We start from the raw sequence: 54,860 nt of genomic DNA, 5'->3' as shown, positions 1-54,860 counted from the left end.
ACCAGTTACTAAAATCGGGCCAAACAGAGCCTTGGTGGTTCCAAACATCATCCATTCCAGTGGAGTTCACTGTGCTCCGAGGAACTTTTAATACTTTAGCAATTTTTTTCCCCAAGATTTTATGGCCAGGTGTGTAATTTCCTAAACAATGTCCAAATAATTTACATTGCCTCCGGTGGCATATTAAGGATGATCGAAGGACACAGGATATATCGGAGCTCAATTTAATGTCATGGCAAAAGTTTTTTTTCGATAATTTGGTATTGCTTGGTCATTATGGGGTACTGAGTAGCTTGATGACACTAAAAATACATTAAATCAAATATAAATTATGTTTTCATATGTGGAGAAAGAGAATAGTTACCAAAAGCACTGTACATGTGTGCATGTGTGTGTTCTGATGAAAGTTATGTGATGGTAGAATGGGAAAAACTGAGACAAATTGCATTGCAATATGGTAAATATGAACTTATTAATAATTGTATTCACCCTAAAGGATTTCCAAGAAATCCTTTTGCAACACTTTCAAAACTTAAATGTGCTGAACAGTATTTAAACAGTACTGGAAGTAGAGAAAAAAATATATACAGACATGCTCATGCCGATTGCAAATGAACAGCTTGACAACCAAAAGCACAACCATAATTCATAATGTCCAGGGACTTAGAATTAATACATTTTAACATTAAAAGTGTTGTGTCAAAAAAATGCTAAAAGCTATGAAAAAAAATCCTAGCATTTTAGATGTGGCACTATCTGAAAAACAAAACAAAAAAAACAATGTGTACTGGGGTGTGCTAGAGACATGGAAAGACGTCTCATCTGTGTATCAGTGCCAATGAGGGAGTCCTGTTATTGTCCCAAGCAGTCAGGTGGGTTAGTGTCGATTGCATTCAATTTTGAAGACAAGCTCAAAACAAATTAAGCACATGATAACTTAAAAATCCTAGGTTTTCACATGTATTGTTATTCCAAAAAAAAATGTAGAAAAATGTTGCAGGAAATTCACCATGACAACGCAACATATTGGCACTGATTACCAGTTAATGTTAGAAGAGCGCGCCTCCCTCCCCATTTAAGCCTGGTGTACTCCAGGCTAGTTTAGTAAAACCCTGTCATTATATCTCTTGTTCCCATATGGGCAGGACTGCTACATGTTAAAGTAATAACATCAGGTCTAATAAATAGGCTGAATGGGACCTCACTGGGATTATCACTCCTGATGACTACATTAAAATGGTGTATGTTTTCAGTGGCAATGCCCATGCTAGAATACACAATTTACCAGCTATGGATTTTAACCATCTCAATATGGTATGCCAAAGGTATTTACAGTAGGGAATTCAATCTTCTGCCAGGTCCAAAGCATGCAAAGCTGGGAAAAGCAGGGCAGTGATAGAGCAAATTACCATCATGATCAAAGAATTCTAAAACAACAAACATCAAGCAAAAAATTAAAAATTAGATAAAAGGCATCAGACTGAAATCTCAGCCACTTGAATCTATAAAAATATATATATCAATAACATTCTAAGAAGTGTTCCTCGGTTTTCGTTGTACGGTTTTTAAAATTATATGTTTGATTGAGTGCAGGAGAGCAGATTAAGTCCAAAAAAAGAACTGCAGATGCTAATGTCGTGAACGTCCACCTTCAAAGGCATGATGTTCCCTGTGGGCTGAAAAACAAAACACTCAAGTTCAACGTACACTCTTGACAGGCAGAGATGATCTTTCATTTTTCATAAATAAATTGGCAAAACTCAGCAGGGTTGAGTGATGTAGGCAGAGAGAAGCAGCTAAAAGCTTGTCAAAGTTTCACCAGATTCTAATGTTTTTGTATTACTCTTTTGTTAAATCCTTGTTTCTGGTTACAACTGCATTCTTGAATGGGCATGAAAAGCTTCAGGATGGATGTACTGGACACCTAATCATGACATAATGTAAGATACTTGCTACAATGACCCAAAAAGCTTAGCTAACAATTACTTATTTGGATAGGGTACAGGTCCAATGCCGCTTCTTTGGACAAACAGGTTCTCTGACAGTAATTCCTTGTATCAAATACTGCCAGATTTTGTTTAGTCAAGTTTTCTAGTTGTTGTTTGACCAAACACTACAATGTGGAAGAGGCTTCAGACAATGCCCAAGCACTGCCACTTCTGGTCTGTTTGGACATAAACAGGGCTACAGGTCGGACACCTAAACCATTTCATAGACTTCACCTTTTGTATTGTCTTTTTAAAACAAAATCTTTGAAACAAATGATGGTACTTTTTATGTAATTAATACATTTGGGGCATTTTCTAACACGCTTTCCTAATGTATTGTGGTCAAAAGTAAGTGATCGCTTAATTTTCTCTGTAACAAAAAATACAAAATTAAATAAACTTAAACGCAAAGGAAGGGAGAAATATAATTTACAAACACTATGGCTGCATATTAAAAAAAGGCTTCAAATTATCTTCACGCTTGACCCTGGTGAGTTTAGCCCATAACAGTAAGGTATCCAAAACATATTAAGATGTCAAATGTACTGCTAGATAAAAGTATAAGCAGAAAATTACAAGAGACCATATTACTTACATTTATAAAACACTGCTTTGAATGTAATGTGGGGGAGTAGTTCATAGACTTTCCCTAAGATGTTTGCTTCACTAGCAAGCGATGCGTTTCCATTCCAGACTTGAACAACATCATCTCGGTCTCGAATACTAACGCTGACACCAACAACTTCATCCTCTGTTTAAAAAATACATACATCAAAAGTAAAAAACTGAACATCATTAATGGAAAATGTTTTAGTATTAGTGCAAAAAGATCAGTCTGCAGGCTCTTTTGCTAAAGCATAGTATGTACTGAGGACTCATTTGTTAAAACTTAGAGATGCAAGCAAAATAGGCCCATTAGCTTATTGGCATGAGTTTCTTTACGATGTAACAATACAAGTCACAAGACTCTTCAAAAATTTTACTAAACATTGGTTTATTAGTTAGAACTCACCTGAAGCACAATAATCCGCAAACTGCTCTCCAATTGTAGCAAGTAACAGCTCCTTCCATACCGCCAACTGATGGGAAAAAAATTACGAGTCTTTAAAAGAACCAATTCAGTAAGATGGTCAGTATAACAGAATTAATAAAAGTCTTATTAAGAATAAAGGTTGTAAACACATACCGTGCTTTCTTTAGGTATTTTCATCTTCCAGACCCCTCCTTTTGAGTTACTTTCTTCTTCCCTGTTGGAAAGTTACGTTTAGCGAGCCAAAAAATATAAAAGATATTAGTTTTATTTCAGTGGCAAATAGTCGACTTACCACAGAGGCCGCCTCTCCCCACGCATTAAGTGATAGCTACATCTCAGAGGCAGGGCAATCACAGGAGGGATATTGTTGTATACACTCCAGAAACTCTGCTCAAAAAAGAGCATTAGAAACAAATTAACATGAAACAAACAACCACATACTTTAAAGCAATTTGTCTTGATGCTATAAAGTCGCTCGCAATGCAACAGAGCAAGGGAACAGAGTTTATTTTCCAACACCTTATAGCTGACAGGAAAAATATGGAAGCCTGAAACCTGAACTACAAATACAGAACATGAGCTTGTAGTAGCCGAATGCCCTTACAGTTTAACGTAAGGCATACTGCCCTTAGAGTTTAATACAAAGCAAAGTTGTGAAAAAAAAGCAATAGGTTTCTCTAAGCAACAACATTTGCACAATCAAAAAAACAATTTACATTTGGCATCTTATTTTCTAATTATCTGTTGCTCAAGCATAGCACCAAGCATAACAGACTGGAGTAGGCTATATATGGGATCCTTAGGAACGCTTATCTGTATACTCTATATTTAGGCAGATACTTTGAACAAAAGTGAACAACAGCAAAATAATACAGTCTCACAATATTTAGCTACAATTCGCAAACATGTTCTGGTATGAAGACAGGTCAGATAAACCCTAACATCACTCCTTAACATTGACTTAGAGATGAATGAATGATGGACTGTAACTAACCTGCTGACTAAACCAATACATCTCTGTTTAGGAGAAAGAAGAACACACACACAGTTGTTGGCAACTTAAATTTAGACTATGTTTTAGACCTAAGTTTTTAATCACAGATAATTGCCAAAAAGTAATAGGCTTGTTGTATAATTTAATCCAAACTCCCTTCATCCATAAAACATTGGTCTGCAGGTTATGAGTCAAACCACGCGTCGCTAATCTTTGTGTTTTCATGCTAGTCAGACAGTCATAAAGTGAACCATTGATGTGAATAGCCAACTTGGGGGAGATAAACGAAAATTCACAGTACTCACCTGAACGTTTTGTACTGTGTAGATCTTTTTCAGATTGGATTCACACTCTGCTGCTGTTGTTCCTGGCAATGATCTGACCGAAAAACACACACAAGCTGCTTCTTAACAACATAGATGAGTACTGCAGCATGTATCAAAGTAAAATGTTATTTGGGCACATTGAAGCTGTATATCCTATTTGTAAATCATTATTCCTTGACTGCACTAATAGTTAAGCCTAGAAATGATGAGAAAAGGGGTAAAATATTGAAAATCTGTGGTAATCGTGGGTAAGTACATGACAACGATAGGATTATGTAAATTAAACATGAGGAATTATTCATTAAAATATGTACAGTCGTAGACAAATATACTGACCCACTTGCGCTTTCTGCAAATAACATTGTCTCTTAAAAATAAGTTGCAATTCAAATTTGGTCTCCACAATTCTTTATTTCGGTGTTAATGTTACAGAACCTAGGTTTTCGATTAAGAACCTAATATGACAATAATATGATAAATTAATGACATCGACAGACTTGACAACCTAGAGTGTATTTAGTAGGCCAGCCAAAAAGCGCTTTGTTAAGCCATTGCTTACTTTGGACCATTCTTCCTTTGCAAACAGCTCCAGTTCACCCAGATTTGAAGGGTAACGCGCAACCGTTATTTTCAGATCTCTGTACAGGTTTTCATTTAGATGTTGGCCCCTTCAGAACAGTACAGCATTTAGAAATGAACTATTCCGGGGTGCTTTTTGAATTGTTTTTGGGGTAATTTTCCTGCTGGAAATCCCAAGACGTTTGATGACACTGGGTTCGACATTGCGCTTCAAAATGCCTTGGTATTCTCCTGATCTCATGATGCCATGCACACGTTCAAGGCACCCAGTGCAAGAGGCAGCAAAGCAACCTCTTATGAAACACTGAACCTTCATGTTCGACTTGGGGGAAGATGTTCTGTTCTTTGAAGGCTTCATTTCGTATGCGTTTTGGCAAATTCCAGTGAAGCGTTATGTTTCTCCGCCAATGGGTGTCCCCTTACACTGTGTTGGTGACAGATGGTGAAGAAACTGACATACCTTGTGTCAGAAGGTCAGCTTGTATCTGTGAAGCAGTTGATCAAGGTGCTTTCTCCACCACCTGAACAATCGTTAATGGTGATATTCCATCAGGGTTTTCCTCTTGCAGCCATGCCCAGGGAGGTTGACTACAGTGGCATGGGCCTCAACCCTCTTGATAACATATTGTGCGTTGGAAACAGGAACAAAAGAGAATGAGTCCTTTTTCTTTCCAAACTAGTAAAATAATTGCATAATGCAGGTCCATGCCAAAAATTATGTTCAATGTTAAACAAATACATACTGTACGTGGATACCAAAATATTAGACATTTCAAGAACTACATTTTTTCAATATGTACCTTTCTACTTGCAGTTCACCCCATGTATTTTAGAACAAACTGCTGAAATTCTGAAATCTACGAAAGGTGCCCTTGACTGCTATTTTCAGGTCTCAAATCCCAGATCCCAAATTTGGAATGAACACCCCAAATAGTATATGTTATGGTGCCTTTTTTGTATGTTTGAGGTTGTTTTCCTGATGGTAAACCCATAACCTTTATGAGAAAGTGTTAGGGCAGTTGGTAGAATACTACACTCCAAAATGCCTTAATGATCGGTTAATTTCATGAGGACTTCGACACATTCAAGGATCTTAGTACCATAGGCAGCAAAGCCATAATTGACAGCAAGTGCTGTGTTCAGAAGGGTATTCCAGAAAGTCATTTTTGAAATTTGAGCAAACTGAGTTTTCGACTTCAGAAAGTGAAACCTGATCAACTATAGCAACAACGCAGAAGATCCAACTGACATTGGTGCCTCTATTGTGCACCTTGCATTACAAATTCTTGGACCTTGGTCTTTTAGAATAATTTATTCTGGAACGTCATTTTTCCAAACAGGCAGTCTCTGGCCAACTTAACTCTACACGTACTTGTATATATCAATGTAAAACAAAGCAGTTTTCCTGAAGCTATACAAGCTATATCGCTTTGTGAATTCTCATAAGTAATAATTTAGCAACACCACTGCCACTACATCCTAATGGCCTTTCAGAAAATAACTGACAGAATAAATTTGTAAGTGACATGGCTTGACTTATCAAAGTTGTAGGCACACGCCCCATGAAAACTTTTTAAATATATAGGACTTTTATAGCAACACTAATAATATAAATTTTCAAGCCTATAACCTAAATTGCAGTATCCTACAGTATGTAACAACTGCAATGGTATTGCAAAGCCAATATAGGAGTTTTATTAATTTCATAAAGGTTTTTTCATGACAACACGTATTCAATAACATTCTGGGAGCAGATTAACCTAATTAACTTAACCTAATTATTTAAATGAGAACAAAACATTCTGGAACCGAAAACTCAGCAACTCCTGGAAGTGAAGCCAGATATGTTCAGGAAACCCGGAATCTGTTGAGGCATTTTTATGGAATACCCCTAGGGTGTTTGAATTCATTTTGTTATTGGTAAACATATGAAGATCCCACTGCCTGAAGCAGGCACAGGCCTGACGTAACATCTAAAAACCTAAACAAGTCAAAACACTGGGTGAAATGTTGTGACCAATAATAGAAGTAGTCTCTTCGACACTACACATCAATGCTGTGTTGGCTGATGACTAAATGTAGCATTCAGTGAAAATAAGACTTTCCCAACAATAAAATATTTATGAGATTGGATGATGTAGTGAGCTTGCTTAGCAGCTGCTGGTACATGGTGCTTTGAACGTGTACAACGTCATTATTATTTGAGGTCAATGTTTAACCCAGTGTTGAAATAGCGGGGAAGTTGAAAGGTGCAGTAAGCTCAGTGATGGCTAGAAGTGTTTGCCTGCATTTCTTTATGTAAAAAGGCTAGGCAAACCAAGAACATTATTTTTTTTTGCCTAGACTTAAAAATGGTCAACAACAGAGCAAGATTTTCTGGTGAGGCAGCATAATGACCAAAGGCTGCCTCACCAACCTTTGTACTTACTCTGGGGTGATAAGCAGACCAGACCCCAATGACCTGAGAGATTTAGAGGGTTCTAGGTCTGAGATGTAACTTGGCCCTGAACCATTGTGTGATTTATAAACGATACAGGAAGCCAGTGCAGAGACCTAAGAATTTGTTGTATCGAATTCAGCTTTCTTCGTTTTTGTTAGAACTCGAGAAGCAGCTTTTTAAATGAGCAACAATTTTTTAGAGACCTGAAAAAAGGCCATTACAGTATTCCAACCTACTGGTGATAAAACCGTGGATATGTTTTTCTAGATCAGGTCTGGACATGAATCCTTGAATTGTAGCTATGTTTTGAAGGTAAAAAAAGGCTGATTTTGTCACTGATTTTACATGGCTATTGAAATTCAGATCAGAATCCATAATTACCAAGATTTCTAACTTCGGTTTTAGCCTTAATGGACAGTGTGTCCAGGTAATCACTGATCGTCATGCTCTTGCCATTGGCACCAAAGACAATTTTCAGTTTTATCCTTATTTAGTTGAAGAAAGTTCTGGACCATCCAATCAGATTTGGTGGAGTTACTCACACAGTCAGTATGTGAGAGAGCAATATAAATGTTGGTGTCATCTGCATAAATTATTATAAACAATTTTGTTGCTTTGCATGATTTGGGCTAACAATAGCATATAAATGTTAAATTAAAGATGCCCCAAGACAGATATTGTGGACAACTGTGTCAAACGCCACACAAAGGTCCAATAACCGTAGGATTGACATTTTACCAGAATCAGTGTTTAGACGAATGTCGTTTAAAACTTTGATAAGGACAGTCTCAGGGCTGTGATGGGGACAAAATCCTGATTGGAAAGTGTCAAAGTAAACATTTGAGTTTAAAAAATTGCTAATTTGTTTGAAACCTATGAAGGCAAAATTTGATATAGGTCTGTACTTGATTATTAAACAAGGGCTTTTTTAAAAGCTTAATGAATGCTTTTTTAAAGGCTCTTGGAAAATTGCCTGATAAGAGAGAGCTGTAAAATATTTGCAGTAGATCAATCGCCAAGCAGCCAGAAGCATATTTAAAAAAATATTGTAGGCAAAGTATCAGGGCAGAAGCTGGACAGCTTAAGTTATTTTAGAGTTTCCACAATTGCTGTATCATCAATTGCATTAAACTGTGTCATGCTGGCCAAATTCCTTTTATGTGAATGTAGTGGCGGCCCTGAATCATAGTGAAACTGGGGGGAGGATTCGATTATGCTGTGGGGGAGGTTTGATATTGCAAAAACACTATGAAATGCCTAAAGAGGAAACACTGGACTGTTCTGAAGTGGCCAGCGATGAATGCAGACCTTGACACTACTGAAAACCTAACCAAGATCAACAAAGATATCCCTTAAATATTGCAAAACTGGAACGTCAATAAGTGCAGGATGCTTATAATAAACATTTAAAGTTAACATATTATGTCCACTCACAGCCAGTGCTAAGGTTTGACACTTATTACAGTTAGTAGTTACAGTTCCCATAAAGTTACATTACTATGTTACTTGCTGTAGAAAGTAAGATATTACTTAAGTCTTTTGAATATATTTTTACGTGTTGGTCTCATAAAAATAGAAGGCACACATTTAATGGGTTATCGTGTAATTACATATAACATGATCAATCATTATACAGCAAGTGACCAATCCTATTATCTCAAGTAATCACATATGGCGGCACAGTGGCGTTTCTAGAACATTTTACATAGGGTGGCAGAAGAGTGGAAAGTTGACAGGGTTGGCATTAGGGCTGTCGCAATTATTACATAATTGCCTGATCGCAATTACATGAGCCACAACATAATTATTTTTATGACTATTATCTTTTTGCACAATATTTTGATTCCACAATCTGAATAAGGGATTTTATACCAATGTTAGAAACGTCTCACCAGATACCATGCAGATTATGTCCATCAGTTAGGATTTCTAGCGTGTGGGTGGAGAAGAGCGTTTGACAGCTCTGTGGGAAGTTATAGGTGCAGATACCTAACTGAAATGTATTTTCTTCTGAATTTCAGTATATTTAAACCTAGTTTAGAATTGTTTTGCACCAACGCACAGTCATGTATTTTTTGAGTTGATACAAATATTTTAAGTCACTTATTTTTTTTATCAATGCATCCTGAAAATGAATGCCTTATTTTGCTTGAAATTCACATACACTAATTATACTGAGGATATAAAGTAACAATTCAAAATACTAACAAAAATACAACTGTTTATCACATGACCAAACATCCCATTTTGTTGATGTTATAGAGATGACTAATTTAGAATTTCTGTAGCAGATATACCTTAACTTTATCCACAGATGAAATTAACAATTGAATGATCCAAAGCAAGCTACATCAACATTGTTCAGTGCCCCTTTGCTAGCTATCAGGACAAGCATTATCTATCTAAACAATAATAAATGGCTGCTGCTAATGCAAGATTATAACATTTTGGATCGTATATTTAGTAAACGTGCAGCAGTACCTTCTTTCACTACTGCTAGGCTAGTTTAGTGCAATCTTGACTGCTCTGTTGCTTTTGTTGCTTTTCATGGACCTACACCCAGTGTTTTTAATGGAAGGGAGGGGGAGCAGGCGGACTCCGGGACTCAACCATTTTACGGGGAAGGGGGGACTCAAACATATTGGAATGGATCACCATAGAGACTGACAACTAAAGTAGAAAAAAAAATATTCTAGTAGATAATCCTGACAACTGGGGTGGTAAGACATTTCTTTAGGAGGCCAGCTGCCACCCCGGTGGTTTCGCCAGTGCCACTGCACAAATTGCTTGTCGATGGTATGTATCGATTTAACATTAATGGAGGCAGGGTGCATGCGGGTGCGTGGCTTTGGTAGGTGTATCATAAAACTTTAGCAGGAAGTGCTGGTGCTGCCATCTTTACATCCTTTGTTGCCATAAAAAAATAAACGCTACGTAAAGCTACGTTGGTTGCACTGAGGGAAATTGAGAAGCGTGTTATTTACTTGAAAAAGTAAATAGTAAGGGATTACTTAAATAACTAATTAGTTACGTTACTCGATACCATTAAAAAGTAGTCGGACTACTGTAACGCATTACCCCCAACACTGCTCACAGGTGAAGCGAATAATATTGATAATCTAACAAGGGTACATGTCAAGGTCTGTGTAGATTAGATGGCAAGCGAACAATCAGTTCTTGTAGTCAATGTGTTGGATGTAGGAGGAATTGTTATGGCCAGATGACTAGGTCAGAGCATCTCTGAAACGGCAAGGCTTGTGGATTGGTCCTGATCAGCAGTGGTGAGTACCTACTGCCAGTGCTCCAAGGACAGACATAAACCGGCGACAGGGTGTTGGGCACCAAAGGCTCATCAATGCACGATGGCAACGAAGGCTATCCTGTCTGGTCCGAACCAATAAAAGGTCTCCTGTGGCAGAAGTCACAGAAAATGTTTATGATGGTTACGGGAGCAATATGTCACAACACTGCTGCGTATGGGGCTGCGTAGCCGCACACCGTTCGGAGTGCCCATGATGACCCCTGTCCATCCTTGAAATGACCTACAATGGGCGCGCGAGCATCGAAACTGGACCTTGGGAGTAGTGGAAGGTTGCCTGGTCCAATGAGTCCTGTTTTCTTTTACATCACCTGGACGGCCATATATGTGTGCACCGTTTACCTGGGAAAGTGATGGCACCAGGACGCACTGTGTGAGGACGACAAGGGTGATGCTCTGGGCAATGTTCTGCTGTAAAACCCTGGGTGTGGGCATTCGTGTGGACTTCAATTTGACACGTGCCACCTATCCCGGGTTCAACATTAACGATGGCCCGGAGCCAGTAAGACCTAACGTTGGGACAGTAGACAAAGACAGTCACTGGCCCGTTTGCTCAATTAGGGGCACGCCATTCATTCAACCCGAATAAATGATGCGGCACGCGTAGCCAAATTGTAAAACGAAATACGACTGCCTATCATGTTGTGAAGAGGGAGAAGCCATTCACGGACTACATCCATGACAGTCTGTTGAATACGGATTGAGAAACCATACGGACATGGTTTCTCAACAGTAAGTGTCATGTTAACTACCCCTACCTAAGCGCTTGCTAGCAGTGAAGCAAAATAAGCCTGTCACTCAACTGTGCAAGTACTGTATTGCACCATATTTGTTACTATAAATACATTCATTCAATTATTTTATTTTAATTATTTTATGTCACATCAAAGAAGCAAGCATCTTCATCCAAAGATGACAATACTTATAGTAGCTAATATTTTGATATACATATATTAATAAGTAATGATGTGCATCATAAGTATGTTAACAGCAATTGCTCGTATCAGCTCTCATGTCTCATCACATGCACATTTTTGGCATAAATCAATATTCTGATTATATGATATATCTGTAAAACAATTATATAATTGTATACATATATATCTTTAAATTCAGTTAGGGCCAGTAGATTTCAGACCAAAGAAATGTTAGCATTGGACCCAGCACCTATCTAAACATTGTTGCAGATCAGGTATACCCCTTCATGGCAATGGTATTCCCTGATGGCCTCTTTTAGCAGGATATTGCACCATGCCACACTGCACACGTTCGTATTGGAATGGTTTGAAGAACATTAATTTCAAGGTATTGCCATGGCCTCCAAATTCCCCAGATCTCAATCCAACTGGACCAATTAGTCCAATCCATGGCTGTTCCACCTCGCAACTACAGGACTTGAAGGATCTGCTGCTAATGTCTTGGTGCTGTACCACAGGTCTTGTAGAGGCCCTGCCTCGGTGGTTCGGCGCTGTTTTTGGCGGCACACGGAGGACCGACAGCATATTATGCAGGTGGTCATAAAGATTTGGCTCATTCGCGTACAATCGTAATTACGCAATATTACTTTTTTGCTTATCCAAATTGATAACCGTTTTAGAATCGCAAAAAGGCATCTCAGGAGTTGGTGGAATATTGGTAATATATCATGATTAAGCACTGTTTCCACAAACTCTACAATGCGCCGTGCCTAAGAACAGTTCTTAGCCATAGTACAGCTCCGGAAAAAATTAAGAGACACTACACCTTTTTCTTTCCTTTCCAAAAAAGTCGAAAAGGAAGGTTTTGAGTGAGGAACAGAAGGATTAAAATGAAGACACCATTACAAATCAAATGCGTATGTTCCTCACTCAAAACTTTCCTTATCAACATTTTTGGAAAGTAAAGAAAAAGTGCAGTGGTCCAAATTTTTTCCGGAGCTGTATTATGTCCACAAACCCCACACTCATTAACGATTTATTGTTCAACCAACCAACTTTGTTTACCACCTTTTAAATCAGATTTTATTAGGGTACCAACTAGGGCCAACATGGCTCAAACTTAAAACCTAGTCACCTTGCCTATATCAGGGTTGATCTGATTGGACGGAAAACAACTTAGCCAAAAGTGAATTGGTCTGATGGTATCAAGAAACTTAACCTTGAATATTCAGACAAACTAAGTCAGACAAAACTAGAGCTGGAAGACTACCGTTAATTTGTAATGAAATCAAACAAATATAATCGTATAATCAAAACATGTTCAGTATGAAAACCACAGATACATTGCCAGCCGTTCGAACGATCAATTCATGTCTAAGAGTCAGAAAAAAAAACACTCGTTGCTGTCGAGAAACTCAAAAGAGTCGTTCAAAAACAATGAATCGTTCACGTACTGCACATCACTACTTTCGACAATGTCGCGTTGTCGTCTCCGCGCATTCCGGAATGTTGAGAAGATTCTCGTTAGTAACTAAATTGTGGTTATAACGCAATTTTTCTGATACAAAATAGACTACCTAACTTTACTAGTCACGTTAGCAAAAAAAGGCAGCACATTTGATGGAAATTAGTATACTTAGTTAGCTAACGCGTTAGCTACAATATATGCGGAAGATATATGCTAATTATGCAAGGCCGACAGTGATTTTATTCGCTCGTCTATTCACGTTTCGTTTCTTTCTTTTGAGAATTAACTGTGTTACACAAAACGGTAGATAATTGAGATTTTGGTTGGTCTTTCATAGGTTTATGTTATTACCTGTCAAGCCAAAATGTCCATGGAGAGTGCAAGGGGAACGTTGAACCGTCTTCGTGATGCTTTGTGAGGTTTTCCAATTCTTTCTCGTCAATGTGAATATCGTTTTCCGATGGGTTTGCTGTGTTGGTCTGGGGATTAGTACCCGCAGGAACCGCCATTTTCAGAGAAAAATCTAAAACTAATACCGCTCGGCGTAGCTCTCAACGCAACTACTGTTAGCGGTTTCGCTAAGTATTAATCAACAGTGTCGGCAGCGGTAGTGATGGGTCGCTCGTGAACGAACGGTTCTTTTTGAAAAGCTCTTGGTGAAAGTTGGGAACCGAACAGTAGGAGACGTAATTTGGCACCTTAATTTTTAAGATCAAACTACTATTATTTGCAGATAATGTGAAAAAGTATTCACTAAATATCCGCAATATATAATCCATAAATAGTGAGGAGAGTGCGTATTTGTGTTTCACGTGCATTTTTCCAGTAAAGAATCAGCCGGAGATGTAATTATTAGCCTATGTCAGATAAGATGGAACCTTTAGGGTTGAGATTGAACCTTTTTGAACGTGTGTTTAACGATCAACATAATTATCCTGTAAATCTCGCCTATGCCTTACAGATATTTTTTGGTTTTGTTTTTTGTTTGGGGGATAATTATTAGCTTTTGAACGAAGAACCGAATGAGCCGGCTCTTTCAGGTAAACAAACCAGAAGAGCCGTCTCACTAAAAAGACCCCGAATGCCCATTGCTAGTTAGCAGAACAAGCGGATTGTAATGAGGAAAACTTCAAAATAAAAGTGTATTATATATGTAATGGCAGTATTTGAGAATACAACCGCAAGTATCATGGTTAAATCGTAATTGGCTGACTAATCTAATAACAATGAGTAGTTTAAAATTCAAGGTAATCTGCAGATCAGTCAAGTGGGGAGTTGCCTGAAGTAGTTTTGAATCTTGTGAACATGACCATTCCTGTGTGGATGGGTGTGTTTCAGTCATTTTGTTTTGACTTTTAAAGTGTGTTGCATTATGGATATTAAAATGTGCCATTATTAGTTTCTTTCCATTATACTGTGGCAGTCAGATACCAGCCATCATTCCCAGAAGATAGTAATAAGACCATAAACCAGATGCAAATCAGTAAAAAGTGCTATGAAGTCATAACTATAGCTTAGTATCCGTCCTAATTACTATCAACCAAACAGCATTCAGGATGTAAACCGCACACAGTTTATAATGTGGATTATGAACTAGGAGGTTCAAATCCTGAAGATTGATTGGCTGAAGGCATTGGTACATGTAAGCGATAAGGCACGACGGTGTGGTATTCAGTATGGCCAATATACCTTTGGCAAAGCGCAGTTCTTTGGCATGACGCATCACACAGTTTGTGTCTGCGGAACTGGCTCTAATAGTTTAAGGGAAAGAACCAAGATTGCAGCACCTTTTTAAGGAAGGTTTGAGAAACTGAGTGTGGAATCTTAGTTGTATCACCCTACACGGGTGGAAGGGTTCAGAAGGCCTTTGTTTTCGTGATTTTTCTTGGTCTTCATCTCATTTTGGTGTTGATTGTGCATGGGTAGGATATATTTATCTACTTGTTTTATTCATTTTTTAAAGTATTGCAAACACCTGTCATAAAAAAGTTGCCAGGTTAACAATGAATGGATTTGTTTTGGTTAGGCTCTCATGCATTTGGTGAGAACTGTTATTGCAGAGAGTGTAGACCGAAATAGTCGACTCGTCATGATCCCCATAAAACCAAGCGGGAAAATGCTATATTGGCTAGTTTCCGGTTTGTTTCGCATTTTCCCCATTCACTTTACCCATAAGGGATTTTAGAATCGCTTCAAATAATGTCTGTGTTTCATGTAGACTTATACCACCTCGCTGTTTTGATAACTGTTCAAATCTCATCAGAACAAGGTGACAAATGTCAACATACAGTTCTGGGAACATTGTCAGAGCAGAAGGAAGCAGGTGTTCTTCCAGGATAACCTTGTACTTGGCTTGATTCATGTGTCCTTCACAAAGACAAATCTGCCCGATTCCAGCCTTGCTGAAGCATCCCCAGATCATCACTGATTCTCCACCAAATATCACAGTGGTTGCGAGACACTGTGGCTTGTCGGCCTCTCCAGGTCTTCGTCTAACCATGACACGACCAGGTGTTGGGCAGTGCTGAAAATTTGACTCATCAGAGATGACGACCTTACTCCATTCCTTTACGGTCCAATCCTTATGGTCTTTTGCAAACTTCAGCCTGGCTCTTTTTTGCTTCTCACTGATGATGGACTTTTTTCTAGCTTTGCACAACTTCAGCCCTGCCCCTAGGAGCCTGTTTCGAACTGTCCTCGCCGTGCACTTCACCCCAGCTGCTGTTTGGCATTCTTTTTGTTGGTCACTTGATCCTACAGTTGTTGCGTCACATTCGAATGATCATTAATTTCGGTCAGTGGACAGTCGTTTTCTCCCTCTGCCAGTCTGTAGCTTTGTTGTCCACAATGTCTGTTGCTTGACCTTGTTCTTATGAACCACCATCTTTGAAATGTTCAGGATGGAAGCAACCTGACACTCACTGTATCCCTCTGCCAGTAAAGCCAGAATTAAACGCTTCTTTTCCGCACTCAAAGCTTTTCCTTTCAACTCTTTTGTCATGCTGAATAGTCTCTCTCATCTTCATCCGCTTATCCAGTATCGGGTCGCGGGGGCAGCAGCTCCAGCAGGGGACCCCAAACTTCCCTTTCCCGAGCCACATTTGACAGCTCTGACTGGGGGATCCCGAGGCGTTCCCAGGCCAGTGTCGAAATATAATCTCTCCACCTAGTCCTGGGCCTACCCCGAGGTCTCCTCCCAGCTGGAAGTGCCTGGAACACCTCCCTAGGGAGACATCCTGGGGGCATCCTTACCAGATGCCCGAACCACCTCAACTGTCTCCTTTCGACGCAAAGGAGCAGCAGCTCTACTGCTGAATAGTTATTTTTTTTATTAAAATTATCGTTGAGGTACTTCTTGCACTGTTTTTGCCACCCAGCTGGTCCTATTGCAAGAGGATAGTGATGACCACAGCAGTGGTTTTGAAACTTTTCCTCGTTAAATTAGATTTGGTTCAGGTAATCACCTAATCAGTACCTCATTAAGTAAAATGAGGTGTGCCTGTGTTGGAATTTAACAGACACTGGAATGGAATGGCTGCCATTCATGTAGAGATGCTGATTTAAGAAAAATTAGGAAGTGGTATTTACCAGCGCAGTAATTCTGAAATTCTTGTGCTGTTGTGTTGAAATGAAGTGTTACATATCTTCCATCATCTTTCTATGCTAGTCATTGCCATTAGCAAGCTAGCAGTGCAGTAACAAATACATTGTTTTGTTTTAGAAATATTACTAATAGTTAGCTTAGTTTGTCGACGTTACTGTCAATTTCATGTCATTTTTATGGATGAGCATTAAAAGGGCAGAAGACCACTACAAGTGTGGACATTAGCAGAAGTGCGGCAATAGGTAAGGTTAGAAGTTTAGCCTGTGTTGTATGTGTAGCTAACAAGATACAAGAAAAACAGAATTTATATATTATCAATAAACATATTATCCAGGATACTACTTATAATTTCTAATGCTGACATTATTTACATTCTGAATATATTCTGCCTACACATCCATCTTGTATTGTATGACCAGATCATATTAGAGGTTTGGGATCTTGTGTTAAATTGCTACGCTCATAAATCTGGCCATGCAGCTGCACTGGCTATTTTTGAGCTGCACAACATCAGATGTACATGTGTCAGAAGAACTCCTTTAGATGAACCTTGACTTCACCACACAACATCAGTTGTACAGGTGTTAAAATAAGGCTATGGGACAGCGCACCAACCCCTTATTGCACATCATGCTGACTGGGAGGTTCAGGGCCAGCAATTAAGGATTTTTGTTGGGGCGAAACAAATGACTTCACTACTAAAAATGGCCCTTGGCTCACAGGCGCTAGATTGGGTGTAAGTCTGTGAATTGGGGCACAGACAAGTAGCATGTTCATATTTATATACATGGCCTGGTGGAAAAACCTAATTCCATACTGTGCAACATGAATATCTTGTAAATAATAAAGTTACCTAACGTTTTAAGACAAATGATACAAAATGCTGTTCGCAGCTAACAAGTTTTGTACTGTGGCTTAACACATTGCTCCAGTGACGCCTCTCCCTCGCCGAGGAAGAAAAACTATGAAAGATAAACTTGTGCTCAGCCAATCAATTATTAAAACTACAAAAGCTGATTTGGAGAATCAAACCATATTCTTGCTGTTTAGATTCTTCTCTACGGGAAACATGGATGGTTTTCCAACTACCACAGGCTGCAGTTGGTGATGACGTCGAACGTAAGTTAAGTTCAGTGAGATAGCCACAATAGCGGCTTAGCTTTCCGTTGATTTTGGCTAAATTCTGGCAATTATATTAATGTAAGTCACCTTGTCTTATATATATTTACTCAGTTATCAAAACGGTGAAGTTGTGTATTCCTACGTTAACACAGACCTTATTTGAACTGGATCTAAAAATCCTCTATGAGAAAAATGAATGGGGAAAATGTCAAAAGAACCGGAAACTAGCCAGTTTAGCATTTTGCCTATGTTGTGAGTCATACTATTTCAGTCAACTGGTTTTACTTACTAACATTGCATTTTGTTCGTGCAGTGCTGCCATTTACTTTCCACTCAGTGGTTGCTCCAGCAGAAAGGCAACCACGGCTGTTGGCTTTGGGTAATGACTGAGTGATGTTGTGAGCTAGTTGATGTGCAGTATGAGATAGTCAGTGTTTGGTTGTGGACACAAGCAGGTAATGCTAGTGAATTCACTTCAAAAGGTTCTGAAAATGCCCAGGGATTACCTTAATGCCCCTTTACAATAAATATTGAGGGTCTTTATCAGGTGACATAATGAATGATGCACGAATCAATGAATTGTCATTTTGAATTACACCGGCTTCCTATCTCCCAACGCATCAACTACAATATCCTCTTATTGACATATAAAGCCCTAAACAATACTGCCCCTGCCTACCTCTCCGACCTTCTTCTTCCATATCAACCAACACACACACCCCGTTCCAGTACTGCAGGCCACCTCATAATCCCCAAGTCCAAGCTCAAAGGCTTTGGTGACAGGGCATTCTCAAGGGTTGCTCCTAGGCTCTGGAACTCTCTCCCCAAAACCATCCATGACTCTGAGACTATCCCCATCTTCCAGCAACGCATCAAGACTCATCTGTTCAAAATCGCCTACCCATAGCCACGCCAAATCCCACACTCTCAATCTTTGTTGTTTTCTCATAGTATTTCTTTTGTTTTGGTTTGTTTTCTGTTCCATGTCACTATTGTACAGTGTCTTTGGGTCCCTGAAAAGTGCTATAAAAATATAATGTATTATTATTGTCAGTGTACCTACATAGACAATATTGTTTTTGGTCAAAGCAGGTTAAAGCAACCAACTGGTATTTACGACATCACAACTGTTAATGACTACCTTCCTAGTTGGTCATGAATGTTGCATACCATACAGATTTAAGACGCTGATGAATCCTTCCCTCAAATAGTGTAGGATGCTACTGTAACTACTGCATTTCTGTGACACCTGTACTAACATGCCTTGCCTGCAGAGGGCACTGGTTAATCACAGCTTACAGATTTGTGTTATCAAAAATCATATACAGTGGGGAGAACAAGTATTTGATACACTGCTGATTTTGCAGGTTTTCTAACTTACAAAGCATGTAGAAGTCTGTAATTTTTACCATAGGTACATTTCAACTGTGAGAGACAGTATCTAAAAAAAATCCAGAAAATCACATTGTATGATCTTTAAATAATTAATTTTCATTTCATTGCACGACATAAGTATTTGATCACCTACCAACCAGTATGAATTCCGGCTTTCATAGACCTGTTAGTTTTTCTTTAAGAAGCCCTCCTGTTCTCCACTCATTACCTGTATTAAGTGCGCCTGTTTGAACTCATTACCTGTATAAAGGACACCTGTCCACACATTCAATCAAACAGACTCCAACCTCTCCACAATGGCCAAGACCAGAGAGCTGTGTAAGGACAACAGGGATAAAATTGTAGACCTGCACAAGATGACGGTCAATCTCCCTCGGTCTGGGGCTCCATGCAAGATCTCACCTTGTGGGGCATCAATGATCATGAGGAAGGTGAGGGATTAGTCCAGAACTACACGGCAGGACCTGGTCAATGACCTGAAGAGAGCTGGGACCACAGTCTCAAACAAAACCATTTGTAACACACTACGCCGTCATGGATTAAAATCCTGCAGCGCATGCAAGGTCCCCCTGCTCAAGCCAGCGCATGTCCAGGCCCATCTGAAGTTTGCCAATGACCATCTGGATGATCCAGAGGAGGAATGGGAGAAGGTCATGTGGTCTGATGAGACAAAAATAGAGCTTTTTGGTCTAAACTCCACTCGCCGTGTTTGGAGGAAGAACAAGGATGAGTACAACCCCAAGAACACCATCCCAACCGTGAAGCATGGAGGTGGAAACATCATTCTGTGGGGATGCTTTTCTGCAAAGGGGACAGGACAACTGTACCATACTGAGGGGAGGATGGATGGGGCTATGTATCGCAAGATCTTGGCCAACAACCTCCTTCCCTCAGTAAGGGCATTGAAGATGGGTCGTGGCTGGGTCTTCCAGCATGACGACGACCCGAAACACACAGCCAGGGCAACTAAGGAGTGGCTCTGTAAGAAGCATCTCAAGGCCCTGGAGTGGCCTAGCCAGTCTCCAGACCTGAACCCAATAGAAAATCTTTGGAGGGAGCTGAAAGTCTGTATTGCCCAGCGACAGCCCCGAAACCTGTGCCAAAATCCCTGTTGCAGTGTGTGCAAACCTGGTCAAGAACTACAGGAAACTTATGATCTCTGTAATTGCAAAGGATTTCTGTACCAAATATTAAGTTCTGCTTTTCTGATGTATCAAATACTTATGTCATGCAATAAAATGCTAATGAATTACTTAAAAATCATACAATGTGATTTTCTGGATTTTTGTTTTAGATTCCGTCACTCACAGTTGAAGAGTACCTATGATAAAAATAGCTAAATCGGCAGTGTATCAAATACTTGTTCTCCCCACTGTAGTTGTTGCAAAAATAATGTAGTGTCATATTAGTGCATAAACAATATCCATTTATTTAACAGAGTGTATCATATAATTGGTGTTCGTACAATATAAAAGTCTGTGTTAACCTTCTAAATGTCATTACAAAGAAAAAATGAATAATTTTGATAGCATTGCTAGTGGAACCAAGCTGCACCAGGCCAGAACGAGCACAAACTACCTTTGTTGGTGGTTGTTTGATTTCCATTTTGGCGGAACTGGAAATTGGACTGGGTTTAATTTGCCATAAAACTGCATTCATGATTTAAGACCGCGACTAAAGACAGTAATACTTTTAGGTGAATTGGAAACCTAAATGAAACTACATTTCCAAACTATTTGTGACACTTCTTAAAATGCAAATAAAACAGAATGCAATGATGTGCAAATCATTTCCCCCAATATTTAATTGAAAACAGTAGAAAGACAACATATCAAATGTTGAAACTGAGAAATGTTTTTTTTTTTTTTTAAATACATGCCCATTTTGAATTTTATGATAGCAACATGTTTCAAAAAAGCTGGGACAGAGGCAACAAAAGACTGGAAAGCATTTAGATACTGGAAAGCATCTCTGGTGTGGAGGTAGTGCAGTGTTGCCATGTCTGATATTTTCCCATTTGTGTGACACAGGTCCACATCACATGTATTATGTTCTAAAATGCACCAGTGTTTATGACAGTATAATCATTGTAAACATTTGAGCAGTGGTAGTCCTCCTTTTGGGCCATACTGCCGGCTCTTGCTACAGCATGGATTTTTGTCTGTGAAACACCATTTGTTTAATGAAGGACTGAAGCAGGCCTACCTCTTGTCTTCCCTGATGTTGTCCTAGATTAATTTAACACAGGCTACTTTAACATTTCATTAACTAGATAGAACTAGGAGTGATTGCATGATCCACAAAGTCAAATGTCTTATGTCCCAAGTCTTATGTCCCAAACACAACAATAACAGATTCTCAGCTACATACACCCCTTATATAAAGGTATCTAAACCAGATGCTAGACCTTGTAATCTCCTTTCCTTGAACCATGAGGACTTCCTGAACAAAATTAACAAATCCAAAAGTGTTTTACATGTATATAATAATGTCTGCTATACTCACGTTATGTTGACAATATGTTTGGCCAGGCCAGTAATTGAGCACATCCACCTACTCTGGTGGAGGCTGTTATACAATTACACTTTAACAAGGCAAAAATCCAGAAGTGTAATACACTCGCTTTCGCTTCTCAACCCCTCTCTTACTCAAATGGTCTGTCCCATTTTGTTTCTCACGGCAGCAAACTGAAAGATGTTATGTAGTTTACTCGGTCAGCCGGGTCCTGCTACTCGTGAGATGGACGGCAAAGTTCTTAAAATATGAAACGCTTGTATGTGAGTGTAGCAGAAAAAAAGGAAAGAAGAAAATAGCGTGTGTCCCTAACAGAAAATAGCTTAGCGGCTGCGGCTATTATTTGTGTCATAAACGTGAATAGCTTAGAATGTGCGGCAATTACTGAATATGATTATTTGACAGTAACATAAGAAAGCGCTTGCATCACAAATGGCCAATAGATAGAGGTTAAGAAGACGTTCAATTCCATCATGTCGTTCTTCTAACATCACGCATGTTGATTATAATGACGCAAATGTTGATTATGACAGTGCTACTGATCACAAATGAGCTATGTTGATGTTTACCCTCCCCTGGCTCCACAAGAAACCTTTGACTGTGTAGAAGATAATGTCTGATCCAGGTATAAGTGGACCTCCCACCTGACAGACAAGGAAAGGTGTGTCATAGTGAGAAAAGGAAGGTGAATTAACACACTTGATTGATCATAATAAGGAACTGTACACTTGAACATAGTGGCTAAGTGCTTTGTGCTTCACTGTAGTTGTGGCTTACAGTTGTGCTCATAAGTTTGCATACTCAGGCAGAAATTGGGAAATGTTGGCATTGATTTTGGAAATATGAAAAACGGTCTTATATTTAAGGATAGTGATCATATGAAGCTATTTATTATCACATAGTTGTTTGGCTCCTTTTTAAATCATAATGAAAACAGAAATCACCCAAATGGCCCTGATCAAAAGTTTACATACCCTTGAATGTTTGGCCTTGTTACAGACACACAAGGTGACACACACAGGTGAAAATGGCAATTAAAGGTGAATTTCCCTCACCTGTGGCTTTTTAAATTGCAATAGCTCTCACGTGTTTGCACTGAGCAGGCTAGATACTGAGCCATGGGAAGCATAAAAGACTGTCAAAAGACCTGCGTAGCAAGGTAATGGAAGTTTATAAAGATGGAAAAGGATATAAAAAGATATCCAAAGCCTTGCAAATGCCAGTCAGTACTGTTCAATCACTTATTAAGTATAAGTGGAACATTCGGGGATCTCTTTATATCAAGCCAAGGTCAGGTAGACCAAGAAAGAGTTCTGCCAAAACTGCCAGAACAATTGTTCGGGATATAAAGAAAAACCCACAGGTAACATCAGGAGAAATACAGGCTGCTCTGGAAAAAGACGGTGTGCATGTTTCAAGGAGCACAATACAAGTTACTTGATAAAAAATTAGCTGCATTGTCGAGTTGCCAGAAAGGAGCCCGGTTACAATATGCCTGACAACACCTTGACACGCCTCACAGCTTCTGGCACACTGTAATTTGGAATGATGAGACCAAAATAGAGCTTTATGGTCACAACCATAAGCGCTATATTTGGAGAGGGATCAACAAGGCCTATAGTGAACAGATTACCATCCCCACTGTGAGGCATGGTGGTGGCTCACTGATGTTTTGGGGGTGTGAGCTCTAAAAGCACGGGGAATCTTGTTAAAATTGATGGCAAGATAAATGCAGCATGTTATCAGAAAATACTGGCAGACAATTTGCATGGGACTCTTTGGACTTTCCAGCACGATAATGTCCCTAAGCACAAGGCCAAGTTGACCCTCCAGTGGTTACAGCAGGAAAAGGTGAAGGTTCTGGAGTGGCCATGACAGTCTCCTGACCTTAACCTTTTCACGCGTGAGTTTCAAATATTCCTTACCGACCCCCCAGCGTGAGTTTTTTTGCACGTGACTTCAGTACTCTGCAGCATTTGAACTCATGCCAGCATTTGAACAGTCACCTTGCTAGGTAAGGAACACTACATGCATTGCATTGCAAGCTTCTCTCGTTGACTCGAATTCTAAGAGCTGCAAAAGTTGGTTGATTTATTACTGTAGCTAGCTAGAAAACGTCAGCTAACCGCTAGCAAACGTCAGCTGCCCGCTTGCTAACAAATCGTGACCAGTTATTCAGTGCAGTGAAAATGAATAAACTATATAAAATGCATACAACGGGGAATGTAACTTCTAGAAAGTTTTTGCAATGGTTTTGATCGGTAGTAGTCGCTAATATAATTCGTTTTTGTGCATTAGTGTTGGCTGTCTGTTGGTACGTAACTAACACTTCTTGTCCCGATTTGAATGCTTTCTACCTGGTTAATATCATAGTATGGTCTTGAAACAATTACAATCAGGAAATAAAGTTATAAACACTGTTTGAGCTAAATGTGAGTAAATAATAGCGCGGTTTTACCAGCCATTGTTACGTTACTTGTAGCTAGGTATGCTAATGGTGCGTTCTAAACATGACGTTCTAATCACACCGGTGTGATCGTACGCTCCAGGGACCACTCTAGATTGATCACACCAGTGTGATCGTACGCGCCAAAGGGTTAATATAATCGAGGCACTCTGGGGAGATCTCAAACTTGCAATTCATGCAAGACGACCAAAGACTTTGCATGACCTGGGGGCATTTTGCCAAGATGAATGGGCAGATATACCACCTGCAAGATTTCAGGGCCAAGATTTCAGCGTGCAGTCTATTACAAAAGGCTGCACGCTGTCATTGATGCTAAAGGGGGCAATACACAGTAATAAGAACTAAGGGCAGCCAGACTTTTGAACAGGGGTCAGTTCATTTTTTGTCTTTGTTGCCATGTTTTGTTTTATGATTGTGCCATTCTGTTATGACCTGCAGTTAAATGTGAATCCCATAAGTAATAAAAGACCTGTGTTTTGCCTGCTCACTCATGTTTTCTTTACAAATGGTACATATATTACCAATTCTCCAAGGGTATGCAAACTTTTGAGCACAACTGTATAAGGCAGTATGTACCCTTGAGATGCAAGTGTCTTTGGAAGTGGCAGTTCCATTCAGCAATACAGAAAGAAGGTGTGTTCAAAATGTTGCCGGTATGGCTTTGATATGGAAAAAATGATTACAAAATTGATGATATTGGGGCCTCAATCAGTCTCTGCCTAGGGCCCCCAAATCTCTAAAGCCACCACTGGCAATACCTAGAATCAAAACATTGACAGACAGACATTAACAGTGCTCTTGTGCATGCTGATTGGATGCAAAGAAACTCATCTTCCTAATTAGAGACAACTGTGAAGCCAACTGTCCAAATACATTTGGCACCCTTACATGGGTGGACCAGGTACAAAACATGCTGTTCTTACTAAACGGTTAATCAATCAAACCAATCAATCAAAATTTATTTATAAAGCGCTTTTTACAACAGCAGTTGTCACAAAGTGCTTTACAGAGACACCCGGCATTAAACCCCAAGGAGCAAACAACAGCAGTGTTGAATTTCAGTGGCTAGGAAAAACTCCCTAAGAAGGTCGAATTTTAGGAAGAAACCTAGAGAGGACCCAGGCTCAGAGGGGTGACCAGTCCTCTTCTGGCTGTGCCGGGTGAGATATTAGTCCAATTGGAATAATAAATAAATTTCTCTTGGCTAAATCCAGAGTATATTCGATTTTAGACTAGGTCAGAAGTATGACCAGGTGGACAAGGACAGGAACAGCAACGGTCCCCCCAAACCAGGTAATCCGCAGGTGTGGACCAGGACCTCATCTCCTTCTAAAATTTAAAATTGGAGGAAACTGAGAAAAGTTAGTAGTACATCCCTCATGTCCCCCAGCACAATAATATAGCAGCGTAACACCTTGGAAACGGATCCAATATTAATTAAAATACCCTGAAATGAAAGCTGTCAACCTGTGCTTTAACCCACTGTCATGGTATAATTTCATGTCCAAAGTGCTGGTGTACAGAGCAAAAACTATTTGTCCTCTCCAAATACTTATGGATTGCACTTCATTCCTATTTGGCTAACAGTTGTGGATTCTCCAATTGTCCTGCACGTGCGGAAATTATGAAACATCTTACTGTTGAGTCTAAATAAGACTGTGCCTTTAAAGCTGCCTCTGTGTAATAGGAACTGAGCATTCTGAAACGATTGCATATGACAAGCCTCTCCAGACATGGGAAAGCATGCCCGGGGAATGCATGAGACAGGATCCAATTATCGAATGATTCCATACTAATGTAGACTATGCAGACCAACGTGCGCGCACAGGAGGACAACGGTTTCCGTTTCTGATTCATTTGAGGACGCGGATCTCAACTATCTCGAGATTAGCCGGTGCTGTTCGGTGTCATCGCTCAGTCTCCACCTCATCCTATTCAAGATTCAACCTCGTTTGGTAGACTAAATGCAGGCCATCTTTTTCTCAAATGCAAAACAGCGTTTTGGCTATCTTGTACAGACAACCGTTTTTTTCTGGATGTATTCATACGCCATACCTTCGTTTGCGCTGGGTGAACACTGGTTTGACTATAGCTTACCCTACCCTAATAATTGCGTGCTGAAGTGACGATGACGGCCTGTCCTCCGACCTATGTTTATTTATTCCGCAAGAAGAACGAGAACCTCCGCCATCAGTGGAAATGGAGATATGTTTTTGAAATGTCTGCCAAAAACGGACCCATTTAAGATGGTTTGCACAAAGACTGCATGTTTCCGAGCAGTCCGTTTGCTGTCACCAAAACATGGAACTACGAATATGGGGTATATTTCATATTCAAAACCTACACTTTTGAGATGGAGGATAGCAAGAAAATAAATGTAAAACGGTGACTTTTTTTTCGATGGATCTCAATCGCTTTTGAAATAATAGCCTGTTTTAAACCCAGGAGAAAGATGAATTATTTTCTAAATCGGTTCAAACGCAGATGCTATTCACCCTGAGGTATTGTAGCCTAACATAAGCATGCATCATGTTAATTTTTCACCAGCCAATTTCGATCAATCATTGATACTTCTACAGGGGGGAGCAGGACTTGATGTGGGAATATATAATCGACGAGGCTTTGACAATAGACCTAGCTTGGTTGCATAGATGGCAAATACAAGCGAGTTTGGGGAAAGCAATCCTTCTCTACAGAATTATGCTATCACCGCCTCTGCGGTGAAACTGGCCTCGCTTGGTTTGATTATTTGCGTCAGCCTGGTAGGGAATGTGGCGCTGTCCCTGCTGGTGCTGAAAGACAGCTCTCTTCAAAAGGCACCATATTATTTTCTACTTGATCTGTGCTTAGCGGATATAATACGATCTGCCGTGTGTTTTCCCTTTGTAATGATATCAATCAGCAACGGTTCCACCTGGACATATAGCATTATAAATTGCAAGATTATCGCTTTCATGTCAGTCCTTTTTTGTTTTCATGTAGCGTTTCTGCTATTCTGCGTCAGTGTCACTCGATACATGGCGATAGCACACCACAGGTTTTATTCCAAACGAATGACATTATGGACTTGTGTGGCAGTGATATGCATGGTCTGGACCCTCTCCGTCGCTATGGCTTTCCCTCCTGTATTCGACGTCGGCACCTATAAATTCATTCCTGAGGAGGAACAATGCATTTTCGAGCACCGATACGTGAAAGCAAACGACACGCTGGGCTTCATGTTGATGCTGGCTGTCATCGTGGGAACGACACACATTGTTTACATAAAGATGCTGTGTTTCGTTTATGACCACCGCAAAATGAAACCTGCTCAACTGGTCCCAGCTATAAGCCAAAACTGGACCTTCCATGGGCCAGGTGCAACTGGGCAGGCAGCAGCCAATTGGATTGCAGGATTTGGACGTGGTCCCACCCCACCAACATTGGTGGGCATCAGGCAAGCCTCGCATAACGGAAACAGAAGGCTGCTTGTCTTGGATGAATTTAAAATGGAGAAACGTATTGGGAAAATGTATTACATGATAACCCTGACGTTTCTTCTCCTCTGGGCCCCGTACATTGTTGCTTGCTATCTTCGCGTATTTGTCAAAGGAAATACCATTCCACAGGTCTACCTGACTGCAGCGGTTTGGATGACGTTCGTTCAGGCGGGAGCGAATCCCATTATGTGTTTCATATTCAACAAGGAACTAAGGATGCGCTTGAGAGCCTGTTTCCCGTGTTGTCTGAGCACACAAACACCTATGTCTATAGAGCCTTACTGTGTCATCTGATCATTTCTGCTGGAGTTTTAGACAATGGAAAACGAACATAACTGTTATATTGGTCTAGAACCCCTTGTTGGTGAAATTGCTCTTTTGCAATGCTTGTCCAATTTTCCCACACAAGCTTAAGACCACATTTTATTATTTGCACATACAGAAAGTGCAAAAAGTTGCCAGTCTTGATTTTAAGTACTATAATTTAACATTTAAGAATCTCATTTATTTTCTCTTTGAGTATAGCCTATGTCAATTCTGTGAGAAGAACATAATGTATGTATATTATTTAAAGCAATTTTATTTGTTCTGGACTTTAAAAAAAGTAATACATTGTATCTTTCATAAAATGTTCTAAGAATTATTTGTGTGGAGATGTTAAAACTCACTTTAACAGTCTTTTGCAAATACATGTTCTTCCTGCATTTTGACATATAATAAATAAAAATGGTTCCCTTGCACATTCCCTGTAAAATAGACAAATGCAATTTTTTCTATGGACAATGAAAGAGGAACTATAAAAGAAGAAAAGCATCAGTGCTGCAGAGAGATGTTTGCATTGTTTGTACTTCAGAGTAAATAAACTAAAAATGAATGATTAGTTTTCTTGTGATATATTGTGTAATACACAATAAGCAAATGATTGTTGGACAATATCTTTTATTTATTGCTTTACAAAAACAATATGGAAAGACAAACCTAGTTGTCAAACCACTCTTTACCACAGCATATTTTTGATCTAAAATATATATTTTTTACACTGAAAAAATAATTTGATTATACTGAAATCAAGGGGTATCTAAACAGTTGTTAAATAGCTAGTTACCGTAGTGTTAACGTGTTATATTACCACTTTTATCCAGACATTTACCAGAGGAAAAAGCAGAACAGCAGGAGTCCAGTTTGCCTGTGATCACACTCCATTATTTTCACAAGACTTTTAATTAGCCGCCCTGGTCCTGTCAGTATGTAAAAAAGCCAACATAGTGCATTAGTCATTATTTTGATCACGGCTCGTCGCTGTTTCAGGCATGTACATGAAAATCTGTCAACTAATTAGTCCCTAATCTTTGTAGCCTGGCTCACCTCCCGAGGGGAAGGTACGATTTAGTAGGAGCCAGGGCCAGTTCTAGTCAAAAGCAATATAAACATTCCCTTAGGGCCTCTAACCGGTAGGGGGCCCCAACTGCTAGGGAATGGTAGGGGGTGGGCCCCGAATAAAATATTGCTTAGGGCCCCCAAAAGGCTAGAGCCGGGCCTGATGGGAGCTCTTGTTTCTGTGTTGTGCATCCAGGTATACCATAGACTACTTCCCTGGCCTCACTGCATTCTTAACGATTACCATCACAACATGCCTGGCACACACTGACAATCTGCTCCGCTCCCTTCCCAGCATGCATATACAAGGCTGTCTGTGTCGCCTGACCTACTGAAACATTCTCAACAGTGATTTTGCTCATGAAATACCCTTTCAGGTCAGGCATTTGTTATGCAACAGTTCTACCCCAGGAGTTGTATCTTGGCTACTTTTCTGTGCTCTTGAAACAAGCACACTGCCAGGTTTTTGACCCGACATCTGTCTCTGTTTCATCCTTAGGGGAAAATAGGATGATGTTTTTGTTTTTCCACAGTTTTTGATGCCAATGGCTGATTATACCTACATTGAGATGACAAGGCTATCCATATATTGGCCTTTACTGTGTCTTTCTAGAGAACAATATCCATAGTAAGTTAGATGGTACTTAGCCCTAATAAACAGATGATTCATTTATTGATAAAAAAAATCTTTGTCTTTCAGCTACTGTCCGCTTTGGCAAATTCATTGATATAACTTGCAGAACATATTCAGTCTGTTCTGGGGTAATGTGGGTATACTCCAATATTTGGGCCATTGGTAGATTGTTTCATTAAGAAGTGAAAATCTACTGAGGATCTCTTCTGAAATATAACTAGAGCCGAATAACAGTTCCCCATTAATAAAGTATGAGATTAATATGAATCAATGAGAAATTGGTCCCCTAACCATCAGACTAATCTAATTATAGCTATGAGCTTTGAATAAATGCTCTGTAAAATGTACCCCGACAATAACACATTTTCAAAGCTGTTGAACTGCTAGAGACCGGCTGCCTCTTATTACAGAGAAAAGTCTGTCTTCACCAATTTCGGTTGGGAATAGCACTGTTCTAAGTTATAAATGCCCAAACTTTTCAAATTATTAAAAAAGCTAAGACAGTAGTAGTGATGTATGTGTCACTTACTACAATAGTAGTGAAGTATGGGTGAGTTAATACAATAGTAGTGAGGCGTGGGTTAGTTATTAAAATTGTAGTGATGTATGTGTCAGTTACAACAATATTAGTGACGTATAGGTCAGTTAATAAAATTGTAGTGAGGTGTGGGTTAGTTATTACAATAGTAGTGAGGTGTGGGTCAGTTATTACAATAGTAGTGAGGTGTGGGTCAGTTATTACAATAGTAGTGAGGTGCAGGTTAGTTATTAAAATTGTAGTGATGTATGTGTCAGTTACAACAATATTAGTGAGATATGGGTCAGTTAATAAAATTGTAGTAAGGTGTGGGTTAGTTATTACAATAGTAGTGAGGTGTGGGTCAGTTATTACAATAGTCATGAGGAATGTGTCAGTAACTACAATAGTAGGGAGGTGTGGGTCAGTTATTACAGTAGTAGTGAGGCATGGGTCAATTATTACGATAGTGGTGAGGTATGCGTCAGTTACTACAATAGTAGTGAGGTGTGGGTCAATTATTACGATAGTAGTGAGGTGTGGGTTAGTTATTACAATAGTAGTGAGGTATGGGTCAGTTCCTACAATAGTAGTAAAGTATGAGTTAGTTATTTGAAACATGCTTTGGGCCTCATGTTTTTCTAACAACACACCCTGTCCAGGCAAAGCGATGGCCATAGAATCATGATACTGTATTGCTGATGTTCCTGCCCTAGTTATTGAAACTAGATAGGAGCATTCTGTCTCAAAATTACTCCATCATTGCATTTCCTCCCTGTCTCCCTAGAGGGCAGCTGCAAGCTCTGTCTCTGTTGACAAAACCCTCCCACATACACGCAAACACACGCGCGTGCGCAAGCACACACACACTCACAGAGACACACACGTATCCTCCCTGTAATAAGAAGAATACAATGATATTATGACAATAATAACAAATATAAGGCATTGTTGAGTTTATTTTCCTAAATAAAATCTTAGAATAATTGTACATAAAAATAGAGTATTAAACATGACATTGAAAAGTTTAACAGGAGGTTGTACTCAGAAAAATCTTTATGTAGAACTTTGAGTTTGCAAGAGATCCAATGTGTTCTCAACAAATCACCACACAGGCTTAAACATAGTAATGCAGATAATTAGCATTGTAAAATATACAACAACAGTCAAATGTTTGGACACCAATCAAATGAATGGGTAAGTGTGTCCAAACATTTGAATGGCACTGTATATTTTAGAGCACTTCGCTTTGCACAGATCCAGTCATTATTCTTGAATAATGTAGAATAACACTAGATGCCATCATTCTTTAAAGTGGGTCTGTTTTAAATAACATGAACTGCAGATTCTTAACTCTTAGGAGGAAGAGCAAATATTGTTATATAAAGTCAACCTCCAGAGTATAAGTTATCTTTAACAAATATAGAAACAATATATTTCAAAACAGCTGATGCAGACATAGCGAAGGAAAAGCTTTCTCTCCGGTTGTCTTCAGAAGTAGAAGTCCTGATACACGAACGGAGAAAGGCATCTGGATATACCTTGGGATACCGTGATGCATGCCAGATGTGGCTGACATGGGCACATGTGGTGAAGTCTCCTGCCAGAGAAAGGAGCCTGGAAACAGGCAAAGCTGGTGAACTAATATGTCATACCCAACAGACAAAAGAAAAGACACCTTTTGTGAAGAAAATCAGGACACTCAGTTTTTCCAGTAAACCTTAGTAGAGACTGACAGATGGATTATGATGTGGAGCAGCACAGAGAAGAGGGCGATGACGCTCAGAACTCGGCCCACCTTGTGACTCAGAGGGTGGCACTGATCGTCCTCCCGACCCATCGGGGCACACATCCTCAGGCTTCGGAACCACAGGCTGACTGCGCAGCACATCCCTGCCCCACACTGACGGTCCTTCTCACAGGCCTGGGGAAATATAGAGGTAGTTACCTTTGCCAAACAATTAAAAAATATGCATGTATACACACTACCGTTCAAAAGTTTGGGTCACATAGAAATGTACTTGTTTTCCAAAGAAAGGCTAATTTATTGTCATTAAAATAACATTGGATTGTTCAGAAATACAGTGGAGACATTGTCATTGTAAATTACTATTATAGCTAGAAACATCTGATTTTTATTGAAATATCTACAAAGGTGTACAGAGGCCCATTATCAGCAACCATCAGTCATGTGTTCCAATGGCACATTGTGTTTGCTAATCCAAGTTTATCATTTTAAAAGACTAATTGACCATTAGAAAACCCATTTGCAATTATGTTAGCACAGCTGAAAACTGTTGTGCTGATTGAAGAAGCAATAAAACTGTCCTTCTTTAAATGAGTATCTGAAGCATTAGCAGTTGTGGGTTCGATTACAGGCACAAAATGGCCAAAAACAAAGCTCTGTCTTCAGATACTGATCAGTCTATTCTTTTTCTGAGGAATGAAGGCTATTCCATGTGAGAAATTGCCAAGAAACCTAAGATCTCCTACAACGCTGTGTACTACTCTCACAGAATATTGCGAATTGGCTCTAACCAGAACAGAAAGAAGAGTGGGAGTCCCCGATGCACAACTGAGCAAGATGACAAATGCATTTGAGTGTCAAGATTGAGAAACATACGCCTCACAGGTCCTCAACTGGCAGCTTCATTAAACATTACCTGCTAAACACAGGTCTCAATGTCAACAGTGAAGAAGAGATTCCAGGATGCTGGTCTTCTAGGCAGAATTGCAAAGAAAAAGCCATATCTCAAACTGGTTAATAAAAAGAAAAGATTAAGATGGGCAAAAGAACACAAACACTGGACAGAGGAAGATAGGGGAAAAAAGTGTTCTAAGTTTGAAGTGTTCGGATCACAAAGAAGAACATTCATCAGTGGCAGACCAAATGAAAAGATACTGGAGGAGTGCTTGACACCATTTGTCTAACATGGGGGAGGCAATGTGATGGTCTGGGGGTGCTTTGGTGGTGGTAAAGTGGGAGATTGGTACTGGGTAAAAGGTATCTTGAAGAAGGAAGGCTATGACTCCACTTTGCAACGCCATGCTATACCCTGTGGATGATGCTTGATTGGAGCCAATTTCCTCCTACAACAGGACAATGACCCAAAGCACAACTCTAATCTATGCAAGAACTATTTATTGACGTCTGTCTATAATGGAGTGGCCAATACAGTCACCAGATCTCAACCCTAGTGAGCTATTGTGGGAGCAGCTTGACCATACTGTATGGTACGTAGGAAGTGCCCATCAAGCCAATCCAACTTGTGGGAGGTGTTTCAGGAAGCACTGGGTGAAATCGCTTCAGATTACCTAAACATATCGACAACTAGAATGTCAAAGGTCTGCAAGGCTGTAATTGCTGCAAATGGAGGATTATTTGACGAAAGCAACATTTGAAGGACACAATTATTATTTCAATTAAAAGACATTATTTCTAACCTTGTCAATGAATATATTTCCTGTTCATTTTGCAGTATTTCCTATTCAGAATTATTCCAAACTTATTTCAAACTTATTTCAATTATTCAAGTGACCCCAAACTTTTGAACTATGAACTATATGGAGGGATAAGAACAACAGAGTGACTACTCTCACTTTCAATGAAATGAAGGCGAGAGATGAAGTGGTGAGCTGATTGAATGTGGCAGTTGTAGGATTTATTTTATTTTTTATTTCTGTTTCATGGCCGTGTGTAGCTGTCTCTATTCATAATAGCATCCCTACATACAGGTACATGCACTGTTCTGGCACTTCATGATTTTTCATCCTCCACAATTAGATATCAAATTATCACTGAAGCTGACAAAACAAAGCATGTCCAAGTTTTACTCAACAGGGTATTATCAACCTGACAACTGTTAGAAATCAGAACATCTCAACAACCACCTAATATTGTGCCATATACTAGTAGTGCCAATTTAACAGTAGGTAAGAATTCCAGTTGTGGCACGCTGGTTAATATATATATATATATATATATATATATATATATATATATATATATATATATATATATATATATATATATATGCAGTAAAACAGCAACACTACAGATTTTAATTTGTATATATAATATAAATGTAAGCAAAAAAATACATTCTAATAGCTTTGCTGTACATGATATTGTAGACCAGCACATTCATTTTCATTGAATACCTGAAACATAAAATGATTTTTGTGTTCAATATGTGTTGGACTTGCAGCAAGCTAACTTAACTGTTCTCCTATTACTAAATCCAGGCAGGAGTTGATAATGACACACGTGAATCAAACACGCTGTTTAGAAGATGAAGGCACCACTAATTGGGTTTTCATTGCACACTTATTCATTTACAAAGAACCTATTACATTTTGTACACATTGTTATCCCTGATAACATTTAGAATTTGACAAATTATAATATTTATTTAATAGTTAGCTAAATCATGCTCAGCATTAAGCATTATGTTTCTATAAAATATCGTCCATTTAGAACTAGTTGCCTCCCTGAACCATTTGGCTTTCGCTTACCCCTGTGATGACTGTTGAGGACCCATAGGACAGAAGAAGTAGACCGACTAGCAGTGAGCAGCTCGACTGCATGGTGAGGCAGAATAGTTCTCTAGCTACTGTGTCCTCCAGGTTAAAAGTGAGTGCCTGCTGTGCGTACCTGAGTGTGGACGTGTGCGTTATATGAACTTGAAAAGATAGGTGGCCTCCAAACGTGTGTGCTAAGGACAGAGAGAGGTTTATAAACCAAGCCGGCCATTCACTGTCTCAATGAGTCACACAGAATCGGCATCACATCAGTAGAAAAAAGAGAGAAGCCCAAGGTAAAACTCAACAACATCCCTTTGGAATTCATTATGTTGAACCCAATTCTCACTATTATATTTCCAAGTTGTTACAGGCTACTCATCCCAGGGGTGGTTTCAAGCCTGAAAGTGTTAAGTGATCCTTGAAGAAGATGCAACATTTAAACATTTCTAATATAAGGAAGCAATTTTAATATTAAAAAAGTAGTGGCGCATTGAATGTTTCTACATGATCATAAGAAAACAGGCATACAATAAACAGAAACATCAAGAGGAATTCATAACGCCCTCCTGAACGTCCAACCATCCCAATGCACAAATCACAAGACCTGTAGCTGTGAAATTACAATCACCAAAACAGCTTAAGTAAATTCATGTAGGTTTAATTTATTAATTTATTGTTGGGAAATAAATTCTAAATGTCACCCAGAATACATTGAATTATTTCTAAATATAGAATGTTTGCAAATTCACTGAGCCATAATTTGGAAGAGGGAGGCTATTTCTCCAACAACATCTAAATGAATATATTTGCCTATAAGAAAAAAGTAGTTTTTGGACTTTGGTCAACCTCCCAAGGGTCTCAGACTTCCAGGCTATCCGATAGGACCACAAATCTTGCAGCACTGCATCGGTGCAGGTTATGATACAGGGCAAAACTGTGGAGTAGCGAGCATTCTGCAGCGATCAAAAGTATTATCACAGTTGAAAATGTGCTATTGATTATAAGAATAACATTGTTCTTAAATCAAACTGTGCCTGAATACTTGAACTTTTACCGCTGCACAATTGAGAGCATTCTGACTATCTGCGCCACAGTGTGGTTTGGTGGTTGCTCTGTAGCGACCAGAAGGCTCTGCAACGTGTGGTGAAAACTGGCCATCATGGGTACCCAGCTACCAGCCATCGTAGACCTCCAGTGCAAGCGGTGTCTGTGGAGGGCGCGCAGCATCACCAGGGACCCTTCACATCCATTGCACATCTATACATTCCACTTTTACATACATATACCTAATACTTGTACATTTTCTGCCCTCCTCTATTTGCACTTCTGGTTAGACGAAAACTGCCTGTAATTGTACTATACTTGTTCAATGACAATAATGTTGAATCTAATCTAATTTACTTCCAAATACAGATTACCCTAGAAAATAATTTTATTATCCAAAATATTATGTGTTTTAAAAGGCAATGTGTGCAGTAACTTCATTCTCCACAAAGACATTTTTATTGGGAGATATTCTAACTATGAGAGGTTCTCTACACTTCTTGTACATACATTACGTCCCTAACTTTTGAATTTTGATTAATTTGATTAAGAAATTTGATCTCTGATATTAAATCGATGTAGAACCAGAAATTAGTTGGACTTTCCCCATAATCTAATAACCTCTTCCTTTATGGTTCCAGATAGAACACTTTTTGGGTCCCTGGGTTAAACATGGAACCCAAAAGGGTTCTTCATGGAACCTATGTTCAACAACACAAGGTTAAGACAAGCTGAGTCACAGTGGGATCAACTTATAAAGCTCCTTCATAAATGTCCACCCCATCTTTTCCAACAGCTATACAAATCCTTCAGGTTTGAGGACAGAGGTTAAAGATCAGTGAAATGGCAGAACAATTTGTTTTTATATCTATTGATGGGATGCCAGAATAGATAGAATGGAAGTGTGCAGCAATTGATTCAAATAAAAAAACTGATGATATAAAAATGTATTTTATATTGCCTGTCTGCCCTTCGGCTTTAATCCAAGAAGATCAATTTTGTAGTTTGTGTGATTTTCAGAAGTGAAATCAAGAAGTTTCAGCTGATAAGTCAGCTACTGTGAGTGAACTGTCCTTGATCAGTTAGTATGGACTTGAACAAGCTAGTGACGCAGTTGAGTCACACAGGAAGCCAAGAGTAGGTCTCAAACCTCACTGGACCCTGTGAATGTGTGACTCTGAACACAGCAGAATGTAGATGGAGGTTGTAACTCAAAAAGCATGTACACTGAACAAAATTGTAAACGCAACACTTTTGTTTTTGCCCCAATTTATCATGAGCTGAACTCAATGATCTAAGACTTTCTCTATGTACACAAAAGCCCTATTTCTCTCCAATATTGTTCACAAATATTCTGAATAAATAGTCTAAATCTGTGTTATTGAGAACTTCTCCTTTGCCAAGATAATCCATCCACCTCACAGGTGTGGCATATCAAGATGCTGATTAGACATGATTATTGCACAGGTGTGCCTTAGGCTGGCCACAATAAAAGGCCACTCTAAAATGTGCAGTTCCATCACACAGCACAATGCCACAGATGTTGCAAGTTTTGAGGGAGCGTGCAATTGGCATGCTGACTGCAGGAATGTTCACCAGAGCTGATCCCCGTGAATTCGATGTTCATTTCTCTACCATAAGCCGTCTCCAAAGGCGTTTCAGAGAATTTGCTAGTACATCCAACCAGCCTCACAACCGCAAACCATGTGTAACCACACCAGCCCAGGACCTACACATCCAGCATTTTCACCTCCAAGATCGTCTGAGAGCAGCCACTCGGACAGCTGCTGCAACAATCGGTTTGCATAACCAAAGAATGTCTGCATAAACTGAGAAGTGCTCACTAACACAGTTTTTGACAGATTTGTGAACAATATTTGAGAGAAATAGGCCTTTTGTGTACATAGAGAAAGTCTTAGATCTTTGAGTTAAGCTCATGATAAATGGGGGCAAAAACAAAAGTGTTGCGTTTATAATTTTGCTCAGTGTACATTGTGCAACTCATTTTATTGTCTAATCTAAAGTGAATGAATGGTTGAATGGTTCACTGAACAGGAAAAATCCCAGGTTCAGGCTTTGCTACTGCTTCCTCAACGCTTTCCAAAAAGCGTTAAAAATGCCTCGAATTGCTGTAAATTCCACAGAGGCTATGTGTTGTGTAATAGAGAGAGAGTAGAGACAGACAGAGACAAACAGACAGAAAGACAGAGCTGTTTAGGCATGTTTAAGTTGTAGACAAGAATTGTGTTTTGGCACTCACTGACTTAATGGAGATTAAATATCTTGGCATACATCTCTCAAGAGTGCTGCTCCTCCCGGATATATCATTACTCGTTCCTCATTGTATATATTAATGCATGGGCAAGGTAGCAAGGCATAAAAAGAATAAAGAATTTCATGTGAAGTGAACATCAGAGAGCTAAAGTAAACAGGTGAAAATGTAAATTGTCATGTCACATTTCAAGGTAACAGTTTCCAACCAACAGTTAGTCCATGCGTGTACTGAGATCTAAAGACGAGGTCTCGCGCAATGTTTTTTGGTGTGGAATGAGCAGTGACATAGGTCGTCTCGGCACCATGTATGAACACAAAGCAAAAAATAAAATGTTAACATCTCACACGGGCACATAAAATATTCTAATATCTGTAGCAATGGCGTTTTTTTGTTTGAGCACGCCATGTTAGTCACCAGGTAAACAACATTGTCAGTGAGTTCATAGCCTTCCAGGTCAATGCTCCGGCCATAGTGCTGAGTTTTTCATTGCTAGTGAATAAAAAAAAAAACGATTTCAATAGTATGTAAATGTTATTTAAATGAAATGGTTATTGGGACAATGTTGTAGTCTAAATAGTCTCTTATCTTTGGCTTGTGTTTTGGAAATCAGTCTGCTTGTTGATCCAGGAAACCATGAACTAAGACAGAAAACACAATAGGAAGACGTGGCTGGGAACTACTAGTGCAGCATGAACTGTCTGAAATAATAGAAGTTTACATTAGTTAAAAAACAAGCTATACATAACCAACACATAGCGAAACACATTGTATTCATCCAGTACCCTTTGAGCCCAATTGTTTCTCTGTTTCACACTGAAGCTGCCTTCGCCTTATGATTTATTTATCACAGTGGATTACAGAATGGCCCATTTTTATACCGTGCCTGTCTGCTGAAGTAGGCAGTTACGTGAGAAGCCTGGTTGACGTGTGCCAACCATTGTTACTCTCTACCTTCGGAGCAGTGCAGTGAATTCAGTTGATTCTGAAAGTAGAGGTAGTGGCAGGGAGGTCCTTTAGAAAGCACTGCAGCGGGGTGACCACCATAGTCATGGCAGGTTATTTTCTTAGGGGAGCATGCATCGTCCTGTTCTTGTTACTTGCCGGGAGCTACGGTGGGGCGGTGTGTGCAGTGGGGGCTTGGGCAAGTTAATTTTAAGTTAATTTTTTGTGTGGCAGCAGCAATTACAAACCGACAGGACAACACGCTTGGCTCTGGGTTACTGATGCTGGGAATAGGTTAGAGACCTACAGCTATGTGATGGTTTTTGGTGGCTTATGTCATGCCATATAATGCAAATTAATTACTTAAAAATCATATAATGTGATTTCCTGTATTTTCTTATGATTAAAAGTACTTCTACATGCTTTGTAAGTGGGAAAACCTGCAAAATCGGCAGTGTGTCAAATACTTGTTCTCCCCACTGTAGATCAGAGCCCAGGCTGACATAACATTGTTATAGCTACTAATATCCCCTGGCATTGCCACTGGGCATCATCTTTCCCTGAAAAACTGCAGGGTGCCAGCTCATCTCTGCCCCTCATAATCTGATGCTTTTAATCTCAATTACATGGTTCCTCCTGTGAGAGACAGGAGTAAATCCCAGCAATGCTGTTGATCCCACCTGCTGGGACGATTCTGTTGAAGGGATTAAGGAAGCAGGAGGGAGAGCGAAGGGTACGAGCCCAAACAAGTTGGATCGGGAAGGGGTACATTCGTATGGGACCCTGGCAAAATTAGTTCTCTACTTAACGGCTAGTCATGCTAAAGTCCATAATACAAGCAAACGCTGTGGTGGCGTTTGCCTCAGGATATGATATGTCAAAGGACCCAGCACAAAACACAGATATCCACATTCATTCATGTATTTATTATTATTGTGTACAAAACCTATTTCTAAAGCCCCTTTCTCTAAAGGATTTAGATCAAATTTATTTCAAACAATCTCAGAGACTCTAATCTAATCCAAATATGTGGTTCATATGGACATTTCACATGAATAGCTTGGTTCAGTATCCTTCCTCTATTAATTTAAATGAGTAATGTAATTGCCCTGTGAAACACTAAAAGTTTAACCTTGTATGTTTATGTCATAGCTACAGCAAAGACAGAACATACCAATTTAAAGGTCACAAAAACAGCTGCAGAAGATGACAGTTGGTTTTGAAATACTGCAGCTTTTGCCCTGGTAAGATTAATTGTGTTCAGCTACACATGTCAAATGAATATAAGGGTTGAATTGGGCCATGGCCCTCTAGGTATAAGCCCTGGCATCCGTGGTCCAAATGAGAGCCAGACAGGGCTAAGTCTGGCCAAAATTCTGCTTACAACAATATCTGATGAAAATCAAATAATCAAATAAACAGATACAGTATTATACAGCCTTCTTGAAAATAGTTATTATTTGGCATTATGTTGTTCTATTGAGCTAACATGTGCAGCTTCTACCATTCGTTACAATGTCTGCTAACATACAAGATTCACATTGGACACCAGGTGCCCTAGATCCTAGGATTTGCATCAACAGGAAATTATTGGAATTCATCAAACTGTAGCACGCAACCTATACACATGTTTTTCATACATCAGACCCGTGGTATATTTCTGTCAACATGAATGAGTATTACAACCCTACCGTTATCTGTTAGTGAAGACAGAAATGACCGATTTCTTGTGTGATTGGGTGTTGTGTGGTCAGCCTTTTGGGTGGGAGTTGTGTGGTCAGCTGTTTGGATGGGTGTTGTGTGGTCAGCCTTTTGGGTGGGAGTTGTGTGGTCAGCCTTTTGGGTGGAAGTTGTGTGGTCAGCCTTTTGGGTGGGAGTTGTGTGGTCAGCTGTTTGGATGGGTGTTGTGTGGTCAGCCTTTTGGGTGGGAGTTGTGTGGTCAGCCTTTTGGGTGGGTGTTGTGTGGTCAGCCTTTTGGGTGGGAGTTGTGTGGTCAGCTGTTTGGATGGGTGTTGTGTGGTCAGCCTTTTGGGTGGGAGTTGTGTGGTCAGCCTTTTGGGTGGGTGTTGTGTGGTCAGCCTTTTGGGTGGGAGTTGTGTGTTCAGCCTTTTGGGTGGGTGTTGTGGCAGTCAGCCTTTTGGGTGGGAGTTGTGTGTTCAGCCTTTTGGGTGGAAGTTGTGTGGTCAGCCTTTTGGGTGGGTGTTGTGGCAGTCAGCCTTTTGGGTGGGAGTTGTGGGGTCAGCCTTTTGGGTGGGAGTTGGTCAGTATGCTAGAAATGTTAGCTGAATCTGGCAATTGTGGCCTACTTGCAGGCTTGCTTTGCAAGTAGCCACCGCTTCCTGATAAACACAGTTTAGAGCTGGAAAGATAGATCTTCAAGTTGAAGGTGTTGCATGTTTAACTCCAAAATTAATATCTCCAGGTGTCAGTGTGATTTTTGTGCAATGTTTCAGCAGCTTCACATGCATCTTGTTCCTTGACTATGTACTGGTGTCACTGGACAGTCATCATGTTTCCTTTCAATTCTCTGACTTTGTATGGCTCAGGTATAACCACATCCTCTGTCTTCTTTTGATGGATGAGGATGACATTTCCTACTGACAGATTTAGACTTCAAAGCAGTTCTTCTGTTGTTGGCATTGATTTTGTTTTTTGTCATTCTTTTCAGCTGCCTGTGCAGCACAGATCATCTTTTATAGAGGTTGGTGTTGTCAATTGAGCAGGTCATCTAGGGGTCGGTTGGTGTTGTGGCGAGGAGTAGCTCTGTAACTTAGGAATTTGTACAGCTCCTGTTTCCACGGCTTTCCTTCTGACAAATAATTTGTAACTGCTTTTTTCAGTTTACTTGAGTATTTCAACTTAAGCTTTGGCTTAAGGCCAGCGTGGTGTGATTTCCCAATGGCAGATGTCAAGATAGCGTGCAAAATGGATTTTATATTTTTTATGACGAGCTGAAGAGTCAATTTCCTGTAGTATTCCTTTTCAACCTCTGCAGAGTCGTCAAGAGGGTAGAGGCCTGAATCGGGAAATTGACTCTGGAATAATACGTTTTCTTGTAGAACTTGTTTTGTGTATACAATGCATTGATGGCTTTCAGGTGCAGGAGCAAGGGCTGCTCTGATCTGCTGTGTCTTTGGGTAATGAGTCTGTTTCCCCTCAGAATTAGATTATCTGCTTGGAGTACAGTGAATGCCTTTCTGATGTTCTGGTAAACTTTGATAGTTGTGTTTGTCTTCTTGAATTGCACTGGGAATGAACGATCTTGCATCAACTGTGATGTCTGTATCTCTGTCTTGTTACTGGTTTGTTGATCAGTCATTCCTTGAGTGTGGTCAGTATGTTGATGGCGGGATATATTTTTCAAGAAACAATTAAATGTCTCAGTTTCAGCATTTGATATGTTGTCTTTGTACTATTTTCAATTAAATATAGGGATAAATGATTTGCACATCATTGCAATCTTTTTGTATTTGCATTTTACGCAGCGTTCCAGCTTTTTTGGAAATGGGGTTGTAGAACTCCGAAGACATTTCGTGAAACATGCTTGACACTTTCTTGATTGTACTTTTTTTTTTCATTGAGCACTTTGGCTGGGTTCCCACAAAGATGAATGTCATTCTACAATAATGTAAATCTTTTGCACTGCTACAATGGCCAACACCAATAGTGCTGGATCATCCTCTGTCTAGTTGACCACTTCTGTTTCAAGATGTTGTAAATACTTTCCCATTGCTTAAAAGAAAGGGAATGCAACTGTGTGACTGCTCCGCTTGTTGAATCTTGGGTTAATGTGAAACGTGACTTCGAGGTTCTTCAGATTTCCAATTCCTTTTGTTATGTCAGGATAGCCAATCATTAACTAGTTAGCTGTTTGAAGGGTGTGCTTTGGCTGCAGTTCAGTATTAAATATGCTAGCTAGAATGCTTGCTTTCATTGGCATTAGCATTTAATATTGGGTTTGTAGCTAACAGTCCAATGTTTTTTCTGTTTGCTTATCTCAGTTTGGCTTGTTTTTTTTGTACGTTCAGTTAAGTTTTGTTTCTATAATTATTATTGTACATTTTCAGTTTTATCGTCACAGGCTGTTTAATCCCAAATTCATGAATTTCTAAGTTTCCTGTCCAATAATCTACTTACTGTTTCTACAGAATGGTTATATTTTCCTTTACCTCAGCTGTGAATTTTCATTAAAATTCATTACTCACCGCTATTGTAAGGATTTTATACTCATGCTGATGTCAAGGTAGGTTATCACCCATGTGTCAAGTCAGTAGTTAAGTTCCCACGCATGATCAAGTCAAATGGCTGAAGTCTGAGTCCTGGTGCTCAAGTCCTGGCCCAACCGCTGAGTCATTTGGTCCACATCAACAACAAAAAAGTCTGGTAACTGGTTAGCTACAGGAAAGCAAGAGAGTCGTCTTCATGTATGATTGCAGGCACAGCCTGTGTACCCACACTCCCCTGCATCTCACCCATTGATGTACCCAATTGCTGAACAGGACTGATCAGAGCGTCTGGTGCCACTAATATAATTCCCCCTATCATAACAATATGATAGCAAGTACAATTCCAAGTCCGAATCACTAATGGTTGAGAAGTCTGATTCCAAGTTCAGTCCAAGTCACAAGTCATGAAAATCTGGACTTGAGTCAGGGTGCTGGACTTGAGTACTGCCACACTGAATGTGACAACATACAACTTCTAGCCACCTTGCTGTTAATCCTAGTATCAGGGATATAAAATAACTTTCTTTATATGTGCAGTACTAGATTACACAACCATTCCTTGTTGTCCTCAAGAACGTCCACAAACAATGATCATACCCAGACAACATTCATTGTGTTTTTTGTGATTTTTCTTGGTGTCATAAAACTTCATAGTTTTGATGTTTGAAAGGGTTTTACATAGGATAGAAAGAGATCCTCTCCTTCAGAAAATAAGTAACCTTGAATCATGCACACCTTTTCTTCTGCCAGGACATGTACTACCATGGAAATTGCTCCCACAATGTCAAAAAAATTCACATAAATTCAGTGTTCTGTCCTTGATTCCCCACAAAGACATTCTGTATGGAAATCTCAATTGAAATCTGCACCTAGCCTTCACAAACCAATGACCACTTGAGCTTCTATTCTCTAACAGAACACCACTCCTACACATTCTTCCTTTGTAGATGGCTCTATTCACAAAGAAAAAAGATTGTATCTATTATTCTTTCACATTTTTTTTTACGAGAAATGCACTGATTAGTCTTTTTTTAACTTTTTTTGATTCAACATGACAGAACAACTGCAATGATGAGTCACACAGTCGCTGTTCTTTGATTGCGGATGAGTCTCTTTTCCCTGAATCCCATTCACTTTCTTGTTACATTATCAGTATGTTTGATTACAATATCAATATGGTTAAAAATTATGTAATGAAAGCAATGAATGTTCAGATTTTATACAGAATAACTTCGCTAATTCTGATCGCTAATTAAACAATCAATCAATCTAAAAGGTATGAATCTTATTACTCTGACTTTGTGATTAATCTACAGCAGAACATATTTGGACACTTTCAGAATTCTTTTTTATACCTTGTTTGATTGAAATTCCATTATTGTCCTGACTCAAAGTGCCTTTATGTGTCTTTATGTAACACAGGGCTATTTATCCACCCAGCAGCCAATTATACTTTTGACCCAGTCCTCTGTTAGTGCAATGAAATAGTGAAGGTTAAACACGATTTGTAAGAACCTTTATATTGAGCACTTTTTCTAAAATGAATATTAATAGGTAGTGGTCATATATAACGCTCAACAAAGAGATTTTAAATGCAGCCATGGCAATATTAGTTTAGTAGTTTTTAGCTGACAATAGAGTTGAAGAGATATGCCTGTAGACCTCAGACAATAGGCTCAAGCAAACCTGTTTCTAATATCAGTTAACCAGCCTGCCTTCCTACAATGCTGTCCATTGACCGACTGCAGCAACTTGTCCTCATGTATTTTTTCAACCACTTTCATTCATAAACAAACCTAATTTGACAAAGCACACAAAATAAATGAAACTGTGTAACAATGAATGTAATAAAAATACTATTTCCCTGTAACATTATTACAACCCTACATTTAGCTTTGTATAAAATGGCTGCAATTTAAATCAGCTGAACCAAAATAGGTGAAAGTTATTAGAAATAACCTTCCTTAAGCATAAAAGCCCTATCCCTGAGAAAGATTATTATATCCCATGACTATGGGAGGGGCTATCAAGGCCATTTCAAAGCAATTCAATATACTTTACATCATTCCACTTTGCAACAGATTTTCTAGAAATTGAGAAAATTCCAGAACACAATCCCTCCAACACTTTTCCCTCCAAATTAAGAACAAGAGTTGACAGAAAAATGGTCATACAAGTCTCTAAGAACCCAGGGGTAACATGAAGTGATCCACAGGCCTCTCTTGCTGTAATCAGTATTGAAGCGCATGAGTCGACTGTCGGAAAGAGACTGCACAAACTTGACCTACAATCAGAGGTCAGGAAGGAGGAAGCCTGTGCTCTCAAAAATAAAATATCAGACACAATGGACTATTGCCAGACAACACCTGGGTTAATACCAAAATTACTGGAACAATGTGCTTTGGAGAAATAAGTCAACAATGGAGTTTATCAGAAGAATCACAAACCAACCCTAAAGCATGGAGGTGACCTCAATATGGTTTGGGGCTGCTTTGCTTCCTCAGGGCCTGGCCAATTTGCCATTATTGAGTCAAACATTAAATCCATATTGTACCAGAGAATTCTTGAGAGAGCTTAACCGAACATAGATCTTGCAACAAGGCAATGAACCAAAACACACATGGCAAAGCTATACAAAAGGTTTGTATAATGCTTAATTTTATGCCTTTTAATAAATAATGAATTCATCCAAATGGGTTGTGTTCTTGAAGCGCCATCTGTTAAATAATTTATGCAATAATTCATCCCATGAAAAGCCAATTAAAGCCCCGCCTTCCAGGTGTTATAAATCACTTTCAACATTCGCTTTTTTCACTTTCTTAAACGCTCTTCTTTGTGAAACAGATTCATCCAGCCCAATAGGGTTCCACCTCATCGTCTCCCAAACGATCACCTGACACAACAACTAATGCTTTACACAACCACTCTACGAGCCAGCTCAGTGGACACCAGGTGACTTTCTGCAGTTTACGGGGCGTGCTCATGGTTGGCAACCTCTGGCCTTTTCTGTTATATTCCAGGTAAACAGTTGCAAACCATATTTTTTTCACAAGCTTGTTGAGATAAGACAAGTAAATTAACACAACTTAGTTGTATACTAAATGTGATTGGGGTTGAGACCAACAACAATTTATATTTACCTCATTTAGCAGATGCTCTTATGTAGTAAGTACACATTTTCATCTTTTGTCTCAGTGGCGGCCTGCCTGTTAAGGGTTAGAGGCGGAGCCCCACTTGATATTGTAAAATAAAATATATGTTCTTAATATATTTTCTTATATTATGGATTATGTTACGAATTCTGATACACGTGGTAAATGTGTTTACATTTTATTGTTAAAATATTAGGATTTTTTTTAGTTACTGCACTACTCCATTTCACAAAAGCTAACAATTGCTTGCTGTTGGGAGGGGAGGGCTGCACCCATGAGATACTAGGGATTTCATGACATGCAAGTTTTAATACCACTTTGGGACATTGAAATGGGTATCTATGTATTAAAATTAGCTCTGTATATCTGGTATAGCCTAGTAGTACATTTACATTTTGAGATTTAGACAATTTGGTCCTCCACCTACTAGAAACAACCGATAATAGGGGGTGGCTGAAGTTATGAGGACAAACCCTGGCTAAATGTTTTATTTATGTGCGCAATTGACTGAAATAGTATGAGTCACACTCCCAATAAAACCTAGAAGGGAAAGGTGAAAAGCTGATCCTTCCATTATTCTTTGTGTTATTCCACCAGGGAATCTTTAGACCCACTTCAATTAAGGTCTGTGTTTAGTGCAGGCTTATGCATTGGCATTTTGATAACTGTGTAAATACATATAGGACAAGGTGACTTTTGTCAAAGTTGTTGCTTATTTTTGCCAATATTATTATTTTGAGTGGATGGATGCAAATGTGTTTATTAATGTCACCTTGTCCTGAAGAGATGGATAGCAAAACGCAGAGTTGAGGTAAGCCTAAACAAAATGCAGATTCCAGACTCATATGGGAGAAATGAATGGTGGAATAACCTGCTTTTCAAGAGTTGCCGCTAGGTTTTGTGGGGATTATGACATGTCAAATATGCCTCTATGATTGACTGCTTATTGGGGAGCAATATACATCTGTTGATAGAAAAATTCCATCACCATTTGGCACATCCCCTTCAGCGCAGGCAATCAGGTCCCCCATGGGATTCGAATCCCCAAACCTGGCATTGCAAGCACCATGCACAACTAACTGATCTACAAAAGGGCCCCAAGCCAAATGTTTTTCTGCCTCTGTCAGAGGGGCTTAGTCTGTGGAGCTGGAACCATGCCAGCATAAACAAACAGCAGTATTGAGATACAGTACAACACATCCCTGTTGGAACCAGTGCTCTATTGTAGGTAGTCTATTCACTGTAGCACAGTGCTGTGACGCTAATACTGGGTGACATGGATGGCCGGGACTGCCCCGGGCCTGACACCCCTGTCACAGACGGTGGGTCATGTGAGGGCCCGAGTAAGTGAGCTGTCAGAAGAGATCAGTGCTGACCACATCCTTCGCTTGATAAACGGCTCGTTACTTCTGATAAAAACATGAACAGAACCCCCTGAGAATTCCAGAACTCCCAAAATGGCTGAGATCGCATTTCCTGATGCCCGGTTTGAGATTGGAGTGTGTGCTTAAACGTACATTTGTTTCTAATTTACAAAATGCACCATCCAATGAACGACCACATTTCAATCACTCTCCTCCTGTCCTCATCCTCTATGCCTCCTCCACTTCTTAGCATTTGGTCTTGTACCTGGAGGTAAACCTTGTCCAACATTGCGTGGTGTCAGGCAAAAGTTAGCAGAGGGAAGCAGGTTGGTTTGACTGCTGACAAACATTAGCGGCTTCCTCCACCTCTTTCAAGGATGAAGATAATATCTTGAAGTGCCACATTTTGATGAATCCCAGCTTTTTCCATTGCAGCATTAAGGAACTAAAGTAAACTTCTCTTTCTGTACAATACAACAGAGATATCCAACATTAGAAGGCTGTGAAGGACACTTCACTTGAAAACCTACCCTCCTTTGAGTGGATTTAGGACATCATGACTTTCAACATTTAAAATCCAAACCAAATCCCATGAGATGTAAAAACCAAAGTAAATATCACTTATCTATCATCAAAGGATCCTGTGAAACCCTGACTAGACCGGCCGAGTTAAGAGTCTTTGAGGATCCCAACCATAAAGCAAGCACATGTCCCTGGTGACAAGCAAGAGGGAGTAGGAGAGAGGAAAAGAGTGAGGCCGATAAAGAGTGACAGAGATAAAGAGGGAGACAGAGCGTAGAGCGGGGGAATGAGAGGTAGAGCCAGTCCCTACCCTTGGTCTATCCCGGAGTTAAAAGCCTGCCGTGCTCCAGGAAGAAGCGAGGACGCCATTTCCTACTCTGCTTGTCTGCCCGAATACCTTCTCCATTCTCTGCCTCTAGTTCTAATAGTGTATTTCCCCTGCCATTGCTCTCTGCATCTGCAGCCCACTTACCCAAGACAACAGCCCTAGGGTAAATGGTATAGCATATGGCCTGGATAACAAGGTGCTCCTCTCATTAAAGATGTGAGAGAGCCTGGCTGCCCTACCCCCAGAGGATCACAGGCCTATGATGGAAGATGTGTGATCCGTGACTGAGGAAAAAGATTCAAACAACCGCTCCACATCACTTGGCCAAGCTTACGAGGCATCGCACAGTGGAATTTTCAATCGCTGTTCTCAATCTCGCACCATTGAAAAATGCCATAAAGAAGGATGCAGTATAAGCCTACTGTCAGAGTGTTTGTGATGTGCTACTGGCTGTCAAACAGCCTACTGTAAATTAACATAGCAGCATCCTTGGGGATATCTGATAAGCAATTACCATGCATAAACATGATCTGATACACACACAGCTAATTAAGGCGGCGTTAGAATTGTGTTCGTGTACGGAGTGTGGGTAAGTGGGCTGATTAAATTACAGCATGGTACCCACACTGCCAAAATGATTAACCACAGTGTCACGTGGGAAGACGGGGGAAAGACCTCATAAACAAAAGCATACAAAATATAAGCAAAATAAGACATCTGAAAGGAATGGATGCTGAAGCATGGATCTTCATTACATAAAATGTTAGAATGATTAGTGTTACAAAAGCTTAAAGAGATAATTCTCTAAGCATTTCATGTTGTATTGCGTACAGGAGACATACTGAAGGAATAATTAACAAAGACCTTCACAGACCTTTTGCTTTTTACTTAAGATGTTTAACCAAGATGAGACAGCAGCAGAATATACAAAACCTTCCTTTTCAACTTTTTTGGAAAGGAAAGGAAAAGGTGCAGTGGTCTCTTAATTTTTTCTGGAGCTGTATACCATTAGGTGTGGAAATAATTGGACCCTGACCGAGTTTTGTTATTTTGGCTGTTTATCAAAATATTTTCATGTTACAGTTAAATAGTGAATATGGGCTTTAATTTAAAGCTATTCACATCCAAATTGGAGGAAGGGTTTAGGAATTACAGCTCTTTAATATGTAGCCGGCCTCTTTTTCAAGGGACCAAAAGTAATTGGGCAATTGACTAAAAGCTGTTTCATGGACTGTTGTGGGCTATTCCTTCATTTCTTCTTCATCAATTAAGCAGGTAAAAGGTCTGGAGTGGATTCCAGGAGTGGCATTCGCATCTGGAAGCTGTTGCTATGAACCCACAACATGCAGTCAAAGGAGTTCTCAATGCAAGTGAAACAGGCAATCCTTAGGCTGCAAATAAAATCCACCAGAGTGATAGCAGGAACAAATCAACAGTACATTGTGAGAAAAAAAGAATGCACAGGTGAGCTCTACAACACAAAAAGGCCTGGATGTCCACGGAAAACAACGGTGGTGGATGGTCGTAGGATCCCTTCCATGGTAAAGAAAAACCCCTTCACAACATCCAACCAAGTGAGGAACAGCCATATCATTATCCAAGTCTACCATAAAGAGAAGACTTCATAAGAGCAAATACAGAGGGTTCACCACTACGTGCAAACCATTCATAAGATTCATAGAAAGGCCAGATTAGACATTGCCAAAAAACATTTTAAAAGCCAGCCCAGTTCTGGAACAGCATTCTTTGGACAGATAAGATCAACCTGTACCAGAATGATGAGAAGAAAAATATACAGAGAAGGCTTGGAACAGCTCATTATCCAACATCCAGCATACCACATCATCTGTAAAACATGATGCAGGCAGTGTGATGGTATGGCTTCCAGTGGCACTGGGTCACTAGTGTTTATTGATAATATGACAGAAGGCAGAAGCAGCCGGAAGAATTCTGAAGTGTATGGGGATATATTTTCTGCTCAGATTCAGCCGAATTCAGCAGAGTTGATTGATCACTTATCTGATCTCAACCCGATCAAGCACGCATTTCACTTGCTGAAGACAAAACGTAAGGCAGAAATACCCACAAACAAACAACAACTGAAGACAGCTTCAGTAAAGGCCTGGCAAAGCATCACAAAGGAGGAAACCTAGCGTTTGGTCTGTAAAAGATTCTCGACAAAATATTAAAAATGTACATTTTATTTATGATTGTGTTAATTTGTCCAAATACATTTGAGCCCCAGAAATAACGGGACTGTGTATGAAAATGGTTGCAATTCCTAGATGTTTAACAATATTTTTTTTCAACCCCTTGAATTAAAGCTGAAAGTCTGCAGTTTAATTGCATCTTGGTTGTTTCATTTCAAATCCATTGTGGTGGCGTACAGAGCCAAAATAATGAAACTTTTGTCAGTGTCCAAATATCTCCGAACCTAACTGTATGCTGTATACTGACATTATATCAGTTGGAAAATATAGCTTTAATTTTGTAGTGTGACATTAAAAACAAAATAATTTCACATACTTCGAAAAACTGCTTTCAAGGACATTTCACTTCAGCCATTCAGCAAAAATATTTACTATTTTAACATTATAATTGAAAGATAATTTCTTGTCTGTTGAAAGGAACTACATACTGTATATTATGGAGTACACAGTTTAAAATGTTTTGCTTCGCTCTACTTATTTTACTTTTGGTTAATTTCAAAAACGATTTACTAATTCTGAACCTAAAACCCAAATTTTCAAATTAAATATGACCCTGTGTTATCGCACCAAATCACAGCGAACACGGAGAGTTGAAGGTCATAGAAAATGTTGGTGCCAAGCTGATTCGCTATTCCTAAGCTTTTGTTCCATGCTGCACCTTCAAACAAAAAGTCACATGGGTCAACATGTGTGAAGGCACACTAACCCAGCTGACGACCTCAGTCAGCTTCACAGACACCCATTCTTCCTGAGGCAGGAAAACCCAGCTGACCGTGCTTCCCTCTGTCCTGGTGCAATGCCAGCCATTTTGCAAACTCAAACCCAGCCTGTGGTGGTTAGTCAGGTACTACAAGGACCACTACCCCACCCAGTCTCCAATGCCATTCTGATCTAGATGGTGAAGACTTTTCCCCATTTATTTAGATTTTGATACTTATTATGTGGAATATGAACTTGTAATTAAAAATGACAAATGTAATTTAGGCTGTAAACATTTCGGTTCAGATGTCTCTGTAAGGAACGGAGCACAGTAATAAAAAATCACAAAGACATTTTACTGCAAGTCTGTGCCTACGGTAAATGCACTGTACTCTATCTGAGACCTGGATAGCAGCTGCGTCACATTGACAGTCAGGAATATAGATACAGACAGGCAAAGCTCTGTGAAAGTGAACTGACAGTTATTCGTTTCTCCGTGCTCTAAGGTAAAACTGCACTTCATAACCTTCATGCTTTCTGGACTGAGATGGGATGAGTAGGTGCTGGGCTGACATCCTCTCTGACAGTCAGCCCTGGGCCTGGAGGCAGGGCTGGAGGTGTGTCTGGCGGGGCTGGAGGCGTGTCTTACATAGCACTCCCACTGAAGCGAAGCAACGCCCAATGAGGAAGTTCAAACCCACACACCATCACGTGTCACTCTAGGACAGAATTGAGGATCTTTAACAGAACAATTTTACGTATTGTGAGTGGAACTGCTTGCCTTTGACTATCAGTAACTTGGTATTAGAGTTTACAGAGTGTGGAGCCATACATTTACTAATCTGTGCATTGAAGAAGAACAATGTGCTTGCAGAAACTAAGCCTACACGTATGTGCCACTATGCATTTCAGCATGTATCAATTGTATGATAGTCATCCTATTCACAGTGTGACATTTATTTAATTGGACAAATGGCATTCGGAAGCCGAATCTAAGCAATATATGAAAAAAATCGTGATTCGTGTATCTATTAGTGGGTGTGTGTACATGTGAAAGAGTGGACTGCAGTTTGTGTGCACCTCAGTGTGTGTGCGTGCGTGTGTGTCTTGGCTAGGGCCCTACGCTGCGGAAAGGCAGGGATAGTGAGGAATCTACGCATGTCTTCCTGATTCCCCAGCAGGTCCCTTAGCCGCAGAACAGCCGATTGTAAAAAGACCCGGTGTGATGGCAATTTCTAAAATCCAAATAGTTCTATGAAAATGGTAGGTAAGACAGGAGAAATCAATTGCGCAATAAACGGTTTTAATCTTGCTTGCAAGGAGAAAGTATACAGGTTACAAAGTAACGGTGGATAGTTTCTAAATAAAAACATCATTTCGACAGTATTTATTACATAGGAAAAAGGGGTGTGGTAAGATGCTGCCATCTGTTTCGTGTCAATCAAACACCTTTCCCTTTGTTCTATCACAAACGTCAAATGCTATCTTCCCCCACCTTATCCTTCCTGCAATAATGTTTACCCAAAGGGGCAAACTGACCTTACTCCCCCTGTTGTATATCTTCTCCTATCTTGTCCTAAAACCCATTGATCTGCATCTGGACAGACAATAGGTGCCCCCTATGCAAATACCAGGTCCCACACATTCCTGTACCTATCTTAACAGTGGGACTCCATCCTTTATACAATGTATTCTCACTGAGTAAAGAAATTTCCACAACACCGGCCTGGCATCTCCACCCAGACCTCTGTACGTCAGCCACTGGAGGGCCAGGTTCTTAGTTCCAGTGGGTTTCCGGTTCTCCGGTTGATAACCCTATATAATGGGGTTTGGTGGCGTTTATCACAGATCCTTTCTGAATGGCTCCCTACTCTGTGCACTCTCCCTCGCAGCTGTCTTTGGGCTGCCCACTCTGAGAGGCCCTTTGGGTGTTTTCAACATGAGCGTGAGGGGAGTCTCTCCCACTAAGAGCTCTCCTTTCTGTCATCTCAGTGAAGTGCTTTAGGAGTCCTTTACAAGCAGCTCCAGCAGCGACAGCAACGCAGTGACGTTGTATGGCTGATGCGTCGCACAATCAGTGAACAGCTCTAAAGTACAAGACATTCCTCATGAGAATGACACTGAAACAGAGAGGGAGAGAGAGGGAGGGAGGGAGGGAGGGAGGGAGAGAGGGAAGTAGAGAGAGAGGGAGGGAGGGAGGGAGGGAGGAAGGGAGGAAGGAAGGAAGGAAGGAAGGAAGGAAGGAAGGAAGGTAGGTAGGTAGGGAGGGAGGGAGGGAGGGAGGGAGGGAGGGAGGGAGGGAGGGAGGGAGGGAGGGAGGGAGGGAGTCAGTGTCAGTGGATGAGGTGGATACCTACTTAAGGGAACAATTTCAATTAAAACCTAGTTGCTTCAAACGACAAGCAAGCATGTTAATGAATTATTATACTGTACGTAGTAGCCGAGGAACAATACACCGGGCTCAGGTGAATGATCAACGTCGTCCGCGTTAACCAGCTCTTAGTCCTCATAGTACACCAATCAGTGTGTTCTGCAACACAAGCTGAACGCATATGATTTGTGGTCCGCTTTCTAATTAACTAGTTACACTCGAATCTATTGAATTATGGGTGGCAGTCGAGCTATTTCCCTAATCAATCTGGCAAGGACACGCCCCTGATGATGTTGCTCATAGAGGACAGACAGAGACAGGACAGTGTGTTGGGTGTGGAGCAGTGGGTTGTCCGCTGGCAGCCCGTTGACACTGCAATCAACCAAAGAATGAACCACAGAGGTACTCATTTCCTGTTTGGTAGATTTGAATATGTCAACAACGATTATATTTCTAGAACAACCGTACGAAGATCAACTCAATGGCTTTATTCAAACAACAATATGTGATAATTCCGATTTGTGGCACAAAACAAAAGCTTTCCACTTTGATAAATGGAATGAAATGCACTGTATGAATGCACTGCATTGCTATGAGTAGCTTTAGGTAAGAACAGATGTACAGTAAATACACACACATTTGCTCATGCGCAACTGCACTCACACAGACGCAAACACAGACACACACAGGCACATGCGCACACACACACACACACACACACACACCACACACACACACACACACACAAAGACACATACAATTCAGATGTGAGGCCTGAAGTCAGCAGCTTCCCACCAGTGCACATTGAAGTGTGGATGCCACATTGTTCAACTAAATTGCCAAAGTACTCCTCTAAAAATAGACCACCCAGCTGAGAGCTCTGGGGTATACAGCAAGCGTCCAGGAGAAATATTGCTTTCACAAAAACGACCAAGTCTTTATATTAAGTTGCCCTAATTACTATATAAGTAACACAGTAATAACTACAGAATGAAAAGTGTACTCCCATTTGGTAATACTATGGAACTAC

General features: G+C 39.9%; 3 protein-coding genes across 4 annotated transcripts; 1 reads left to right on the top strand and 2 right to left on the bottom strand.

Annotated features, from left to right (window-relative positions):
- Window positions 1-208: 208 nt before the first annotated feature.
- On the bottom strand, window positions 209-13,742 carry LOC105017437 (eukaryotic translation initiation factor 4E type 3). 2 transcript variants are annotated; one of them, XM_010882063.3, is made up of 8 exons: window positions 13,416-13,490; window positions 5,381-5,533; window positions 4,321-4,393; window positions 3,314-3,408; window positions 3,175-3,235; window positions 3,001-3,067; window positions 2,584-2,739; window positions 209-1,676 (listed from the first exon to the last, which is right to left on the bottom strand). In XM_010882063.3, the coding sequence occupies exons 4-8, from the start codon at window positions 3,337-3,339 to the stop codon at window positions 1,630-1,632; spliced, it is 357 nt and encodes a 118-aa protein (XP_010880365.1). In that variant the 5' UTR covers window positions 3,340-3,408; window positions 4,321-4,393; window positions 5,381-5,533; window positions 13,416-13,490; the 3' UTR covers window positions 209-1,629. The 2 variants fall into 2 exon arrangements, with proteins under 2 accessions (XP_010880365.1, XP_010880364.1); XM_010882062.4 differs by lacking the exon at window positions 5,381-5,533 and having other exon boundaries at window positions 13,416-13,742.
- Window positions 13,743-25,870: 12,128 nt separating this feature from the next.
- On the top strand, window positions 25,871-28,525 carry gpr27 (G protein-coupled receptor 27). Its single transcript, XM_010882064.3, has one exon. It carries the CDS (start codon window positions 26,818-26,820, stop codon window positions 27,937-27,939), a length of 1,122 nt encoding a protein of 373 aa, XP_010880366.1. The 5' UTR covers window positions 25,871-26,817; the 3' UTR covers window positions 27,940-28,525.
- Window positions 28,526-31,228: 2,703 nt separating this feature from the next.
- Window positions 31,229-34,777, bottom strand: prok2 (prokineticin 2). The gene is made up of 3 exons (XM_010882069.2): window positions 34,689-34,777; window positions 31,972-32,097; window positions 31,229-31,790 (listed from the first exon to the last, which is right to left on the bottom strand). The coding sequence occupies exons 1-3, from the start codon at window positions 34,758-34,760 to the stop codon at window positions 31,665-31,667; spliced, it is 324 nt and encodes a 107-aa protein (XP_010880371.1). The 5' UTR covers window positions 34,761-34,777; the 3' UTR covers window positions 31,229-31,664.
- Window positions 34,778-54,860: the final 20,083 nt, after the last annotated feature.

This window comes from Esox lucius, chromosome 17 (genome assembly GCF_011004845.1).
Source record: "Esox lucius isolate fEsoLuc1 chromosome 17, fEsoLuc1.pri, whole genome shotgun sequence".
In the NCBI taxonomy this organism is placed as follows: domain Eukaryota; kingdom Metazoa; phylum Chordata; class Actinopteri; order Esociformes; family Esocidae; genus Esox; species Esox lucius.
Note: the sequence above shows the minus strand (reverse complement) of the source record. Positions and strands in the feature narration are given on the sequence as shown.

What these genes read in the sequence shown, in the direction of transcription:
- LOC105017437 (XM_010882062.4), bottom strand. Translation starts at nt 13,573, where the DNA reads ATGGCGGTTCCTGCGGGTACTAATCCCCAGACCAACACAGCAAACCCA. An exon ending in TGGACATTTTGGCTTGACAG is followed by an intron (nt 4,394 to 13,415) that starts GTAATAACATAA and finishes TTTTTCGGTCAG; the next exon opens with ATCATTGCCAGGAACAACAG. An exon ending in CAAAGCAGTGTTTTATAAAT is followed by an intron (nt 1,677 to 2,583) that starts GTAAGTAATATG and finishes TTTGTTTTTCAG; the next exon opens with CCCACAGGGAACATCATGCC.
- gpr27 (XM_010882064.3), top strand. Translation starts at nt 26,818, where the DNA reads ATGGCAAATACAAGCGAGTTTGGGGAAAGCAATCCTTCTCTACAGAAT.
- prok2 (XM_010882069.2), bottom strand. Translation starts at nt 34,760, where the DNA reads ATGCAGTCGAGCTGCTCACTGCTAGTCGGTCTACTTCTTCTGTCCTAT. An exon ending in CCTCAACAGTCATCACAGGG is followed by an intron (nt 32,098 to 34,688) that starts GTAAGCGAAAGC and finishes ATATTTCCCCAG; the next exon opens with GCCTGTGAGAAGGACCGTCA. An exon ending in GCCACCCTCTGAGTCACAAG is followed by an intron (nt 31,791 to 31,971) that starts GTGGGCCGAGTT and finishes GCCTGTTTCCAG; the next exon opens with GCTCCTTTCTCTGGCAGGAG.